Source organism: Lithobates pipiens, unplaced genomic scaffold (assembly GCF_037356315.1).
Source record: "Lithobates pipiens isolate NorthernLeopardFrog02 unplaced genomic scaffold, aLitPip1_a1.2 Scaffold_23, whole genome shotgun sequence".
Lineage (NCBI taxonomy): Eukaryota > Metazoa > Chordata > Amphibia > Anura > Ranidae > Lithobates > Lithobates pipiens.
Window position 1 is genome coordinate 325,459,916 of NW_027507785.1, and position 72,089 is coordinate 325,532,004.

The 72,089-nt window shown below is 46.0% G+C and overlaps 1 protein-coding gene across 1 annotated transcript; it reads left to right on the forward strand.

The window, feature by feature from the left end:
• Window positions 1-12,099: 12,099 nt before the first annotated feature.
• Window positions 12,100-42,851, forward strand: LOC143927150 (uncharacterized). Its single transcript, XM_077451099.1, has 5 exons — window positions 12,100-13,737; window positions 14,143-22,243; window positions 25,093-25,199; window positions 26,864-26,977; window positions 40,576-42,851. The coding sequence occupies exons 1-5, from the start codon at window positions 12,169-12,171 to the stop codon at window positions 40,600-40,602; spliced, it is 9,918 nt and encodes a 3,305-aa protein (XP_077307225.1). The 5' UTR covers window positions 12,100-12,168; the 3' UTR covers window positions 40,603-42,851.
• The last annotated feature ends 29,238 nt before the right edge of the window (window positions 42,852-72,089 follow it).

The following is a 72,089-nucleotide window of genomic DNA, read 5'->3' on the forward strand; positions in this document are numbered from 1 at the left end:
GCGCCATCTAGTGGCCGTAATGCGGTATTTTCCCTGTTCTCGCTGTTTATTTTTATTTTTTTTAATGAATAACATTTGACCTGCAGAGAATAAAGCCTGAGCACATTCAGTTTTGCCCTATTTACAAACAGACATGTCGTTTCATTGGACAAACAGCTATGCAAGATTTTCATAAATACATCTCCGATTGAACACACCCAAAAAACAACAACATCTAAAATGCTTTTGTGGTGCATCCGACAAAAGCCTTGAATGGAAATGAAATCACACGCTAGCGAACCAGTGTTTGTCCTCTCTTTTCTAATTGCACGAGTAACTTGATGAAAAGACATGCAAACGTTATGGAAAAAATACATTCATCTCCGTTTTATTTACATACTTTACTGTCTAAAAGCACAGAGGATTCCACTTTCCTCTAACCCCCAGGTGACCTAAGAAGACAAATCACTCCGTATTTTACTGAGAGAGATGTCTGTACCTTCATGTTACTGGTTTACGTGTCTACAGAGGCGGCACTTTAATAATGTGCAAAAATGTAACAAGTTTATTTATTTATTTATTTTTACATTTTTATTTAAGAAATGTGCTATGGATACAATGAGATACTGTGTTTCCCCAAAAATAAGCCCGGGTCTCATATTCATTTTGGCAACAAAAGACACAGTAGGGCTTATTTTTGGGGTAGGTCTTATCATGCAATGTGCTGTCTTCTCTCCCCCTCTCCCTCCCTGCCTGACAGGCATCCCCAGTGTGAACGGATACAAAGTAATATTCAACATTCAGTTTCTTTCATCTGCAGAACAAAGGGATGTACTTGCATTTTCTTATGAAGATAGAGAGATACAAAGTAACATTATTTATAAATATTGATCAGACAGAGGGATACAAAGCAACATTGTTTACAAACATGGATCAGACAGGAGATAGAGAGATACAAAGTAATATTCAACATTCAGTTTCTTTCATCTGCAGAGCAAAGGGATGTACTTCCATTTTCTTATGAATATATCTACATATCTATCTATATATATATATCTATCTATATATATATATATATATAGATATATAAATATATATATAGATATCTATCTATATATATATATATATATATATATATATATAGATATATATATAGATATAGATATATAGATATATAGATATATATATATATATATATATATATATATATATATATATATATATATATATATATAGATATATTCATAAGAAAATGTGTATATATATATATATATATATATATATATATATATATATATATATATATATATATATATATATAGCTATATATATATAGCTATATCTATAGATATATCTATATCTATATATATAGCTATATATATATAGCTATATCTATAGATATATCTATATCTATATATATAGCTATATATATATAGCTATATCTATAGATATATCTATATCTATAGATATGGATCTATATATATAGATAGCTATATATCTATGCCTATCTATCTATCTATATAGATCTATATATATATATATATATATATATATATATATATACCCTTACAACCAGCTTTGACCTACAGGTAAGCCTAGATTAAAGCTTACCTGTAGGTCCTAAACCTACACGGTTTAGGAGATATTTGCCGAAAGACAGGCATCGGTCAACGGCGATATGCCTTGAGTGACGTCATCGCGGCTTCGCCGAATGACAGCGGCGGAGCAGCGAGACCCACCGAGAAGATGGATACGCGGGACTACAGGGGACAAGCGGTGACTTCGCTGGCTCCTGTGTCAGGTAAGTGACACATAATGGACTACTATGCGATGCGATGCGATGCATAGTAGTCCATTATGCTTTACCTTTGCAGGGAATGAAAGAGGAAGTAAACCCATCAGGGTTTACTTCCTCTTTAATGGCCTCCCACTCTTAGTCCGTAGGGTTCAGTATTGAGTGGGCCCACCCATAAGCGTGCGCATGGGGTGTGCCGGGTGTGCCCTAATCATCCCTGTGCTCCGTCTGTGCTTTGACTGTCAGTGCCAGTGCTGACCGCTGCAACATGTGTAACTCACCACTGGGGTCGGGTCCGGGCCGGCAAAAACAGCTGTGCTGCAAGTGGGAGGTGATTGAGCAGGGACTAGGGACCACAGCCACGGAGTAATCCAGACCCATTTTCCGATGCGGCTTCTATAGTTTCGGCTGCAAGTCCCACAGGCAGAGTGATATATATCTGCATTCTGCCTGCCCCTTAGCCTCTCTCTCCCTTGGAAGAAGCAGCGGAGCCTGGATAGCGGCAGGTGGGTGGCTGCAAGATCGAGGTGAACCGTGAGCAGGGCAGGCACATGGACCAAACAAAAGGCAACAATTCAATATATATATATATATATATATATATATATATATATATATATATATATAAAAACAAGCACGCATGTTTGAACTTTGGTTTGAGGTGCACACCCTAATGCAATAGGCTGCACACACCTGCGGGCCCACCCTTTGCAGCTATAACAGCTTCAACTCTTTTGGGAAGGCTGTCTGCAAGGTTTAAGAGTGACCATCTCCTGTATAACGTCTGCAGTCTCTGACCATCTCTTGTATCATGTCTGCAGTCTCTGACCATCTCCTGTATTATCTCTGCAGTCTCTGACCATCTCTTGTATCATATCTTCAGTCTCTGACCATCTCCTGTATTATGTCTGCAGTCTCTGACCATCTCCTGTATTATGTCTGCAGTCTCTGACCATCTCCTGTATTGTGTCTGCAGACTCTGCTACCTGAGGAAGGAGTCCATGCCCTGTGAAACGCGTTGTCATAGCAACCACCAGCATCACTTTTCAGCTGTTCCAACCCGTGCATCAGGCGTCCTTGAAGTCCAGTCGAGTTCTCTCATCATCAAAGGACTTCCATTGTGAGTGGTTGGCTCACATATAGTTTGTTGGCGGCTGCACGTCCTCCCACTGGGACTTCTCACCACCACTTGGTCCAGGCCCTGCCTGGAACCCCGTGTGCCGGAGCTACATTACAGCACAACCACTAACACATTTACTCTAGGAACACAATGTAAGTGTTTAGTGTTTTCTTGTTACTTTGTATTTCCATTCATTAAACGGTATTGCAATAGAAGACGGCATGCTCTCTCTCTCTCTTTTTTTGTATCTCCTGTATCATGTCTGCAGTCTCTAACCATCTCCTGTATCATGTCTGCAGTCTCTGACCATCACTTATATCATGTCTGCAGTATCCGACCATTTCCTGTATTATGTCTGCAGTTTCTGACAATCTCTTATATTGTGTCTGCAGTCTCTGACCATCTCCTGTCATATGTCTGCAGTCTCTGACCATCTCCTGTATCATGTCTGCAGTCTCTGACTATCTCCTGTCGTATGTCTGCAGTCTCTGACTATCTCCTTCGTATGTCTGCAGTCTCTGGCCATCTCATGTATCATATCTGCAGTCTCTGACATCTCCTGTAGCATGTCTGCAGTCTCTGACCATCTCCTGTGTCATGTCTGCAGTCTCTGACCATCCCCAGTATCATGTCTGCAGTCTCTGGCCATCCCCAGTATCATGTCTGCAGTCTCTGACCATCTTCTGTATCATGTCTGCAGTCTTTGACCGTATTTTGTTGTGTATCTGCTGTCTTTGGCACATTTCTTGCATTTTTATTGGTGGCCCTTTGATGGTGTCGAGGGCCACACTTAAGACCCCCCATGCCAAGAAGGTTGACCACCGCTGCTATAGAAGGATATGTTTTGTTAGTTTTTCATTTCAGAGGTTTACAAACACTTTAGTGGAAATTTTGCACCCTGAGCTGCTCTAAGTGCTGAAGTGACCATTATGTGTTCTATTTTCTCTCTGCTTACCAACAGATACTGAGGGGGGCAAAAGGACCTCACCTGAGACTGTGATCTCAGAATGAACTGGAAGTCACTAGCCAGTCTGCTGCTTCTCCTAAAAGGTAAGTACAGAGATATTTTATAAGATTCTTTTCCTACAAATGTTCTGGTTGCTGTAATTCCACTTCACACAGCAAAATATGTAAATGAACTGTGCCCAGAGCACGCTTCCCATCTTTATCACAACTATGGCGCACCAATGAGTGGTATATCCCAACATGCCCTAAACCTAAACACTGTGTAAAGCCGCGTACACACGGGGCGGACTGTATGGCCTACTTAGTCCGTCATACAATCCGACGGACAGTCCGTCATACTTTCGAATGAACGGACTTGACCACACACGGATGCACAAACAGTCCGTCGAAAGTTTGCGTGATGACGTGTACAGCACGTACGACGGGACTAGAAATAGGAAGTCCAATACACAGCAATGCAACCTTCCGCCGTGTAAATCCTTTCTGAGCATGCGCCATACTTAGTCCGTCGAACTAGCCTACTGACGAGCGGATTGTCCGCTGAAACCAAAGTATGACGGACAGAATTTCGAAAAATCCGAAATACTTAGTACTCCGGACTGCACGCTGAAAAAGTTCGCTGAAGCCCACACACGAGCGCACTGTCCACTAAAATGTGCTTCGACGGACTAAGTAGGCCATACAGTCCGCCCGTGTGTACGCGGCATAAGTCCTTAAAAAGTCCAATATCATGTGGAAGTGGAAAACACTCGGCATGGCTGCAGCACCTCGTTGAAGTAGGAACTTGGGTAATCCCACTGGTAATATCACAAAGGAAGAAAGAGAGAAAGAGAGAGAGGGCGCCACCATCTAAGTGTAGATTTAATAAAAAAAAAGAGTTAAACACACATATGCACTCATTGTGGAAATAAATAGATCAGCTTACCAGACTGCCCAAGTCCTGGGAAGCAGTTAGGAGTAGCAGAGTGAAACCAAGAAGCGGCTGGGTCCGCTCTGAGTGATGATTAGACAGTGATGGGGGGGAAGCGACTGGCACTCTGAAGGTAATGGTGACACCACACGCGACGGGCAAAGGGGGTGTGGCGACGTGTTTTAGGGCAGTACCACCTCTTTGTCAAGCCTATTGGCATATCAAGGGAAGAGGCTATTTAACTCCAAGGGCACCCTGTGGTTAGGTATCTGTAGAACTGCATGTCCATATTGTTGTGACTTAATAGGGGAAAAATAATAAAAATAAAAACTGTTTTTTTTTTTTTGTAACATTCAGTCCTAGGTGTGGTCACAGAAGCTCAGACTGAATCTACCACTTCAGATACCTCTAATGCAACATCAACAGGTAAGTGAAAGTCCAGTAGATTATACTGAATTGGAATACTACAGGTGTGACTATAAGAGAAAGTTTGCTCTGTATAGAATGTAATAAACACACAAATGAGCAACCCAGACATTGTATTGGTATTACAGTTCTGGCGTCCAACCTTTAAACATGGTAATCATGCTAAAAAGTCTGTTAGAGTCACACAAGTCACAAATCTATGGATACCAGTAATCCCTTGACAACTTAGGAAAGTAAAGGTCCATTTCATCTATTTTCATCATTTGTCATTTAGATGGATAAAGTCAGTGTCGCTGTTCCACTGCGTCCTGGGGTGGTGTAGGTAGGGTTGGGGGGGCCCCATCAGGAAGGCTGTATGGGGCCCCATGATTTCGAACAGCTGCCCTGCCTTCTACTGACCACTAATATACAGGGGCCCTTCTTCACCACCAAAGTAAGGGGGCCCATCCCCACTCACAATTCTTGTAAGGGGGCCGTTCTACACTCATCATGAAGGTACAGGGGTACAGACCACTAATGTAAGGGGGCACTTTTTTTTTTGCATTTACCACCAATGTAAGGGAGGCTCTATTGTCTGCATTTATTTTCTGTCCATATCATTATTTGTTTACTTGCATGATTATTCCTGAAAGTCAGTTTGTCATATTGGGTATATACACTTTATGGTATCGAACATGCTAAATATGGCACATTCCTTATTCTTTGCTTTTTTTTTTTTAAATGTATCTTTTTTATCTACAACCTATTCGTTGCACTAAGGAACCATGAGCTGTAGATATATAGAGGTTTTAGCAGGGGCTCCCTGAGAACTGAAAATTAAAATTTATTTCAAGGGCTCCTTTATAAAAATAAAAAAAAGACTAATATCTCCAGTGACAATCTTGCATTTAATGCTTTGAATGTCAATTCAAGAAGTAAATTAATTTAGTTTTCACCATGATTATACAGGCAGTTAAAACAAATTGAGGCAGACGGTGTGACCTATTCAGGTATAAAGGCTTGCTGGCGTTAATTTGTTATATCCCCAAATGGGAGAGTTTCTCCTTTGAATAATTCCTGTTTCAAAGCACAAACACTGCAACAACTGCAGCATACACTAGAGGGCGCCACAGGATTATATGGGAAAAGGGACAACACATTGCTCAGATTTTTAGCTGATGAATGGGTAGGAGGTCATACAGAAAAAAAAAATATGATGGCTGGAAAAGGCATGTACAGAAGAAAATTCAAAAAAAGAAGATAATTAAGCAAAGTAATTAGTTGCTATTTTCTTTTTTTTTTTTTTCCCTATTTTTTTTTTCTCCTCTATTTTTCAATTTGTTTTTCATTTTTTTCTTTCTTTTTGGTCCCCTATTTTTTATTTTATTTTTTATTCTTTCCCCCTTTTTTTTCTTTTTTTCTATGTTTTTCATATTTTTCTTTTTTGACCTGCTTGCCTGCCCAATGTGATCGCAAGGAGGCTTGTTAGCTCCCTTGTGATAGCAATATTGTTAAATGAAAAAAAAAAGTGGAAAGAAATATTTAAATAAATAAAAAAATTATAATAATATATGTTTTTTAAAATCACCCTGCCCCCCCCACAGCCAAACATGTATAAGTGGTGATTTCACCACACATGTAAGGGTAGGAGATCATACAGAAAAAAAAAAATATGATGGCTGGAAAAGGCATGTACAGAAGAAAATTCAAAAAAGAAGAAGATAATTAAGTAAAGTAATTAGTTGCTATTTTCTTTTTTTTCTATATATCTTTTTTTTCCGCTCTTTTTCTTTTATTCCCTATTTTTTTCTCCTCTATTTTTCAATTTTTTCTTTCTTTTTTGTCACCTATTTTTTATTTTATTTTTTTATTTTTTATTCTTTTCCCCTTTTTTTTCTTTTTTTCTATGTTTTTCATATTTTTCTTTTTTGACCTGCTTGCCTGCCCAATGTGATCGCAAGGAGGCTTGTTAGCTCCCTTGTGATAGCAATATTGTTAAATGAAAAAAAAAAGTGGAAAGAAATATTTAAATAAATAAAAAAATTATAATAATATATGTTTTTTAAAATCACCCTGCCCCCCCCCCCCCACAGGCAAACATGTATAAGTGGTGATTTCACCACACATGTGAGGGTAGGAGATCATACAGAAAAAAAAAAATATGATGGCTGGAAAAGGCATGTACAGAAGAAAATTCAAAAAAGAAGAAGATAATTAAGTAAAGTAATTAGTTGCTATTTTCTTTTTTTTTTTTTTTTATATATATTTCTTTTTTCCCCTCTTTTTCTTTTATTCCCTATTTTTTTCTCCTCTATTTTTAAATTTTTTCTTTCTTTTTTGTCCCCTATTTTTTATTTTATTTTTTTTTTTTTATTCTTTTCCCCTTTTTTTTCTTTTTTTCTATGTTTTTCATATTTTTCTTTTTTACCTGCTTGCCTGCCCAATGTAATCGCAAGGAGGCTTGTTAGCTCCCTTATGATAGCAATATTGTTAAATGAAAAAAAAAAAAGTGGAAAGAAATATTTAAATAAAAAAAATATATATATATGTATTTTAAAATCACCCATGCCCCTTCCCCCCCCCCCCCCACACACAGGCAAACATGTATAAGCGGTGATTTCACCACACATGTGAGGTATCGCCACAAGCATCAGAGTGAGAGCAATAATTCTAGAGCTATAATTTTACAATTAACTCTAAAATGTAATGTAATGTAAAATGTAACAATTAACTCTCCAACTGTAAAAGCCGTCAACAATGGACAATTTTAGGTATCATATTCTGCTGCCATTTCACGGGAACGAGTAATTTTAAATCCTGACAAGTTTGGTATCAATTTACTCGACACAACATCATCTTTCCTATTTTACAAAAAAATTATGTCTTATATTGTGTTTCTGTGCACTAAAATAGATTTAAAGTTGAACTATAGGTAAAACTTTTTTTTTATTTTGGATAGAGGAAAGGAGGGTTATAACCCCTGTCAGATTTTTTTTTTCTCCACCATCCATGTCCCGTTGTGAAGATTTCCCTTCACTTCCTGTCCCATAGCCAAACAGGAAGTGAAGGGAATTCCTTGGGGACCCCCCCCAGGTCCCCAGAACTAGTGTCAGCATTGGAAGATTTCCCTTCTATTAAAGTTCTGGGGGGCAACCCAAAATGTGGGATTTTCTTTTACTTTCACTTTTATTGATAATGGTAAACAGGACAAATAGAGAGAGGCAATCTCCCTAATGGGGACGCACACAGAAACAAAAATTGACAGGGGTTCTAATCTCTCTCCACTCTATCCTAAGCTAAAAAAAAAAGTTTTGCCTTTAGTTACACAAGTATATTTTTGGACTTAATAAATGGCGCTGCAAATATTGCCCGACATAAGAAATGGCAATGGCTGCTATTTTATTCTCGGGGGCTCTGCATTAGGAAAATATATAATATTTTGGGGTTCCGAGTCATTTTCTAGCAAAAACTGATGACTTTAACATGTGTGTGAAACATAAAAAAAAAAAATTGCCCCGGTAGGCAAGGGGTTAAGGTGTATGTGTGGGCGAAATCTGAACAAAAACAGCACAATGTCCAATAAATGGACATTTCCCGGTCTCTTTAACTGCACTGTAACTACTGACAATCCCCAATGATCCTGCCAGAAATGTGGTCAGCATCTAACGTCCTGCAGTGATCTGACCACCCTGCACTGAAATGTTGTCTGCCCCACCTGAGTCCTGCCCTGTTCTGACTACAGAACTTCTCCCCAACTCCTCATCTCTATAACTTCTCCCCAACTCCTCATCTCCATAACTTCTCTCCAACTCCTCATCTCCATAACTTCTCCCCAACTCCTCAACTCCACAACTTCTCTCCAACTCCTCATCTCCACAACTTCTCCTCATCTCCATAACTTCTCCCCCAACTCCTCATCTCCATAACTTCTCCCCAACTCCTCATCTCCATAACTTCTCCACAACTCCTCATCTCCATAACTTCTCCCCAACTCCTCATCTCCACAACTTCTCCCCAACTCCTCATCTCCACAACTTCTCCCCAACTCCTCATCTCCATACCTTCTCCTCAACTCCTCATCTCCATAACTTCTCCCCAACTCCTCATCTCCACAACTTCTCCCCAACTCCTCATCTCCACAACTTCTCCCCAACTCCTCATCTCCACAACTTCTCCCCAACTCCTCATCTCCACAACTTCTCCCCAACTCCTCATCTACACAACTTCTCCCCAACTCCTCATCTCCATAACTTCTCCCCAACTCCTCATCTCCACAACTTCTCCCCAACTCCTCATCTCCACAACTTCTCCCCAACTCCTCATCTCCACAACTTCTCCCCAACTCATCATCTCCATAACTACTCCCCAACTCCTCAACTCCACAACTTCTCTCCAACTCCTCATCTCCACAACTTCTCCTCATCTCCATAACTTCTCCCCCAACTCCTCATCTCCATAACTTCTCCCCAACTCCTCATCTCCATAACTTCTCCACAACTCCTCATCTCCATAACTTCTCCCCAACTCCTCATCTCCACAACTTCTCCCCAACTCCTCATCTCCACAACTTCTCCCCAACTCCTCATCTCCATAACTTCTCCTCAACTCCTCATCTCCATAACTTCTCCCCAACTCCTCATCTCCACAACTTCTCCCCAACTCCTCATCTCCACAACTTCTCCCCAACTCCTCATCTCCACAACTTCTCCCCAACTCCTCATCTCCACAACTTCTCCCCAACTCCTCATCTACACAACTTCTCCCCAACTCCTCATCTCCATAACTTCTCCCCAACTCCTCATCTCCACAACTTCTCCCCAACTCCTCATCTCCACAACTTCTCCCCAACTCCTCATCTCCACAACTTCTCCCCAACTCATCATCTCCATAACTACTCCCCAACTCCTCATCTCCACAACTTCTCCCCAACTCCTCATCTCCACGACTTCTCCCCAACTCCTCATCTCCATAACTTCTCCCCAATCCTCATCTCCACAACTACTCCCCAACTCCTCATCTCCACGACTTCTCCCCAACTCCTCATCTCCATAACTTCTCCCCAATCCTCATCTTCACAACTTCTCCCCAACTCCTCATCTCCACAACTTCTCCCCAACTCCTCATCTCCACAACTTCTCCCCAACTCATCATCTCCATAACTACTCCCCAACTCCTCATCTCCACGACTTCTCCCCAACTCCTCATCTCCATAACTTCTCCCCAATCCTCATCTCCACAACTACTCCCCAACTCCTCATCTCCACGACTTCTCCCCAACTCCTCATCTCCACAACTTCTCCCCAACTCCTCATCTCCACAACTTCTCCCCAACTCATCATCTCCATAACTACTCCCCAACTCCTCATCTCCACAACTTCTCCCCAACTCCCCATCTCCACGACTTCTCCCCAACTCCTCATCTCCACGACTTCTCCCCAACTCCTCATCTCCACAACTTCTCCCCAACTCATCATCTCCATAACTACTCCCCAACTCCTCATCTCCACAACTTCTCCCCAACTCCTCATCTCCATAACTTCTCCCCAACTCCTCATCTCCATAACTTCTCCCCAACTCATCATCTCCATAACTACTCCCCAACTCCTCATCTCCACAACTTCTCCCCAACTCCTCATATCCACGACTTCTCCCCAACTCCTCATCTCCACGACTTCTCCCAAACTCCTCATCTCCATTACTTCTCCCCAACTTCTCATCTCCATAACTTCTCCAGGTTTACGTTCTCAGCACTCCCTTTCATTCCATACCAGTGGTATGCTGTTTCTCCCTCAGTCCTAGTATTTCTGTGCAGCATTGGAAGTGTTGTCAGGCCACTGCAGGAAGTTAGCAGCAGCCTGCATTTCTGGCAGGATCCTTGGATATATTTGTAAAGCACCATGAAGAGATAGGAAATTTCATCTAAAGGAGAGCTGTGCTCAGTATGTTTGTTTAGATAATGACTACTCAAAAACTTCAAAGAAAGTACAAAATACTATAAAAGTATCAAAATACTGCATTGTATGTGCTTCTGTGTTACACAAGCAAAACATTAAGATATGACATTAAATATGATGAATATAAAGTATAGCTCAAAACTATTTATTAACTCTTTAATTTGAAACAATAGATGTCACTGCAACAATGGAACCATCAACAGAGACGACACCAGATATGACCAACACAATGACAACTGATGAATCAACAATCAGCACTCAGGCTCCAACAACAACGGCGGGCAGCACAGAACCCCCGACCACCATGGAGAAAGCAACCAGCACTGAAACTCCAACCACCATAATAGTAACCAGTAATGAAACGCCAACAACCACCATGACAACAGTCACCACTGAGCCTCTAACCACCACGACTGAGCTTTCAACCACCGTGATATTAACCAGCACTGAAACTCAAACCAGCACCATGATCGCAACTACCACTGAGCCTCCAACCACCTCTACAGCAACCAGTAGTGACACTCCAACCACTACCATGAGAGCAACAACAGCTGCTGAGTCTACAACCAACACTATAGCAACCAGTAGTGAAACTCCAACCACTACCATGACAGCAACAACAGCTGCTGAGTCTACAACCAACACTATAGCAACCAGTAGTGACACTCCAACCACTACCATGATAGAAACAACAGCTGCTGAGTCTACAACCAACACTATAGCAACCAGTAGTGAAACTCCAACCACTACCATGACAGCAACAACAGCTGCTGAGTCTACAACCAACACTATAGCAACCAGTAGTGACACTCCAACCACTACCATGATAGAAACAACAGCTGCTGAGTCTACAACCAACACTATAGCAACCAGTAGTGACACTCCAACCACTACCATGACAGCAACAACAGCTGCTGAGTCTACATCCACCACTATAGCAACCAGTAGTGAAACTCCAACCACTACCATGACAGCAACAACAGCTGCTGAGTCTACAACCAACACTATATCAACCAGTAGTGACACTCCAACCACTACCATGACAGCAACAACTGCTGCTGAGTCTACAACCACCACTATAGCAACCAGTAGTGAAACTCCAACCACTACCATGATAGCAACAACAGCTGCTGAGTCTACAACCAACACTATAGCAACCAGTAGTGACACTCCAACCACTACCATGACAGCAACAACAGCTGCTGAGTCTACAACCAACACTATAGCAACCAGTAGTGACACTCCAACCACTACCATGATAGCAACAACAGCTGCTGAGTCTACAACCAACACTATAGCAACCAGTAGTGACACTCCAACCACTACCATGACAGCAACAACAGCTGCTGAGTCTACAACCACCACTATAGCAACCAGTAGTGAAACTCCAACCACTACCATGATAGCAACAACAGCTGCTGAGTCTACAACCAACACTATAGCAACCAGTAGTGACACTCCAACCACTACCATGACAGCAACAACAGCTGCTGAGTCTACAACCAACACTATAGCAACCAGTAGTGACACTCCAACCACTACCATGATAGCAACAACAGCTGCTGAGTCTACAACCAACACTATAGCAACCAGTAGTGACACTCCAACCACTACCATGACAGCAACAACAGCTGCTGAGTCTACAACCAACACTATAGCAACCAGTAGTGAAACTCCAACCACTACCATGACAGCAACAACAGCTGCTGAGTCTACAACCAACACTATATCAACCAGTAGTGACACTCCAACCACTACCATGACAGCAACAACAGCTGCTGAGTCTACAACCAACACTATAGCAACCAGTAGTGACACTCCAACCACTACCATGACAGCAACAACAGCTGCTGAGTCTACAACCAACACTATAGCAACCAGTAGTGAAACTCCAACCACTACCATGACAGCAACAACAGCTGCTGAGTCTACAACCAACACTATAGCAACCAGTAGTGACACTCCAACCACTACCATGACAGCAACAACAGCTGCTGAGTCTACAACCAACACTATAGCAACCAGTAGTGAAACTCCAACCACTACCATGACAGCAACAACAGCTGCTGAGTCTACAACCAACACTATAGCAACCAGTAGTGACACTCCAACCACTACCATGACAGCAACAACAGCTGCTGAGTCTACAACCACCACTATAGCAACCAGTAGTGACACTCCAACCACTACCATGACAGCAACAACAGCTGCTGAGTCTACAACCAACACTATAGCAACCAGTAGTGAAACTCCAACCACTACCATGACAGCAACAACAGCTGCTGAGTCTACAACCAACACTATATCAACCAGTAGTGACACTCCAACCACTACCATGACAGCAACAACAGCTGCTGAGTCTACATCCACCACTATAGCAACCAGTAGTGAAACTCCAACCACTACCATGATAGCAACAACAGCTGCTGAGTCTACAACCAACACTATAGCAACCAGTAGTGACACTCCAACCACTACCATGATAGCAACAACAGCTGCTGAGTCTACAACCAACACTATAGCAACCAGTAGTGAAACTCCAACCGCTACCATGATAGCAACAACAGCTGCTGAGTCTACAACCAACACTATAGCAACCAGTAGTGAAACTCCAACCACTACCATGACAACAACAACAGCTGCTGAGTCTACAACCAACACTATGGCAACCAGTAGTGACACTCCAACCACTACCATGATAGCAACAACAGCTGCTGAGTCTACAACCAACACTATAGCAAGCAGTAGTGACACTCCAACCACTACCATGACAGCAACAACAGCTGCTGAGTCTACAACCAACACTATAGCAAGCAGTAGTGACACTCCAACCACTACCATGATAGCAACAACAGCTGCTGAGTCTACAACCAACACTATAGCAACCAGTAGTGACACTCCAACCACTACCATGACAGCAACAACAGCTGCTGAGTCTACAACCAACACTATAGCAACCAGTAGTGACACTCCAACCACTACCATGACAGCAACAACAGCTGCTGAGTCTACAACCAACACTATAGCAACCAGTAGTGAAACTCCAACCACTACCATGACAGCAACAACAGCTGCTGAGTCTACAACCAACACTATAGCAACCAGTAGTGAAACTCCAACCACTACCATGACAGCAACAACAGCTGCTGAGTCTACAACCACCACTATAGCAACCAGTAGTGAAACTCCAACCACTACCATGACAGCAACAACAGCTGCTGAGTCTACAACCAACACTATAGCAACCAGTAGTGACACTCCAACCACTACCATGACAGCAACAACAGCTGCTGAGTCTACAACCACCACTATAGCAACCAGTAGTGAAACTCCAACCACTACCATGACAGCAACAACAGCTGCTGAGTCTACAACCAACACTATAGCAACCAGTAGTGAAACTCCAACCACTACCATGACAGCAACAACAGCTGCTGAGTCTACAACCAACACTATATCAACCAGTAGTGACACTCCAACCACTACCATGACAGCAACAACAGCTGCAGAGTCTACATCCACCACTATAGCAACCAGTAGTGAAACTCCAACCACTACCATGACAGCAACAACAGCTGCTGAGTCTACAACCAACACTATATCAACCAGTAGTGACACTCCAACCACTACCATGATAGCAACAACAGCTGCTGAGTCTACAACCACCACTATAGCAACCAGTAGTGAAACTCCAACCACTACCATGATAGCAACAACAGCTGCTGAGTCTACAACCAACACTATAGCAAGCAGTAGTGACACTCCAACCACTACCATGACAGCAACAACAGCTGCTGAGTCTACAACCACCACTATAGCAACCAGTAGTGAAACTCCAACCACTACCATGATAGCAACAACAGCTGCTGAGTCTACAACCAACACTATAGCAACCAGTAGTGACACTCCAACCACTACCATGACAACAACAACAGCTGCTGAGTCTACAACCACCACTATAGCAACCAGTAGTGACACTCCAACCACTACCATGACAGCAACAACAGCTGCTGAGTCTACAACCAACACTATAGCAACCAGTAGTGAAACTCCAACCACTACCATGATAGCAACAACAGCTGCTGAGTCTACAACCAACACTATTGCAACCAGTAGTGAAACTCCAACCACTACCATGATAGCAACAACAGCTGCTGAGTCTACAACCAACACTATAGCAACCAGTAGTGACACTCCAACCACTACCATGACAACAACAACAGCTGCTGAGTCTACAACCAACACTATGGCAACCAGTAGTGACACTCCAACCACTACCATGACAGCAACAACAGCTGCTGAGTCTACAACCACCACTATGGCAACCAGTAGTGACACTCCAACCACTACCATGATAGCAACAACAGCTGCTGAGTCTACAACCAACACTATAGCAAGCAGTAGTGACACTCCAACCACTACCATGACAGCAACAACAGCTGCTGAGTCTACAACCAACACTATAGCAAGCAGTAGTGACACTCCAACCACTACCATGACAGCAACAACAGCTGCTGAGTCTACAACCAACACTATAGCAACCAGTAGTGAAACTCCAACCACTACCATGACAGCAACAACAGCTGCTGAGTCTACAACCAACACTATAGCAACCAGTAGTGACACTCCAACCACTACCATGACAGCAACAACAGCTGCTGAGTCTACAACCACCACTATAGCAACCAGTAGTGACACTCCAACCACTACCATGACAGCAACAACAGCTGCTGAGTCTACATCCACCACTATAGCAACCAGTAGTGAAACTCCAACCACTACCATGACAGCAACAACAGCTGCTGAGTTTACAACCAACACTATAGCAACCAGTAGTGAAACTCCAACCACTACGATGACAGCAACAACAGCTGCTGAGTCTACAACCACCACTATAGCAACCAGTAGTGTCACTCCAACCACTACCATGACAGCAACAACAGCTGCTGAGTCTACAACCAACACTATAGCAACCAGTAGTGACACTCCAACCACTACCATGATAGCAACAACAGCTGCTGAGTCTACAACCACCACTATAGCAACCAGTAGTGTCACTCCAACCACTACCATGACAGCAACAACAGCTGCTGAGTCTACAACCAACACTATAGCAACCAGTAGTGAAACTCCAACCACTACCATGACAGCAACAACAGCTGCTGAGTCTACAACCAACACTATATCAACCAGTAGTGACACTCCAACCACTACCATGATAGCAACAACAGCTGCTGAGTCTACAACCACCACTATAGCAACCAGTAGTGAAACTCCAACCACTACCATGATAGCAACAACAGCTGCTGAGTCTACAACCAACACTATAGCAAGCAGTAGTGACACTCCAACCACTACCATGACAGCAACAACAGCTGCTGAGTCTACAACCACCACTATAGCAACCAGTAGTGACACTCCAACCACTACCATGACAACAACAACAGCTGCTGAGTCTACAACCACCACTATAGCAACCAGTAGTGACACTCCAACCACTACCATGACAGCAACAACAGCTGCTGAGTCTACAACCAACACTATAGCAACCAGTAGTGACACTCCAACCACTACCATGACAGCAACAACAGCTGCTGAGTCTACAACCAACACTATAGCAACCAGTAGTGACACTCCAACCACTACCATGACAACAACAACAGCTGCTGAGTCTACAACCACCACTATAGCAACCAGTAGTGACACTCCAACCACTACCATGACAGCAACAACAGCTGCTGAGTCTACAACCAACACTATAGCAACCAGTAGTGAAACTCCAACCACTACCATGATAGCAACAACAGCTGCTGAGTCTACAACCAACACTATAGCAACCAGTAGTGAAACTCCAACCACTACCATGATAGCAACAACAGCTGCTGAGTCTACAACCAACACTATAGCAACCAGTAGTGACACTCCAACCACTACCATGACAACAACAACAGCTGCTGAGTCTACAACCAACACTATGGCAACCAGTAGTGACACTCCAACCACTACCATGACAGCAACAACAGCTGCTGAGTCTACAACCACCACTATGGCAACCAGTAGTGACACTCCAACCACTACCATGACAGCAACAACAGCTGCTGAGTCTACAACCACTACTATGGCAACCAGTAGTGACACTCCAACCACTACCATGATAGCAACAACAGCTGCTGAGTTTACAACCAACACTATAGCAACCAGTAGTGAAACTCCAACCACTACGATGACAGCAACAACAGCTGCTGAGTCTACAACCACCACTATAGCAACCAGTAGTGTCACTCCAACCACTACCATGACAGCAACAACAGCTGCTGAGTCTACAACCAACACTATAGCAACCAGTAGTGACACTCCAACCACTGCCATGACAGCAACAACAGCTGCTGAGTCTACAACCAACACTATAGCAACCAGTAGTGAAACTCCAACCACTACCATGACAGCAACAACAGCTGCTGAGTCTACAACCAACACTATAGCAACCAGTAGTGAAACTCCAACCACTACCATGACAGCAACAACAGCTGCTGAGTCTGCAACCAACACTATATCAACCAGTAGTGACACTCCAACCACTACCATGACAGCAACAACAGCTGCTGAGTCTACAACCACCACTATAGCAACCAGTAGTGACACTCCAACCACTACCATGACAGCAACAACAGCTGCTGAGTCTGCAACCAACACTATAGCAACCAGTAGTGACACTCCAACCACTACCATGATAGCAACAACAGCTGCTGAGTCTACAACCACCACTATAGCAACCAGTAGTGAAACTCCAACCACTACCATGATAGCAACAACAGCTGCTGAGTCTACAACCAACACTATAGCAACCAGTAGTGACACTCCAACCACTACCAGGACAGCAACAACAGCTGCTGGGTCTACAACCAACACTATAGCAACCAGTAGTGACACTCCAACCACTACCATGACAGCAACAACAGCTGCTGAGTCTACAACCAACACTATAGCAACCAGTAGTGAAACTCCAACCACTACCATGACAGCAACAACAGCTGCTGAGTCTACAACCAACACTATAGCAACCAGTAGTGACACTCCAACCACTACCATGACAGCAACAACAGCTGCTGAGTCTACAACCAACACTATAGCAACCAGTAGTGAAACTCCAACCACTACCATGACAGCAACAACAGCTGCTGAGTCTGCAACCAACACTATAGCAACCAGTAGTGAAACTCCAACCACTACCATGACAGCAACAACAGCTGCTGAGTCTACAACCAACACTATAGCAACCAGTAGTGAAACTCCAACCACTACCATGATAGCAACAACAGCTGTTGACTTTACAACCAACACTATAGCAACCAGTAGTGAAACTCCAACCACTACGATGACAGCAACAACAGCTGCTGAGTCTACAACCAACACTATAGCAACCAGTACTGACACTCCAACCACTACCATGACAGCAACAACAGATGCTCAGTCTACAACCACCACTATAGCAACCAGTAGTGACACTCCAACCACTACCATGATAGAAACAACAGCTGCTGAGTCTACAACCAACACTATAGCAACCAGTAGTGACACTCCAACCACTACCATGATAGCAACAACAGCTGCTGAGTCTACAACCAACACTATAGCAACCAGTAGTGAAACTCCAACCACTACCATGATAGCAACAACAGCTGCTGAGTCTACAACCACCACTATAGCAAGCAGTAGTGAAACTCCAACCACTACCATGACAGCAACAACAGCTGCTGAGTCTACAACCAACACTATAGCAACCAGTAGTGAAACTCCAACCACTACCATGATAGCAACAACAGCTGCTGAGTCTACAACCAACACTATAGCAACCAGTAGTGACACTCCAACACCTACCATGACAGCAACAACTGCTGCTGAGTCTACAACCAACATTATAGCAACCAGTAGTGACACTCCAACCACTACCATGACAGCAACAGCAGCTGCTGAGTCTACAACCAACACTATAGCAACCAGTAGTGAAACTCCAACTACTACCATGATAGCAACAACAGCTGCTGAGTTGACAACCAACACTATAGCAACCAGTAGTGAAACTCCAACCACTACCATGACAGCAACAACAGCTGCTGAGTTGACAACCAACATTATAGCAACCAGTAGTGAAACTCCAACCACTACCATGACAGCAACAACAGCTGCTGAGTCTACAACCAACACTATAGCAACCAGTAGTGACACTCCAACACCTACCATGACAGCAACAACTGCTGCTGAGTCTACAACCAACATTATAGCAACCAGTAGTGAAACTCCAACTACTACCATGATAGCAACAACAGCTGCTGAGTTGACAACCAACACTATAGCAACCAGTAGTGAAACTCCAACCACTACCATGACAGCAACAACAGCTGCTGAGTCTACAACCAACATTATAGCAACCAGTAGTGAAACTCCAACCACTACCATGATAGCAACAACAGCTGCTGAGTCCACAACAACCACTATAGCAACCAGTAGTGAAACTCCAACTACTACCATGATAGCAACAACAGCTGCTGAGTTGACAACAACCACTATAGCAACCAGTAGTGAAACTCCAACCACTACCATGACAGCAACAACAGCTGCTGAGTCTACAACCAACACTATAGCAACCAGTAGTGACACTCCAACACCTACCATGACAGCAACAACTGCTGCTGAGTCTACAACCAACATTATAGCAACCAGTAGTGAAACTCCAACTACTACCATGATAGCAACAACAGCTGCTGAGTTGACAACCAACACTATAGCAACCAGTAGTGAAACTCCAACCACTACCATGACAGCAACAGCAGCTGCTGAGTCTACAACCAACATTATAGCAACCAGTAGTGAAACTCCAACCACTACCATGATAGCAACAACAGCTGCTGAGTCCACAACAACCACTATAGCAACCAGTAGTGAAACTCCAACCACTACCATGATAGCAACAACAGCTGCTGAGTCTACAACCACCACTATAGCAACCAGTAGTGAAACTCCAACCACTACCATGACAGCAACAACAGCTGCTGAGTCCATAACAACCACTATAGCAACCAGTAGTGAAACTCCAACCACTACCATGACAGCAACAACAGCTGCTGCGTCTACAACCACCACTATAGCAACCAGTAGTTACACTCCAACCACTACCATGACAGCAACAACAGCTGCTGAGTCTACAACCAACACTATAGCAACCAGTAGTGACACTCCAACCACTACCATGACAGCAACAACAGCTGCTGAGTCTACAACCACCACTATAGCAACCAGTAGTGACACTCCAACCACTACCATGATAGCAACAACAGCTGCTGAGTCTACAACCAACACTATAGCAACCAGTAGTGACACTCCAACCACTACCATGACAGCAACAACAGCTGCTGAGTCTACAACCACCACAATAGCAACCAGTAGTGACACTCCAACCACTACCATGACAGCAACAACAGCTGCTGAGTCTACAACCACCACTATAGCAACCAGTAGTGACACTCCAACCACTACCATGACAGCAACAACAGCTGCTGAGTCTACAACCACCACTATAGCAACCAGTAGTGACACTCCAACCACTACCATGACAGCAACAACAGCTGCTGAGTCTACAACCAACACTATAGCAACCAGTAGTGAAACTCCAACACCTACCATGACAGCAACAACAGCTGCTGAGTCTACAACCACCACTATGGCAGCCAATTCTGAAACTTCTATAACCACCATGACACCAAAAACCACTGAACCTCCAACAACCATGACAGCAACAAGCACTGAAACTACAATAACCATCATGACATCAACAACCACTGACCCTCCAAACACCTCAGCAGGAACCAGTACTGAAACTCCAACATCCACATCCCCCATTGAGCCTTTAACCATCACTTTAGCAACCAACACTGAAATTCCAACAACTACCATGTCAGCAATAACCACTGAGCCTCCAACCACCATGACAGCAAGCAACACTGAACCTCCAACAACTGGATCCAGTACAACTCCAGGAACCAGTACAACACCCAAATCCAGTACAACTCCAGGAGCCAATACAACACCTGAATCAAGTCCAACTCCAGGAGCCAATACAACACCTGGATCAAGTCCAATTCCAGAAGCCAGTACAACACCTGTATCCAGTACAACACCTGTATCCAGTACAACACCTGTATCCAGTACAACTCCAGGAACTAGTACAACACCTGGATACAGTACATCACCAGGAGCTAGTACAACAGCTGAATCCAGTACAGCCCCTGGATCCAGTTCAACTCCTGAAACCAGTACAACACCTGGATCCAGTATAACTTCAGAAGCCAGTACAGCACCTGGATCCAGTACAACTCCCAAAGCCAGTACAACCCCTGCATCCATTACAACAGCTAAATCCAGTACAGCCCCCAAATCCAGTTCAACTCCAGAAACCAGTACAACTCCAGAAGCCAGTACAACACCCGCATCCATTATAACAGCTAAATCCAGTACAGCCCCCGAATCCAGTTCAACTCCAGGAACCAGTACAACACTTGGATCTAGTATAACATCTGCATACAGTACAACTCCAGCAGCCAGTACAGCACCTGGATCCAGTACAACTCCAGAAACTAGTACAACACCTGGATTGAGTACATCTCCAGTAGCCGATACAACACTTCGATCCAGTACAACTGCAGGAACCAGTACAACTCCAGAAGTTAGTACAACATCCGGATCCAGTACAACACCTGAATCCAGTACAACTTCAGGAACCAGTACAGCATTTGGATCCAGTACAACTCCAGAAGCCAGTACAACACCTGGATCCAGTGTAACTTCAGGTACAAGTACAAAATCTGGATCCAGTACAACTCCAGAAGCCAGTACAACATCCGGATCCAGTACAACACCTGGATCCAGTGCAACTTCAGGAACAAGTACAAAACCTGGATCCAGTACAACTCCAGAAGCCAGTACAACATCTGGATCCAGCACAACTCCAGGAACCAGTACAGCACTTGGATCTAGTACAACACTTGGATTGAGTACAGCGGTATCGGGAGCAAGCACAGTTTCTGCCAGTGCAACAGCTGAAAACAGTACTACACAAGGTACGCTTTGGTTTGCCCTACACCCTCAATTAGAACATGTACTGTATGTCGATACAGTTTGTAGTAAGCAGTGTATTGTATTATGGAGTTATTATCAGCGAGTTAAACTCAAATTGGACTCAGGATTTCCTTTGCTGTTAATCCCCGCTCCTCATAGACACACCCCTGTACCTCTGAACAAAACCTCATATACAGTACAATGTCACAGGTCCTCTCCATCCTTTTCTTCCTCCAGTGGTGGACAGCTCTAAATTCTGCACAGAGCAACACCCTCTAATGAAGTGTTGCCTCTCTTTGCAGTATTCTCCAATTCTAGATCTTAACCCGATCACTAGAATCTCATATAAGGTTTAAAATTACTGTCAAGTACTTGGTAAAAGCTGAGCCGAGGAGCGGGCTTCCCTAAGGGCCGGTTCACACAGCGAGGCGCGGCGAGGCGTCTCCGACTTACCTCGCCGCGACCTGCGGGGAGCTCAGCGGCGACTTGCAGAAGACTTCTGTATAGAAGTCAATGCAAGTCGCCCCCGAAGTCGCCCCGAAGTAGTACAGGAACCTTTTTTCTGAGTCGGAGCGACTCGAGTCGCTCCTCTCAGAACGGTTCCATAGTACTGAATGGGGGCGACTTGCGGGAGCGAGGCGAGGCGAGCCGTGTCGCCTCGCCTCGCCTCGCTGTGTGAACCGGCCCTTAGGCTGTATTCACATATATGCAATGCCGAACACCATATGTGATTCGGACTCCAATTTCTATTCAAATCACATACTATTGTTTGCAGTGCGATTTGAGCCCATTCATTTTGTATGTGCTCAATTCCACACCACACCACACAAAAAAGGTGCAGGTATCTTTTATTTTTATTTTTTGCACCCGAATCGGATTGCATGGGGTGTTAACACCCATGTGATCCAATTCTTACAATTGTATTGCGCTTTGAAATCTGTTTTTAGGGTGTCATTAATTTAACATTGACACTGGTGGCAGATCGCATGAGCGTCATGCGAATTCAGTTCAGTACGGGAAACGCTCAGGATTGGCTGTGTTTCCTGCACCACATATATGTGAACCAATCCTTAAGCCCCATACACACTATCAGATTTACTGCTGATTTTTGTCTTAAAGCGGAGGTCCACCCTAAAGTGGACCTTCCGCTCATTGGAATCCTCCCCCCCTCCGGCGCCACAATTGGCACCTTTCAGGGGGGAGGGCGGTGCAGCAGGGGTGGACTGACAACTCATGGGGCCCCCGGGCATTAGGAGATTATGGGGCCCCCAGGCATTAGGAGATTATGGGGCCCCCAGGCATTAGGAGATTATGGGGCCCCCAAGAATTAGGAGATTATGGGGCCACACGGTATACACACACACAGTATACAATCACACAGTACACACAGTATACAATCACACAGTATACACAGACATGTTTCTATTGGCTGAGAAGGTACTGGAGAGGTGGGGCAGCTATAATCTCTGGATTTTTAGACCAAAAGGATGTCGGTAAGGGACATTTCAGAGACAGATGTAAAAAAAAAAACACAGATTTTTACATACTGTCCCTGGTTTTACTGAGACTAGCCACCCTGATGGGGCCCCCTAGTGGCTCGGGGCCCTCGGGCAGTGCCCGAGTGGCCCAATGGTCAGTCCGCCCCTGCGGTGCAGGTACCTGTACAGTACAGGTATCTGCACCCACTTCCGGCATAGATTCTGCAGAAGGTACACCCCTTTCCGCAGAATCTACGCCCCTTTCCGAAGGTCCCCCACTGCTTCGGGTGCCGACATCGCGGGCACGCTGGGCGGGTAAGTGTCACTATTTTAAAAGTCAGCAGCTGCAGTATTTGTAGCTGCTGGCTTTAAAAAAAAAAAAAAAAACGGCGGAACTCCTGGTGGACTCCCGCTTTAAGATTTACCAAAACCATATAATATGAGGTCAAACCTTAGAAGTTTCAATTTGTATGCAGTCAGGCAGGCCCTTGCACTACATGGTTTTGGTAAATCTGAAGACAAAAATCAGCAGAAAATCTGATAGTGTGTAAAGGGCTTTACACTTCCCGTTCAATACCCTATGGAGTCAGTGAAAGGGTGTAACCTAGTCGAAAAGTGGCTCGGTGACTGCAGTGAGTCCAGATGTAGTGGTTGATCTGATAATAGTCTGGATACTGGTGGCATGCTGTGGATTCTCATACTGGAACTTGTGCAGAATGTCGGCACATGGATTGAGCATGGGAACCCTCAACCCACACGGGCAGGAAACAAGCCAAAGGGTCAAGAGATAAGCCGTCAAGATGAGTCAGCAACAGCTGGGTAGCAAGGTTATTTTATTTGGTGTGGTTGTGCCCATAAAGTCCATGCAATGTGGTTCAAGTATTTCTCGGCTGGGTAGCAGAGGTACCAAATCAGAAGGCAGGAACAGAGTCAGAAGCCAGGCCGGGGTGGATATCAGATGGGCAGCAAAGGTACCAAATCAACAGGCAGAAGATCACAAGGTCAGGGAACAGCCAAAGTCAACAATGAGAGATTGGGATACAGCAGAATCAGGAGGAAATCTGGGTCAAACAATGAGTACCAGAATGCAGGTCAGGTCATAGGTCTCAGGAGATGATGACCACTCAGCAATTCTGTTTAGTTGTTCTGTGCTTTAAAACAAGGCTCTGAGCACCAAAAGCCAGTGCCAGATGTGTATTCTAATTCATGCACACCGAGGTACGCACAGCCCTCACTATGTATTGACTATGAGCAGCAGTATACACATCTGCAGACCTTTGGGCCATGCATAGACATGTGCAGAATGGAAAAAAAAAATGACTTTTTGTTTAAGTCTTAACACAACTTTTTTTTTCTATTTTTTTCCCATCTAGCACAAACTGTTGGAAGTGGTATATCTGGATCCATCCCTGGTTATGCTATTGCTCTCATTGCAGTGATAGCTGTTGTGATGGTTGCCATACCGATAGTGGCATATCTGGTAAGTGTCAACATTCCCGTATGGCACATTCATATTGTATGTAGTACAGTCATTAAAGTAGTGTTGCCACCAAAAAATAAAAAAATGTTTAAAATTCTTTAAAAAAAATAAAATAAAAATAATTGGAAAAAAAAATTTTTTTTACTCACCCCTAAATACCTGTTGCTAGGAGGTCCCTCGTAGTCTGCCTTCTTCCTTGCCCGGGCTGGCGACATCATTTCCCCTTGTGCCGCACAGTCGCCTGGGACCTGTCACGTGTCCCAGGTGACTGCGTGGCGTATCACGGCGCCCTGTGCTGCTCGCGCATGCGCAGTGGGTGCCCGGCTGTGAAGCCACAGCCGGGTGCCCACAGTACGAATGACGGTGCTGCGAGCGGAGCGGGGAACCGGGGGGGGGGGGGGGGGCTTTGTTCCCCTGCATCACTGGACCCTGGGACAGGTAAGTGTCCGATTATTAAGAGTTAGCAGCTGCAGTATTTGTAGCTGCTGACTTTAAATTTTTTTTTTTTTAGGGGGTACCCCACTTTAAGCCAAAATAGATTTTGCCACAATATCGCTAATTTCCCCCTTATTTCAAACTAGCCTCTTATTTCCCTATTGTCAGAAACCACGAACCAGACTGAGACAGAAGTACAGTTATATAACACTTGTTTAATAATAATAATAAAAAGGTAAACAGCGCAAACGTACGTCAACACATCGCCAGAGTTCATGAACCGGAACGGATAGTCAGACAGGCCAAAACGTCAGGGAGCCAGAGGTAAGCGTAGTAGAACAGAAAGCAGGATCTGGAGCCAGAAGGATTATCAGCCAAGCAAGTCTTCAACAGGAACACAGGAGAGCGTCTCTAGAGATGTGACCAAGGAGAAGGCAGAGATCCTCTGGGCTGGACAGCTTAAGGCCCCTTTCACACATGCGGACAGTATGTCTGTATTTCATCCACCCGTTTGCGGATGAAATACAGACATACATGCATCCCTATGGGATAGCAGGTGTCTGCGGATGAACATCCGCAGACCCCCTGAACTATAAAAAAAAAACTCCTGAGCTATTATTGGCCACAGGCATCCTGCCTGTGGCCAATTATGGCTCTCCTCACTGCCGGCACTGTGATTGGCCAAGCATGCGGGGTCACAGTGCATGCTTGGCCAATCATGAGCCAGCAATGCACTGCGAGGGCGTAGTGCATTGTGGGGCGTTCGTACCACACGAATTTGGTGCAAACGGTCCACAAAGTTCTGAATTCGCCAAACAAACGAACGGCCGATGTTCGAGTCGAACACCGAGCTCATCCCTAGTTAGGGGTATCAGAGAAAAGGGAGCTGAATACAAATACACGCCACACTTTTCACATATATATTTGTAAAAATGTTGAAAGAACTTTTATCATTTTCCTTCCACTATCACAATTATGGGCCACTTTGTGTTGGCCTATCACATAAAATCGCAATAAAATTAATTTACGTAACATGACAAAATGTTGAAAATTTAAAGGAGTATGATGACTTTTTCAAGGCACTGTATATGTGTGTGTGTGTGTATATATATATATATATATATATATATATATATATATATATATATATAATTATCCAATTTTATAAGTTGGTACAACTTTATACAATTTGTTTTGCTTGCTCACCCTCATCAATTTTTTTTCCACAGGTAGCCAAATTTGGATTTTTTGCTACCTTCGTTCCAAGAGAGATCCCATTATATAACTTCCCAGAGACTGGAATGAGGCTGCGAAATTTCGAAGTGCGAATGCCAACATCCAGGGTAACAAGACTTATTTAATCTTAAAATTTAAAATTTGTACATGCTGAGTGAGATATAAATTGACTGATCAAGGTGTATGGACTACATTTATGCCCCATACACACGGTCGGACTTTCCGACGACAAAATCCGATTGGATTTGGGCCCAAACTTGTCTAGCACACACACAGTCGCACAAAGTTCCACCGACAACATGATCCGATCACACATTTTCCGGCGGAAAATCTGACCTTGTGTATGCCCTTGTACACACGGTCGGATAATCTGTCGGATTGCGTCTTATCGGACCGTGTCGTCAGATAATCCGACTGTGTGTGGTATGCATCGGACTGATTCCGTCCGAATCGCCGTCCGACCCAATTTTCCAACATGTTGGAAATATTTCCCGACCAACTGGGCCGGACGGACCTAATCCGATCATGTGTAGAGCATTTTCATCGGACCAAGTGCCACGCATGCTCAGATCAAATTCCTACATCAAAGCTATTGGCTACTAGCCTGAATGTAGTCCCATCATAACGAAATTACGTCATCACGTTCTGAAAGATCGGATTTTTCGCCAACTTGGCCCGACCGTGTGTATGCAACAGTTTCGGACAAGATCCGACGGACAAAATCCGACAGGCAAAATCCGACGGATTTGGTTGTGGAAATCTCCGACCGTGTGTACAGGGGCTATGGGGAATTAGTCCCATATACAATAGTGGGCTGACTGGTGAGATGGGGGGGGGGGGCTATTTACTAAAACTGGAACACTCAAAATCTAGTGCAGCTGTGCATGGTAGCCAATCAACTTCTAAATTCAGCTTTAGCTTCAGTTCAATTACCATATTTTTCTCTCCATAAGACACACCTGACCATAAGACGCACCTAGGTTTTAGGTGGAAAACAATAAAAAAAAAATATATATTCTGAACCAAATGGTGTACTAAACTATTTTCCAGTGCCCTTGAAATGCAGAGTGACAATTACCATAGAAAGTATTGGCAGGGTATTGCAGAGTAATGGCAGAGTATTGGCCTGGTATTGCAGAGTATTGGCAGGGTATGGCAGAGTATTGGCAGAGTATTGGCAGGGTATGGCAGGGTATTGGCAGGGTATGGCGGGGTATTTCAGAGTATTGGCAGGGTATTGCAGAGTAATGGCAGAGTATTGGCCTGGTATTGCAGAGTATTGGCAGGGTATGGCAGAGTATTGGCAGGGTATGGCAGAGTATTGGCAGAGTATTGGCAGGGTATGGCAGGGTATTGGCAGGGTATGGCAGGGTATTTCAGAGTATTGGCAGGGTATTGCAGAGTAATGGCAGAGTATTGGCCTGGTATTGCAGAGTATTGGCAGGGTATGGCAGAGTATTGGCAGGGTATGGCAGAGTATTGGCAGGGTATGGCAGAGTATTGGCAGAGTATTGGCAGGGTATGGCAGAGTATTGGCAGAGTATTGGCAGGGTATGGCAGGGTATTGGCAGGGTATTTCAGAGTATTGGCAGGGTATTGCAGAGTATTGGCAGAGTATTGGCAGGGTATTGGCAGGGTATTGGCAGGGTATTGCAGAGTATTGGCAGAGTATTGGCAGAGTATGGCAGAGTATTGGCAGGGTATGGCAGAGTATTGGCAGGGTATGGCAGAGTATTGGCAGGGAATTGGCAGAGTATTGACAGGGTATTGCAGAGTATTGGCAGGGTATTGGCAGGGTATTGCAGAGTATTGGCAGAGTATTGGCAGGGTATGGCAGAGTATTGGCAGGGAATTGGCAGAGTATTGGCAGGGAATTGGCAGAGTATTGGCAGGGTATTGCAGAGTATTGGCAGGGTATTGGCAGGGTATTGCAGAGTATTGGCAGGGTATTGCAGAGAATTGGCAGGGTATGGCAGAGTATTGGCAAGGAATTGCAGAGTATTGTACAGGGTATGGAGGGGTGGCTGTGACTGCACTTGTCACAGAGCAGCGCTGTGGGCACTACAGATGCAGCCCACAGCGCTGCTGCCATCCGATCTCTCCACTCCACTGTACAGATCTGTACACAGAGGGGAGAGAGAAACCGGCGTCATCACAACGCCAATTTGTTTACAAGTGATAGCTCCGTCATTAGACGGAGCAATCACATTGCAAACGGCGGGTGCACCAAGATGGCCGCCGCTCCAGAGCTAGGCTGAAGCCACGGTCTTTCCTAAGGCCGAGGCCGTGGATCGCTCCAGAGCGTGATTGGGGCGGTGCCAAGCCTATATTCTCACCATAAGACACAGGCACATTTCCCCCCATATTTCTGGGGGGAAAAAGTGCGTCTTATGGTCCGAAAAATACGGTAATCTTTGACAGAATACCTGGAAGCTGATTGGTTTCTATGTAGAGCTGCACCAGATGTTGCACGGTCCATTTTTAGTAATTCCCCCCAATGGAACCAATATAAAAGCATTTGTTCATTATTTTATTTTCATTTACAACATTGGAAGGGCTGTCATTATATAAGCGGACTAATCTACTAAAAGAGACACCATTTATTTCCAGTGCTAAGCAAGATTTAAAGTGTACAGCCAAAACTTTTTTTTCTGTTTTGGAACTTCACCATCTCGATTCGTCCTGGTGATCAATCATTGGTGACCATTGTCACTGGGACATTACCTTTTAAGCTGGCTATATACTAGTAGATTTTTGAACAAACATTCGTACATTTCATGACTTTATAAATGTCATTTGAGTACTTCAAAAATGGTGGCTTTTGATTTGTTTCAAATTTATCTTTATTTTATATTATAAAACATACATTCAAAAATTTTCCATTCAGATTTCACATCATTATAAAACATTCCCCATACGCAACAAAAAACATAGCACCAAATAAAAAAAAAAAAAAAAAAAAAAGATGCCATTACTAATCCATTCAGTCCCCCACTCTTATATAAATTCCCACAGTTTTCCTGAGGTACTCAATTCCTCCCATTTCTTCCAATATTCCGACATCGGTTTTTCTACATATCCCTCTTGTCTAATCTGTTTCTCCATGAAACACACCTCGCTCATCTCATAGTTCCACTCTATTATTGTTGGGGCTACTTCCTTTTTCCATTTCTGTGCTATTACGGTTTTAGCTATTGTAGTTATTTGATAATAAAATTCCAACTCCTTTCGTTTTAATTTTTCAGGTGTATGGTAGAATAGTATTGTCTTTATATCAAGATTTATTCTTATATCTGTCAGTTCCTGATATATTTTTATTATCTTACCCCAAAATATTTTTATCTTCCAGCAACTGTACCAAATATGCTCTAGAGTACCCTTCTCCTTCTTACATCTCCAACATAATTCAGAATTCCATTTATTTATTTTATTCATAATCACTGTGCTTCTATACCATCTTAATAGAATTTTATAATTTTTTTCCTGATATTTAATAGCTAATGGTGTTTTATATATTCCTTCAAATACCTCTCCCCACTCTTTCTCTGTCAACTCCTGCCCTATTTCTTCCTCCCATTTTTTTATTCCTGCTATTTTTTTAATATCCCCACCAGGAAGTAATAAGTTATATATCTTAGCTAATTTCTTATTTGCTTTATCCTTATTTATTGCTATTTGTTCAAATATGGTTGGAGATCTATTGATCATTATCTTTATTGGGTCAATAAATGCCCTCAGCTGTAAATATTGAAACCATTTGTTTTTATACTCTTGCCCCAATTCCTCAAACGTTGGAATATTTCCATCATTTAGGATTTGTATTATCCGGTCATGTTCATCTATATTCCATTTCAAAAATGTATTATCCTTTATAGCTGGCCTAAATTCGGGATTACCAAATAAAGGGGTCATAGGGCCTATTAATGATGATAGTTGTTTTTTCTTTATCATATCATCCCATATTTTTAAAGTTGTTTTTACAAAGATAGGCATTTCCTTCCTCTCTAGTCTTGACTCAGGTTTTATCCATGGCTGGTGTTTTATTTTAGCCCCTAATATGTCTTCTTCCAATTTTATCCATTGCTTGTCTTTTTCATTATGCTGCCAATCGATTATTCTCATTAGAGAGGCAGCTTGTGAATATTTAAAAAAGTCAGGCAATGCTAATCCACCATTATTTTTCGTTCTAATTAATACCTCCCTGCCTACTCTGGGGGTCTTATGTGCCCATACAAAGCCTTCTACCATTTCTTTCAGATCTTTCATAATTTTTTTTGATGGTATAATGGGTACCGTTTGAAAGATATACAACATAATTGGCAAAATCTCCATCTTTACAATATTTACTCTCCCAAACCATGATTGGGTTATTTTATCATATTTGCCTAGAAGTTTCTTTACCTTCTGAACTGCCAAATTATAATTCATATCTTGCAAAAGTTTTAAATCTCTTGGAATATATACTCCCAGGTATTTTATCGCATCTTGCTTCCATTTAAATGGAAAATTCTTTTGTACAATAGTTTGAACTTTCTCTTCTAATGTAATATTCATTAGTTCAGATTTGTCATAATTTACTTTGAAATTACTAATTTCACCAAATCTCTCAAGTTCTTTTATTAAATTTGGTATAGTAATTATAGGGTTGGTTATATATAAAAGAAGATCATCTGCATAGGCAGCCATTTTATATTCTTTACCTTTGACCTTTATCCCCGTTATATCTTTGTTTGTTCTTATAGCCTCCATGAGATATTCCATCATCATAATATATAAAAGTGGTGATAAGGGGCACCCTTGTCGGGTTCCATTTGATATATTTATATACTTTGATAATATCCCATTTGCTCTCACTTTAGCCCTTGAGTTCTTATATAGGGCCATGATCCTTCCTAACATCTTGGGTCCCATCGCTGTTTGTTTCAATACTTCCTCTAAGAACTGCCATCCCACCCTATCAAATGCCTTTTCGGCATCTATGGCCAATAGGCAGGTAGGGATGGCAGTTCTCTGAGCGTATTCAATCAACGTGCATGTTTTAATGATATTGTCTCTTGTCTCCCTTCCTTTCAGAAACCCCGTTTGTTCCAAGCTTATATTATTTGAAACAATATCCGTTATTCTTTTGGATAATATTTTTGAGAATATTCTTATATCTAAATTGGTCAACGATATAGGTCTATAATTTTTACATAGTGATTGATCTTTTTCAGGTTTTAATATTAGTACTATATGAGCCTCTGTACCTTGTATCGCAAATGGTTGATCTGCAGATATAGAATTAAATGTTACCTTAAGTATGGGTATTATTTGTTCCTTAAATGACTTATAAAATCTAGCAGTGTATCCATCTGGCCCTGGACTTTTCCCCAGAGCAAGTTCTTCAATAGTCTGTTGAATTTCTTCTGTTGTAATTTCTTCCTCCAACCCCTCCATCTTTCCTTTTAAACAGTTGAATATAGCCATTTCCTTTACATATTTTTGTATATTCTCCCCTTTGTTTTCTCCTTCTTTGTGATCCTTACCATCCTTAATATTATATAATTTAGAATAGTATGTATGGAATGTTTCAGATATTTCCTCTGGGTCGTATGTAATTTCCCCATTTGATTTTACAATTTTCTCTATGTAACTTGGGGGTTGTTGCTTTTTTAAGGCTCTGGCTAATATTTTCCCAGGTTTATTTCCAAATTTATACCACTGCGCTCTATTCTTATCCCTCACCCGAAGGGAATCCTCATCAAGCACAGATTGTAATTCCAGTTGTTTTTCCTTTAGTCTAGCTCCATCTCCCATTTTCCTACTTACTTTATGTATTCCTTCTAGTTCTTTAATCTCATATTCCAATTGAGATATTTTTTGTGTTTTTTCTTTTTTTTTCCTTGCCCCGTGCTTGATGAATATTCCCCTCATAACACATTTCAATGTTTCCCATTGAATTGCAGGTGAGGTTTTGTCCCTTTCATGAGTTATCAAAAATTCTTCTATAACTTGTAATATTTCTGCCACACATTTACTATCTTTAATTAAATTATCATTCAATCTCCATATTCCATTCTTTTTCTTTGTTTCAATCACTGAAATTTCCACATATATTGGGGCATGGTCCGACCAGAGAAATCCCCCTATGTCTGTTACTGGTTTCATCATTAAGCCCTCTTTATTTATAAAAAAATAATCCAATCTATGATATGAATTATGTATATTTGAATAGTATGTATAGTTTTTTTCCTTTTGGTGTTGAGCCCTCCATATATCTGTTAATTGATATTTTTTTAATATGTCCTTAAATTCCTTTATTCTATTGTTATTCTTATTTTTTTTTTGTAGTTGTATATTTGTAGTATCTTTCTTTGCATCCATTAGAAAGTTTATATCACCACCCACTATTACCACTCCTTCAACCTTCTTCATTGCGTCCGCTAGGGCTTTTGTACCGCTCTCTATTTGTCCGTAATTAGGGAGATATAAATTAACTATAGTAAATTTTTTTCCATATAGCATAATCTTTATTATTAAAGATCTTCCATCTTTACCTTCATATTTTTGCAATATTTGGACCGGCAAATTCCTATGGAACGCAATTGATACCCCTTTTGATTTGGAATATGGAAAAGTATCATGTAACCATGTATTATAGTTTATATTATTAATTTTAGGTATATGATCTGAGCGAAAATGTGTCTCCTGAAATAACACGATATCTATTTTCTGCTTATGTAGGAAATTTAAAATTTGATTTCTTTTAGCGGGGGAATTAATACCTCTTACATTAAAAGAACAAAACTTCACGCTACCCATAATAAAAAAAAAAAAAAAAAAAAAAAAAAAAAAAAAAAAAAAAAATTATACAATAATCTCACTTAAAGTTATCCCACCCTCCCTATACCCACAAGCACATACACACTCAATTATCTACCCTTCTGCACCCACCCTTATGACACCTCTGTTCCCCTAAGATTTGACTATATTAGTCTAACTCACCAATGGTGAGGTCCCTATCTAGGGGGTATTTAAACTGCTGATCCTGATATACTCCCATTTGGCCTATGCAAGCTCTTCACATTCTTCTTCCCTTTTTCATGCTCTATCTCTTTGTTATCCCTCTATTCATATAATTTTTAATATGTCCCTGACTTTAATTTCTAGTCCTTTTATCATTGTTGGGAAATTATCTAAATCCATAGAGAAATAAAAACCTGGGATGGGAAGAGATAAAGAGGAGAGGAAAAAAAAAAAAAAAAAAAAAAAAAAAACCTGGGGGGGGGGGGATGTGAAGGAATTACCATCCACTATATTAGTGTTTATATTGAAATAAAATCCGAAGAAAAAAAAAAAAAAAAAAAAAAAAAAAGGGTGATATTAAATAAATTACTAGTTATTATACCTATTCCCCTATTCATTCCCTCATAATTTATTCTATTTGTTATCCTATCCCCTTATATCCTACCATTCAGTCCCCATCCCCCCCATTATGTGCAATTAAGTGCAATTAAGTGCAAATAGTGTTGTGTCGCCTATATCATTATTATTCCATGTTGTGCGTATCATTTCTATACTTTATCCTTCTTTCTATTTTGTAGTGTTGTTTAACCTATAGTTCTTTTAACACAAAAATATGTTAACACTCCCTCTCCATCACCTCCCATATCCCCCCTCCTCCATCCATCCCCCCTCCCCTCCCTCGTGCCATATCACCTATAAATTACATCACATCTTTGTTGTTCCATATTGTGCATATCATCATTATAATTTATCCACACTTCTAAATTATACTATTGTTTACCCATCCCCCCCCCTCCTCCATCCATCCCCCCCCCCTCACCCTCAGTCCGCCTATCTTCTCCTCCCAAAGTCTTTGGGCCAGTTTGGTAATGTCACTTCCGCGAGATGCAAGGTCTTCTGAAAGTCATGCAAATCATTTAGATCTCTATAAATAACAGTTTGGCCCTCATACTGGGCTTGCAGTTGAAAAGGAAATCTCCATCTATATTGCACATTCTTTTTTCTTAATTGTTCCAAAAGGGGTTTTAAAGCTCTTCTTTTATCTAACGTTAACTTGGACAGGTCCTGGAAGAAAAGCAAATTTGATCCTTCATATAATATGTGGTTGTTTTTACGCACTGCCGCCATAATTCTCTCCTTAGTTTGAATATAATGGAGTTTACAGATTACATCCCTAGGTTTATTTTCCTCCGATCCTCTTGGACCCGCAGCTCTATGTATCCTATCAATTATCATATCAGCTTTTGATAAGTCCTGTATTATATCCTTAAAGATTTTTTGAACCACTTCAGCGAGTTTTTCTAAAGGCACATTTTCTTTTAATCCTCTTATCCTTATATTACATCTTCTACTTCTATTTTCTTGTTCGTCAATAATATTTACCAATTGCTTTAACTCTATTTCCTGTTCTTGCATTCTTCTCTTTACTTGAATTAGATCTTTTTCCAAGCCTTCAGTCTTTATATTCACCTTTTCTATTTTCTCTTGCATATCTAAAGTAATTGCCTTGATCTCTTGTATTTCTGTTTTATACACATTCTCCAATCTTTGGATATAGTGATCCATATCAACCTTTGTGGGTAAAGAGGTTATATACGTTTTAATGTCCCAGCTTTCTTTCTCTTTCTCCTTTTTACCATCCACTTCTATATCCAATGTGTCTATGGGGGAGCTATTTCTAGGCTGTGTTATCATTTCTTCTCCTAATATTCCAGAAACACCTGAGATCAGTGATGATTCTACAGAATTCAATACTTCCTGGGAGATATGACGGAGCATTAGACGGAGCAATCACATTGCAAACGGCGGGTGCACCAAGATGGCCGCCGCTCCAGAGCTAGGCTGAAGCCACGGTCTTTCCTAAGGCCGAGGCCGTGGATCGCTCCAGAGCGTGATTGGGGCGGTGCCAAGCCTATATTCTCACCATAAGACACAGGCACATTTCCCCCCATATTTCTGGGGGGAAAAAGTGCGTCTTATGGTCCGAAAAATACGGTAATCTTTGACAGAATACCTGGAAGCTGATTGGTTTCTATGTAGAGCTGCACCAGATGTTGCACGGTCCATTTTTAGTAATTCCCCCCAATGGAACCAATATAAAAGCATTTGTTCATTATTTTATTTTCATTTACAACATTGGAAGGGCTGTCATTATATAAGCGGACTAATCTACTAAAAGAGACACCATTTATTTCCAGTGCTAAGCAAGATTTAAAGTGTACAGCCAAAACTTTTTTTTCTGTTTTGGAACTTCACCATCTCGATTCGTCCTGGTGATCAATCATTGGTGACCATTGTCACTGGGACATTACCTTTTAAGCTGGCTATATACTAGTAGATTTTTGAACAAACATTCGTACATTTCATGACTTTATAAATGTCATTTGAGTACTTCAAAAATGGTGGCTTTTGATTTGATTGGATAACATTTCCGAAAAAAAACTATATTGAATTTTTCATCATTGTGACCCCCATTAACCATTAGACAATCAAACAAAGGTTCTTAAAAAAAATAAAAATTCTAATTAAATGTTTCTATTGTCATGGTCAGCTTTGCCGTTCTGTCTTGGAAACAGGAGGTGACCTTGGGTGTCCGGGTATCATCATGTTTCTCTAGAAAAGAAAGACACAGGGACCATCTCCCACTCTACTAAATAAAAGTGTTTTTGTTGAGTTCTCTGTTTCTATCAAAGAAATATCTTCTGTCCTTATGATTCACAGAACAGAAAGGCAGGGGCGTAACTATAGGGAGTGCAGCAGTAGCGACCGCAACCGGGCCCTGTGATGCAGGGGGCCCATGCAGCCCCCTCTACATATGGCCGGCAGCAGCATAGGCAGCTAGGGGTACCAGTGCACCATGCACACGGGTGGGTGGAGATATGCTGATCGCCCGTCCAGCACACTGGATGGAGCCCAGGCCAACATGGATGAGTGCGTGGCCTACAGCTTGGTCATGGTCCCCCAAACACAATTACATACCCCCTCCATCTCCCCCTGGGGACAGGGACCCCTTCTCACCTGGGGGCAGTAACTTCATCTGCCCTGGAGAAAAGGACTTCATCTCTTCTGGGGACGGGGATCCCATCCTGCCTGGGGACAGTCCCCCAATGGGGCACCTAAAAATTTAAAAAATACAAAAAAAAATACTGATACGAGTGGTGGAACTACAGGGCTCACAAAGGTCATACCTGTGACCACTCCCTGGAGTTCCACCGCCGGACTCGGAGGGAAGGGCCCTGGCTGGGGTTCAGGGGGGCCCTTCATGGTTTCTTGCATCGGGGCCCTGAAGGTTCTAGTTACGCCACTGCAGAAAGGTGTTCACCTATCCAACGGGAACACAAATACCAGTAAACTTTCCAATTGTACAAAACTTAAAGAAGAGAAACTTGGCTGGAGTTGGGTTTTAGCTCTTTTAAACTTTCGATAGTCCTGCCTCCGTTAGTTGCAAGTGTGCCAGTGTACCTTGTCTACTAGTGGCCTTAATGTGACACGTACATTATATGGCCAACGGTGTCTGGACTTCCCTCCAAGTGATTGAGTTCAGGTGTTTCTAGTCAAGGTACTGGTAATGCTGGCCATACACGGTTAGAATATCGTTCGGATAAACGTCTGCTACGCTTGATCGTTCGACATTCTAAACGCTAGTACTTACATTTAGATTCTCGAAATGTAAATTGTGTACCGAAAAAAACCCCAAAATGTTGGATTTTTTTCGCAAAAACGATTTTCGAATGATTAGTAGTGTAATCGAACTAAAATAGTTCGAAAAATCGACAGCGCATGCGCGTTTCCACTGCTTAAATTATCGATTGAGGGCAATTGTACTATTGATGTTGTTATCAATTGCTAATATGTTGAATATTGGGCGGCATCTATTGATACAATATTGGTGTTCTCGCATGCACGTTCGACAAATTTTGCAATTTGGGAACGTTTTTTCCTGAACGATATTCTAACCGTGCATGGCCAGCATAATACTACATCATACAAAGACGTTGTAGACAACTATGCTCTTCCATCCCTGCTAACAGTTTGGTGAAGACCCTTTTCTGCTCAAGCATGACTGCGCCCCTTTGTACAATGCCAGCTCTATAAAGACATGGTTTGACCAGCTTGGTGTGGAGAACCTGGAGTGTCCTGCACAAAGCCCTGACCTCAACCCTACTAAACACCTTTTATATGAATTAAGATTCCAATTGCAAACCAGATTTTCTCATCCAAAATCAGTAACCCCAAGGTCCGCCATCTTTATGGTAACAGTTTGGTGAAGACCCTTTTCTGTTCCAGCATGACTGTGTCCCTGTGTACAAAGCCAGCTCCATAAAGACATGGTTTGACCAGTTTGGTGTGGCGAACCTGGAGTGTCCTGCACAAATCCCTGACCTCAACCCTACTAAATAACTTTTATATGAATTAAAATGCTTATTGCGAGCCAGATCATATCACCCAACATCAGTACCTCCAAGGTCTTCCATCTTTGTGGTAACAGTTTGGTGAAGACCCTTTTCTGTTCTAGCATGACTGAGCCCCTTTGTACAATGCCAGCTCCATAAAGGCATGGTTTGACCAGCTTGGTGTGGAGAACCTGGAGTGTCCTGAACAAAGCCCTGACCTCAACCCTACTAAACACCTTTTATATGAATTAAAATGCCAATTTCGAGCCAGATTTTCTCATCCAACATCAGTAACCCCAAGGTCCGCCATCTTTATGGTAACAGTTTGGTGAAGACCCTTTTCTGTTCCAGCATGACTGTGCCCCTGTGTACAAAGCCAGCTCCATAAAGACATGGTTTGACCAGTTTGGTGTGGAGAACCTGGAGTGTCCTGCACAAAGCCCTGACCTCAACCCTACTAAATAACTTTTATATGAATTAAAATGCTTATTGAGAGCCAGATCATATCACCCAACATCAGTACCTCCAAGGTCTTCCATCTTTGTGGTAACAGTTTGGTGAAGACCCTTTTCTGTTCCAGCATGACTGTGCCCTGTGTACAAAGCCAGCTTCATGAAGACATGGTGTGACCAGTTTGGTGTGGAGGAACTCATGCAACAACTCACTAACTTGGGCAAAAACCTTATTTGGTGGAGGAGAAATGAGGCTGTGAAACCTGTGGTGAGGCTGTGAAACCTGTGGTGAGGCTGTGAAACCTCTTTCACAGCTGGCTTTACCTTCCTGAAATAAGCTCTTTATTCCAGGAAGGTAAAGCCAGCTGTGAAAGAGGTTTCACAGCCTTCAATATCTAGGCCACCATTCACTACATATCTAGCTGGCTGGCCATACACAGGCAGATACAATCTGGAGCACTATAAGCCTCAACGTTATCACACATTTCTAGGCTCCTTCAAGCTATTCTGCGAGGTAGAATTCTTGCCTTAAGCAGGTTGGGGGGTTTTGTGACATCACTGAATGTCTTGCGTTCATTGAGAAAAATGCTCTGCGAGTAGTGCCTATGCAGAGTGAGCAAGCCCCTGTGGTTACTATGCAGCAGGGCTTAGGAACCAGAAGATAGTGGCAATTACCGTAGTAGCTGCAAAATGTTTGCTGTGTGGATACGTCAAACATTCACACGGTCAGGATGAAAATTGCCGTAATTTCTATAATATGTGCAGTTCCTTCATCAGTGCCACCTTGTGGCCGTAAAAATTTTTTTCCCAGAAATACCTCAATAAGGAAAAAAAAGACACCTAGTTCAGGGGTAGGCAACCTGGGGCTCTCCAGCTGTTGCAGAACCAGGGCTGGTGCAAAGATGTTTGACACCCTAGGCGAAACCTCATTTTGCCGCCCCCCCTGACTCCACCCCCTTTGCCCTGCCCATGTATACCCCACCTTTTTAATAAAGTGCCTATCAAATGCAGCCTTACCAGCGCCCATCAAATACAGCCTCAGCAGCACCCATCAAATGCAGCCTCACCAGCGCCCTTCAAATACAGCCTCACCAGCGCCCATCAAATGCAGCCTCACCAGCGCCCTTCAAATGCAGCCTCACCAGCGCCCATCAAATGCAGCCTCACCAGCGCCCTTTAAATGCAGCCTCACCAGCGCCCTTCAAATGCAGCCTCACCAGCACCCATCAAATTCAGCCTCACCAGCACCCATCAAATGCAGCCTCACCAGCGCCCTTCAAATACAGCCTCACCAACACCCATCAAATGCAGCCTCACCAGCGCCCTTCAAATGCAGCCTCACCAGCGCCTATCAAATGTAGCCTCATCAGCACCCATCAAATGCAGCCTCACCAGCACCCATCAATGTAGCCTACCGGTGCCCATCAATGAATGTTTGCTTGCTTCCATTCATTCGAGAGTCAGGACACAGAGACACACAGCTGCTTGGTGATGCTGAGATTTAGTTGCTTGCTGCAGAAAGAAAAGAGTAGGAACACCAGTGACCGGGCACCCTAGGCAGCAGTGCGCCCTAGGTGGCTGCCTAGTGGTAGCACTGGCCCAGTGCAGAAGTCCCATCATGCCTCTGAGAGTAATTGTAACTGCCAGCCTTGCAATGCCTCATGGGAAATGTAGTTCCACAACAGCTGCAGTTCCCCCAGGTTGCACTAGATGGTGCTGATGATATAAGAACCTCACATAACAGGAGAAAGTATCACAATTTGCGTCCTAATTGTTTGAACGTTTTGTACCTAGACCCCTAAAACTTACCGTATTTTTTATGGGTCACCTATTAATAATTTCCTCTTTTCACAGACTGGAAGGTTTAATCTGCCAAGATAGACTAAACCACTGGCTCAAGACCACCGGCCACATCGGACTACTCCGGGAAAAATCGGAATGTTTGAACTTTATCCAGGGACACGTGCAATAAGAAACGGTTATACTGTCACGCCTCGGCTCTGCGGGGATCACCGATCAGGAAGCCATGTGGTGGAACTGTTTACAATACCTCTATCCCTGCTGGGATTCCGGCACGCCGGACATATTTATTAAGAATGGAATCGCACTGAACTTTACCTCTCAGGCCACTCTTTGCAGTGGAAATAGACTTGTGTATATTAGAACAGACGGAATCTGTCTATGGACTCGTTCTGATTGAGATCCAGAGCATCACCACTGACAGCTTGACCTGGTTCTCCAGCCAAAAAAAAAAAATGATAAGCTATCCTTGGCAAACTTTGATGTACACCGGCAGTATGCTCATTGTTGAAAGCCTTGTTTTGTGTACCTGGTGATCCTGTCTTTGCTCCCCAATCTGAATTAATATCCTGTCCTGGTCTAACAACACTTTTTAGCTGCTTTGCAAAGGGATGACCCCCCCCCCCCCCCCAGCGTTGTCGGAACTCAGACGCAGCGCTGCCGTATACATAAAAGCACGGGGAAGTCTCCAGACTTCTTTTTTTTTTTATAATTCTTTACAATATATATTTTTTTTATCTGAGAGGTTGGCAAGGAAGATTCTACCCATCACCTGACCTGTAATTGATGGGTTTATTGAGCCCCAGATTAGGGTGTGCCAAGGCACCTCCGGCACACCCTGTGCACACGCCTATGGAGTGACCAAGCTGTGAAAGACAATTAAGAGCAGTGATTTTCTTTTTTTAAATGCTTAAAGCGGATCTTTAGTCATTTTTTAAAAGTTTCTTTGGTATCAATTCTCTGCCCCTCCTTTACTGTCTTATTTGTATAAAGAAAATTACAATTTGGTGCCAGTAAATGCCTTATTCATGCACTTTCTCTTTCCATACGCCTAGGGGAATGACGTAGGCAGATGCAGTCCCGATGACTCTTGGGATACGGTGGTCAGTAATCCCAGGAGTGATCGGGGTTTTCTTTCTTGAATTTTTTTTTTCCACTGTCCTCACCGTGCACGCGCATAGCCCGCAATGCTCATTCACGGGTACACTCCCATGCCGATCACCCGCTTATCCACCCTCTATTGCAATTTTCAAGGTTCGGGCATTACAGCCGCTGGCACTGTGCGTGCGCAGTACGACTGCCGAGGTGCACGGATGCGCACTATGACTGCTGAGCCACACGCACGGGCAGTGCGAAAGCGGCCGCACTGCACGTGCATGACACTTGCAATTAGAGAGGCCAGAGATTCAGCTGAATGACTAGGAAATCAAAGCGCGCTGGCTTCAGCTGCCCACACTTAAAATGGCCACTGCGGTACAACAAGGAGAATGCCCTTCCAGCCTACTTTTTGAAGATGAAAGAGGCAGATTTCGCTGCGGTAAAATGATAAATACCATAATGCCCCATACACACGGTCGGAAATTCCGATGGAAAAAGTCAGATCGGATTATGTTGTCGTTAAATCCGATCGCGTGTGGGCTCTATCGGACTTTTTCCGTCGGAAATTTCCGACGGAAAAAGTTTGAGAACAGGATCTAAAATTTTCCGACAACAAGATCCGATCGGACTTTTTCCGATCGTGTGTAGAGAATTTCCGATGGTACAAAGCGCCAAGCATGCTCAGAATAAATTACGAGTCGAAAGCTATTGGCTACTGGCCCCTTTATAGTCCCGTCGTACGTGATTTGCATCACCTCATTCCGAACGATCGGGTTTTCAGACAACTTTGTCCGACCGTGTGTATGCAACACAAGTTTCGGCCAAAATCCGTTGGCAAAAAATCAGACGGATTTTGTGGTTGTAATGTCCGACCGTGTGTACAAGGGCATAACTCACCAGGTGAAAACAGAGGGGGGAAAAAGCAAAAAAAAAAAAAAAAAAAACTAATGCAGCCACCACAGCTAATGATTGGTAAGTTGATGTGTATATTACCTTTTTAATGTAACGCAATGCTGCCTAACTATAATACTCCTTTACTGAATGTGTTTACTTAGCAAACGTATTTTAATTTATTTATTTTAAACTTGATTTTATTTTTATATATTTTATATATTTTATACATTGTATCTTTGTGAAATTGTGGGAACATGTCAGGACATGGCATCCAATATTTATGATGATTAATTTTATTTATAACAAATTCTATTCCTAATAAAGTAAAATAATATGAATCCAGTGTATGGCTCCTAATTAAAAAACATACAATAGTTACATAGTTACATAGTACGTGAGGTCAAAAAAAGACACAAGTCCATCAAGTCCAACCTATGTGCGTGATTATATGTCAGTATTAGATTGTATATCCCTGTATGTTGTGGTCGTTCGGGTCCTTATCTAATAGTTTTTTGAAACTATCGATGCCCCCCCGCTGAGACCACCACCTGTGGAAGGGAATTCCACATCCTGGCTGCTCTTACAGTAAAGAACCCTCTACATATTTTAAGGTTAAACCTCTTTTCTTCTAATTTTAATGATTGGCAACGTGACTTGTTAACGCCCTGCCGCTGAAAAGTTTTATCCCTATTATAGCATAAATCTGAAAATATACAAAAAGTTAGCTGCCCCTTTGGATGGAATGAATCCACGCATAACGTAAACATAACAAAGGGATGGCGTTTAAATACAATATGATACCACAAGGTGGGAAGTGAAATTGAAATTTGTATTATAGTCCAATGGGCCAAAAAGGCCAAAAAGATCTTCCAACGCAATTTTCCGAATTCCTAAACCGCTTGTGCGCAGAATATGGATGCGCTCTTTTTTACAGGCAGGACAAAAAGCGTTTTTTTTGCTCTCGGAGGTTAGGTTTCCCCCCTGGGATAGGCTCCAATAATTCCTCCAATTTTGGTGTCACTCATGCATAAGATGACTGAACTGGAATCAGATGTAAAGTATCACAGTGAAGTATTTTTATTAAAATACGTTGGCAGTATAAAAATAATTCATTTACACTAACATGCAGGGCCGCTGATAAGGCAGTACAGCCGGCCCTCCTGTAGTGGGCCCGGGCTCCATCACTTCAAAAGAGGGGCCCGGGCACCTGCTGAGCAGGAGTGATGGCTGTACGGCCTGATTGCCAACTCTTGTGGCTCCCACTGCAGCTCGTCCTATTTCTTCCTCTGCCTACGCTACACTCCTCTGCTGTCCAGGCCTCCCTGTGTGCCCCCCCCTCCCTTGCAGCCTTGCCAGCTTCCCTCCTCTCCTCTCCACCAGCAGCTGCTGAGGGCACACAGGGTGATGTTTCAGGATGGAGAGCGGGTATTGTGTGGTAAATATGTCCAATTTGCCAGCCCCTTCCTTTCCTGAATGAACACAGGGAGTGTTTGGCACTGTGTCCATTCATCACTGAAGCATAGTAAACTGTGTTTACTATGTTTCGGTTTGAGAATGAACTGGATGCCTCAGAGCACTTCCCATTCATTCACTGTCCAGTGACTGGTTGTTGTTAAAAAAAAAAGAAGAAAAAAAAAAGGAGGGTGGGGCCCTATCAGGTAGGCTGTACGGGGCCCCCGTGATTTCAGAAGCCCTGCTAACATGTATTGGTGCCTAGAAACTGGCACCAGCGTATACAGATTGTATGGGATAGGATATCACCGCCCGGTGGCGGCCCGTCCATTGGGGGAACAGGGGCCGCCCCCCCAATCCACATGCAAGACGCTGGACGAATGGATTCCAACAGGGCTTTTTTTTTAAGCACATGATGAGAGCCTGAGGGTCTAATTGGCTTCCAAAATGGGTCGGCTCGGAAATGCATGGAAACCATGGTGGACCTCAAACATATGTGCCAACGTGAGTAGGTTTTGGGTAGAGGTTACTGATTTGATCTCTTCCCTAACTACTATCCACATCCTCCTTGTCAATAGAAATATGCTTGCTCCGTCTAGTGAGATCCCTGGCTTTTCTCCGAGCAACCAAGACACTCATTGGCTTACTCCTGAAATGGAAGCTGAGTGAGGCACCATCTCTAAATTTCTGGAAATCCCTGACAAATAATGGCTTCCCAGTATATAAAGCCACCTACTCCTCATGAGGCTGCCCAGCCAAGTTCAGTAAAGTGAGGAACATCCCGGCGGAATACCTTTCTGCTAAAGAAACCTAGGAAGTGTTCCTAATGAGTAGCACCCCATACTTGCATCTTCATCTTAAGCCCCAAGTTCTCTTTAATGGTACCCTCCTTTATGTACTTTTACTGAGTCAGAGGTTGTATTAAGATCATATCCAGGTAATACTTTTATTTAATAAAAAGGTGGTTAAAGCGGTAGTAAACCCGCTCCTTTTTTTTTAAAAACTAAAAAACCTGCAAGGCAAAGGCATAAGGAGCTAGTATGCAGTGCATACTAGCTCGTTTTGAAATACTCACCGTAGAACGAGGCGCCGGTATCTCGCCAGATCCACTCCGAGGGAGCTGACATGTTGCCTCGGTGTGTCTTCCGGGTATGGCGGATCCGGGGCTGAGAGTGGCCGAAAGCCGCGTTACGTCACTCTCTCGCCGCACGCGCGGGAGTCTTTTTCCCAGAAAGGTCTGGCAGTTCTGCCGGACCTTTAGCCGGGTCTTAAACGCGCATGCGCAGAATGACGTCAGCGGCTGGATTAAATGTAAATATCTCCTAAACCGTTAAAGTGGTTGTAAACCCTTACAAACCACTTTGACCTACAGGTAAGCCTAGATTAAGGCTTACCTGTAGGTCCAAGAAATATCTCCTAAACCTACACGGTTTAGGAGATATTTGCCGAAAGACAGGCACCGCTGTCTACGGCGCACTGAGCGCGCCGCTGTCAACGGCGATATGCCGCGAGTGGCGGCTCCAGTGCGCATGCGCGGGAGTGACATCATCGCTGCTTCGTCGAATGACAGCGGCGGAGCAACGAGACCCACCGAGAAGATGGATGCGGCGGACTACAGGGGACAGCGGTGACTTCGCTGGCTCCTGTGTCAGGTAAGTGACACATAATGGGCTACTATGCAATGCATAGTAGCCCATTATGCTTTACCTTTGCAGGGAATCAAAGAGGAAGTAAACTCATCAGGGTTTACTTCCTCTTTAAGGTTTAGGAGATATTAATATTACCTACAGGTAATGCCGCGTACACACGACCGGACTTTTCGATGGACTAGGTCCAACGATCTTCCCGAGGGACTTTCGGTGGAGGTCCGACTGACTTTCCGAGCGAACGGACTTGCCCACACACGAACGGACTAAGTCCGTTCAAAAATCCGTTAGTTTCGAACGTGATGACGTAAGACGGGACTAAACAAGGAAGTTCAATAGCCAGTAGCCAATAGCTGCCCTTGCGTCGTATTTGGTCCGCCAGACCAGCACACAGACGAACGGTTTTCCTGATTTTTGTCTGTCAGAATTGAGTCCATCGCATAGATTTGAAACTTGTTCTGTGGTGTTAAACTTTAAACTCTTGAAAAAGAATAACAAAAAAAAAAAGGGTTAGCTCAGGGCACAGAGCACTGCGCCCCGAGTCCACCCTGTTGTGTGACAATAGTGAATTAATATTCGCTATTGTCTTCCTGATTCTCCCCCCAGCTAATTTGAAACGGGGCATGAGACGCTTCAAAAGGAGAAGCAATCTTATTGGCCGTCAAGGAGGAGTTGTCAGGGCTGGGCTCAGCCCTTCCTTCTCAGGGCTGGCCGCTCAGCTGTCGCCTAATTGCCAGCTCCCATATCTCTCCACAGTTACTCAGCTGTTGATGATATCCTGCTCGTCAGTCCTGCCTACTTAAGCCATCCAGTCAAGAGAATCTCTGCCTTCGCCTTGGTCAACATCACAGAAACTATCTCCTGCGATCCTGTTCAACACTTGCTTTGCTGACCTTCTGGCTCCAGATCCTGCTTGCTGTTCCTCTACATTCATCCCTGACTTCTGGCTTGGTTGACTTTCCTTTCCGGTTACTGAACTCTGGCTATGTTTTGACTACATTTGTTCTTTTTACTTTTATTATTAAACAAGGGTGATTTACCTGCACTTCTGTCTCAGCCTGATTTCATGGTTTCTGAAAAGAGGGAGGACATTCGAGGGGAGAAACAGGGTGAAACCACCACCTGGAGGAAGAGCTGCCCATTACCTAGATGGGGTAAGTGCGTGGCTGGTAGACGGCTGATCAGGGGTGCGGTAGTGAGTGGATTGTTTGATGCGGCCCCCCCCCCCCCCCCACTGTCACCACCATGATGAAGCCGCTGCTCTCGATTCTCAGCCCTCGATTCTTATCATATTGTATTTAAGTGCCATACCTTTATTATGTTTATGCTTTCCTTAATGAAGTATCATGGCAGCTCTGCTGTTGTCATTATGAAGAGGGGGATTCCAGCCCTACTGTTGGAAACAACGTAACTAAACCGGATTTGATTCATCATTTTGTTATTACAGGCTGGAGCAAAAGATACAAAAGGGAATATATTTATCAGAAACACGCTTGTCTGCAGCATGTGTTTTTTTTTGCATGAGCATATACTATTATTATTATTATTCACGATTTATATAGCGCCAACAGTTTACGCAGTGCTTTACAATGTATAGGGGGGACAACACAATTACAGTACAATACAAAAGGTACAGGAGATCCCTGCTATACAACCCAACAAGGATTTCTGGAGACTTTTCATGTGCTACAATAACAAGCCATACATATACACAGCATTTCATTAAGAAAATACATTTATTTTTGCACTTAAAATCACCAAGTTCATAAAAATGCCTCTTCAAAACTCAGGGCAGAAACCGTGCAAGCGCGTTTATTTATTTTTAATTTTTTTTGTTGTGTGCATAAGTAGGGGTACTATGTTCAATCTACAAAGGAAAAAATATAAAAGGTAACAAAATACAGCCACTGAACACCATAGAGAGATGAGGAAGGTCAATGCATTTTGCGGCACAGCACACCCCCCTTCCAAAAAATAAATAAAAATAAATCTTTGCACACTGCCCCCATTTCTGAACATAATTCCCCACCCTTTAACCCTACACCCCCTTCCTGTAAACACTTCCCCCCATTTCCTCTGCACATACTGCCCCCTTTAACTCTACACTTCTTTCTGCACACACTGGCCCCCTTCCTTCACACACTGCCCCCATTCCTTCACACACTGGCCCCTTCCTTCACACACTGGCCCCTTCCTTCACACACTGGCCCCTTCCTTCACACACTGGCCCCCTCCTTCTCATACTGCCCCCTTCCTTCACGCACTGCCCCCTTCCTTCACACACTGCCCCCTTCCTTCACACACTGCCCCCTTCCTTCACGCACTGCCCCCTTCCTTCACGCACTGCCCCCTTCCTTCACGCACTTCCCCCTTCCTTCACACACTGGCCCCTTCCTTCACGCACTGCCCCCTTCCTTCACGCACTGCCCCCTTCCTTCACGCATTGCCCCCTTCCTTCATGCACTGGCCCCTTCCTTCACGCACTGCCCCCTTCCTTCACGCACTGGCCCCTTCCTTCTCATACTGCCCCCTTCCTTCACACACTGGCCCCTTCCTTCACACACTGGCCCCTTCCTTCACACACTGGCCCCTTCCTTCACGCACTGCCCCCTTCCTTCACGCACTGCCCCCTTCCTTCACGCACTGGCCCCTTCCTTCACGGCACTGGCCCCTTCCTTCACGCACTGCCCCCTTCCTTCACGCACTGGCCCCTTCCTTCACACACTGGCCCCCTCCTTCTCATACTGCCCCCTTCCTTCACACACTGGCCCCCTCCTTCTCATACTGCCCCCTTCCTTCACACACTGCCCCCTTCCTTCACACACTGGCCCCTTTCTTCACACACTGGCCCCTTCCTTCACACACTGGCCCCCTCCTTCTCATACTGCCCCCTTCCTTCACGCACTGCCCCCTTCCTTCACACACTGCCCCCTTCCTTCACGCACTGCCCCCTTCCTTCATGCACTGCCCCCTTCCTTCACACACTGGCCCCTTCCTTCACGCACTGCCCTCTTCCTTCACACACTGGCCCCTTCCTTCACGCACTGCCCCCTTCCTTCACACACTGGCCCCTTCCTTCACGCACTGCCCCCTTCCTTCACGCACTGGCCCCTTCCTTCACGCACTGGCCCCTTCCTTCACGCACTGCCCCCTTCCTTCACGCACTGGCCCCTTCCTTCACACACTGGCCCCTTCCTTCACACACTGGCCCCTTCCTTCACACACTGGCCCCCTCCTTCTCATACTGCCCCCTTCCTTCACACACTGGCCCCTTCCTTCACACACTGGCCCCTTCCTTCACACACTGGCCCCCTCCTTCTCATACTGCCCCCTTCCTTCACACACTGCCCCCTTCCTTCACACACTGGCCCCTTTCTTCACACACTGGCCCCTTCCTTCACACACTGGCCCCCTCCTTCTCATACTGCCCCCTTCCTTCACGCACTGCCCCCTTCCTTCACACACTGCCCCCTTCCTTCACGCACTGCCCCCTTCCTTCACACACTGCCCCCTTCCTTCACGCACTGCCCCCTTCCTTCACACACTGGCCCCTTCCTTCACGCACTGCCCCCTTCCTTCACGCACTGCCCCCTTCCTTCACGCACTGGCCCCTTCCTTCACGCACTGCCCCCTTCCTTCACACACTGGCCCCTTCTTTCACACACTGGCCCCTTCCTTCACACACTGGCCCCTTCCTTCACACACTGGCCCCCTCCTTCTCATACTGCCCCCTTCCTTCACACACTGGCCCCTTCCTTCACATACTGGCCCCTTCCTTCACACACTGGCCCCTTCCTTCACACACTGGCCCCCTCCTTCTCATACTGCCCCCTTCCTTCACACACTGCCCCCTTCCTTCACACACTGGCCCCTTTCTTCACACACTGGCCCCTTCCTTCACACACTGGCCCCCTCCTTCTCATACTGCCCCCTTCCTTCACGCACTGCCCCCTTCCTTCACACACTGCCCCCTTCCTTCACACACTGCCCCCTTCCTTCACACACTGCCCCCTTCCTTCACGCACTGCCCCCTTCCTTCACACACTGGCCCCTTCCTTCACACACTGCCCCTTCCACTGACCCCTTCTTTCACGCACTGGCCCCCTCCTTCTCATACTGCCCCCTTCCTTCACACACTGCCCCCTTCCTTCACACACTGGCCCCCCTCCTTCACACACTGGCCCCCTCCTTCTCATACTAACCCCTTCCTTCATGCACTGACTCCTTCCTTCACACACTGACTCCTTCCTTCACACACTGGCCCCTTCCTTCACACACTGGCCCCCTCCTTCTCATACTGCCCCTTTCCTTCAGGCACTGCCCCCTTCCTTCACGCACTGCCCCCTTCCTTCAAGCACTGCCCCCTTCCTTCACACACTGCCCCCTTCCTTCACACACTGCCCCCTTCCTTCACGCACTGCCCCCTTCCTTCACGCACTGCCCCCTTCCTTCACGCACTGCCCCCTTCCTTCACACACTGGCCCCCTCCTTCTCATACTGCCCCCTTCCTTCACGCACTGCCCCCTTCCTTCACACACTGCCCCCTTCCTTCACACACTGCCCCCTTCCTTCACGCACTGCCCCCTTCCTTCACGCACTGCCCCCTTCCTTCACACACTGGCCCCTTCCTTCACACACTGGCCCCCCTCCTTCTCATACTGCCCCCTTCCTTCACACACTGGCCCCTTCCTTCACACACTGGCCCCTTCCTTCACACACTGGCCCCTTCCTTCACACACTGGCCCCCTCCTTCTCATACTGCCCCCTTCCTTCACACACTGCCCCCTTCCTTAACACACTGCCCCCTTCCTTCATGCACTGCCCCCTTCCTTCACACACTGGCCCCTTCCTTCACACACTGCCCCTTCCACTGACCCCTTTTTTCACGCACTGGCCCCCTCCTTCTCATACTGCCCCCTTCCTTCACACACTGCCCCCTTCCTTCACACACTGGCCCCCTCCTTCACACACTGGCCCTCTTCAAAACTCAGGGCAGAAACCGTGCAAGCGCGTTTATTTCTTTTTAATTTTTTTTGTTGTGTGCATAAGTAGGGGTACTATGTTCAATCTACAAAGGAAAAAATATAAAAGGTAACAAAATACAGCCACTGAACACCATAGAGAGATGAGGAAGGTCAATGCATTTTGCGGCACAGCACACCCCCCTTCCAAAAAATAAATAAAAATAAAACTTTGCACACTGCCCCCATTTCTGAACATAATTCCCCTCCCTTTAACCCTACACCCCCTTCCTGTAAACACTTCCCCCCATTTCCTCTGCACATACTGCCCCCTTTAACTCTACACTTCTTTCTGCACACACTGGCCCCCTTCCTTCACACACTGCCCCCTTCCTTCATGCACTGCCCCCTTCCTTCACACACTGCCCCTTCCACTGCCCCCTTCCTTCACGCACTGACTCCTTCCTTCACACACTGCCCCCTTCCTTCACACACTGGCCCCCTCCTTCACACACTGCCCCCTTCCTTCACACACTGCCCCCTTCCTTCACACACTGCCCCCTTCCTTCACACACTGGCCCCTTCCTTCACACACTGGCCCCCTCCTTCTCATACTGCCCCCTTCCTTCACGCACTGCCCCCTTCCTTCACACACTGCCCCCTTCCTTCACACACTGCCCCCTTCCTTCACGCACTGCCCCCTTCCTTCACGCACTGCCCCCTTCCTTCACGCACTGCCCCCTTCCTTCACACACTGGCCCCCTCCTTCTCATACTGCCCCCTTCCTTCACGCACTGCCCCCTTCCTTCACACACTGCCCCCTTCCTTCACACACTGCCCCCTTCCTTCACGCACTGCCCCCTTCCTTCACGCACTGCCCCCTTCCTTCACACACTGGCCCCTTCCTTCACACACTGGCCCCCCTCCTTCTCATACTGCCCCCTTCCTTCACACACTGGCCCCTTCCTTCACACACTGGCCCCTTCCTTCACACACTGGCCCCTTCCTTCACACACTGGCCCCCTCCTTCTCATACTGCCCCCTTCCTTCACACACTGCCCCCTTCCTTAACACACTGCCCCCTTCCTTCATGCACTGCCCCCTTCCTTCACGCACTGCCCCCTTCCTTCACACACTGGCCCCTTCCTTCACACACTGCCCCTTCCACTGACCCCTTTTTTCACGCACTGGCCCCCTCCTTCTCATACTGCCCCCTTCCTTCACACACTGCCCCCTTCCTTCACACACTGGCCCCCTCCTTCACACACTGGCCCCCTCCTTCTCATACTGCCCCCTTCCTTCACGCACTGACTCCTTCCGTCACACACTGGCCCCTTCCTTCACACACTGGCCCCCTCCTTCTCATACTGCCCCCTTCCTTCACGCACTGCCCCCTTCCTTCACACACTGCCCCCTTCTTTCACACACTGCCCCCTTCTTTCACGCACTGCCCCCTTCCTTCACGCACTGCCCCCTTCCTTCAAGCACTGGCCCCTTCCTTCACGCACTGGCCCCTTCCTTCACGCACTTTCCCCTTCCTTCACGCACTGCCCCTTCCTTCACGCACTGGCCCCCTCCTTCTCATGCTGGCCCCCTTCTTTCACGTACTGCCCCCTTCCTTCATGCACTGACCCCTTCCTTCACACACTGCCCCCTTCCTTCACGCAATGACCCCTTCTTTCACGCACTGCCCCCTTCCTTCACGCACTGCCCCCTTCCTTCACGCAATGACCCCTTCTTTCACGCACTGCCCCCTTCCTTCACGCACTGCCCCCTTCCTTCACGCAATGACCCCTTCTTTCACATACTGCCCCCTTCCTTCATGCACTAACCCCTTCCTTCACACACTGCCCCCTTCCTTCACGCAATGACCCCTTCTTTCACGCACTGCCCCCTTCCTTCACGCACTGCCCCCTTCCTTCACACAATGACCCCTTCTTTCACGCACTGCCCCCTTCCTTCACGCACTGCCCCCTTCCTTCACGCACTGCCCCCTTCCTTCACACACTGACCCCTTCCTTCACACACTGCCCCCTTCCTTCACGCAATGACCCCTTCTTTAACGCACTGCCCCCTTCCTTCACGCACTGCCCCCTTCCTTCACACATTTCCCCCCCCCCTTTAAACCTACACCTCCTTCCTTCACACACTGCCCCCCTTCCTTCACACACTTCCCCCCTTTAAACCAAAACCCTCCTTCCTGTAAATACTGCCCCCTTCTTGCACACACTGCCCCCTTTAACGGTGACAGGAGAGGAATATGGCACTGGTCATGGCTGTGCCCTTAGACATCTCCCTAGTTTGCCTCATAGTAGCGCCGGCCCTGATCTCAAGCACCCTTTCACTGTCACATCCATCTCTCTCCGTGTACATTCAACATACAGACATACTGTAGATCAGATATATGGGCAAGTGTTACAATATTCTGGCAAGGAATAGGTATTCATTATAATACACCACCTGTAACAAATGGGAGTTTATGTACAGTAAATATGCAGGTAACAAACAGCCAATCATGATAATATGTGAGCACTGGGCAGCATGTAAGCAATCATTACTATATGCTGGCAACACAAGGGCAATGATTCCAATACATGGGCAACAAATGGGCAATCATTAAAAAGCATAGAAAACAAATGGAAAATCGTTACAAAATTGTTACAATCTATGGACAATAGACAGGCAATCGCTTTACAATGTATAGGGGGGACAACACAATTACAGTACAATACAAAAGGTACAGGAGATCCCTGCTATACAACCCAACAAGGATTTCTGGGGACTTTTCATGTGCTACAATAACAAGCCATACATATACACAGCATTTCATTAAGAAAATACATTTATTTTTGCACTTAAAATCACCAAGTTCATAAAAATGCCTCTTCAAAACTCAGGGCAGAAACCGTGCAAGCGCGTTTATTTCTTTTTAATTTTTTTTGTTGTGTGCATAAGTAGGGGTACTATGTTCAATCTACAAAGGAAAAAATATAAAAGGTAACAAAATACAGCCACTGAACACCATAGAGAGATGAGGAAGGTCAATGCATTTTGCGGCACAGCACACCCCCCTTCCAAAAAATAAATAAAAATAAAACTTTGCACACTGCCCCCATTTCTGAAAATAATTCCCCTCCCTTTAACCCTACACCCCCTTCCTGTAAACACTTCCCCCCATTTCCTCTGCACATACTGCCCCCTTTAACTCTACACTTCTTTCTGCACACACTGGCCCCCTTCCTTCACACACTGCCCCCATTCCTTCACACACTGCCCCTTCCACTGCCCCCTTCCTATACGCACTGCCCCCTTCCTTCACACACTGCCCCCTTCCTTCACACACTGCCCCCTTCCTTCATGCACTGCCCCCTTCCTTCACACACTGCCCCCATTCCTTCACACACTGCCCCCTTCCTTCATGCACTGCCCCCTTCCTTCACACACTGCCCCCATTCCTTCACACACTGCCCCCTTCCTTCATGCACTGCCCCCTTCCTTCACACACTGCCCCTTCCACTGCCCCCTTCCTATACGCACTGACTCCTTCCTTCACACACTGCCCCCTTCCTTCACACACTGGCCCCTTCCTTCACACACTGGCCCCTTCCTTCACACACTGGCCCCCTCCTTCTCATACTGCCCCCTTCCTTCACGCACTGCCCCCTTCCTTCACACACTGCCCCCTTCCTTCACACACTGCCCCCTTCCTTCACACACTGCCCCCTTCCTTCACACACTGCCCCCTTCCTTCACGCACTGCCCCCTTCCTTCACGCACTGCCCCCTCCCTTCACACACTGGCCCCTTCCTTCACACACTGGCCCCTTCCTTCACACACTGCCCCCTCCTTCTCATACTGCCCCCTTCCTTCACACACTGGCCCCTTCCTTCACACACTGGCCCCTTCCTTCACACACTGGCCCCCTCCTTCTCATACTGCCCCCTTCCTTCACACACTGGCCCCTTCCTTCACACACTGGCCCCTTCCTTCACACACTGGCCCCCTCCTTCTCATACTGCCCCCTTCCTTCAAGCACTGCCCCCTTCCTTCACACACTGCCCCCTTCCTTCACACACTGCCCCCTTCTTTCACACACTGCCCCCTTCCTTCACGCACTGGCCCCCTCCTTCTCATACTGCCCCCTTCCTTCACACACTGCCCCCTTCCTTCACACACTGGCCCCCTCCTTCACACACTGGCCCCCTCCTTCTCATACTGCCCCCTTCCTTCACGCACTGACTCCTTCCTTCACACACTGACTCCTTCCTTCACACACCGGCCCCTTCCTTCACACACTGGCCCCTTCCTTCACACACTGGCCCCCTCCTTCTCATACTGCCCCCTTCCTTCACACACTGGCCCCTTCCTTCACACACTGGCCCCTTCCTTCACACACTGGCCCCCTCCTTCTCATACTGCCCCCTTCCTTCAAGCACTGCCCCCTTCCTTCACACTCTGCCCCCTTCCTTCACACACTGCCCCCTTCCTTCACTCACTGCCCCCTTCCTTCACACACTGGCCCCTTCCTTCACACACTGCCCCTTCCACTGACCCCTTCTTTCACGCACTGGCCCCCTCCTTCTCATACTGCCCCCTTCCTTCACACACTGCCCCCTTCCTTCACTCACTGCCCCCTTCCTTCACACACTGGCCCCTTCCTTCACACACTGCCCCTTCCACTGACCCCTTCTTTCACGCACTGGCCCCCTCCTTCTCATACTGCCCCCTTCCTTCACACACTGCCCCCTTCCTTCACACACTGGCCCCCTCCTTCACACACTGGCCCCCTCCTTCTCATACTGCCCCCTTCCTTCACGCATTGACTCCTTCCTTCACACACTGACTCCTTCCTTCACACACCGGCCCCTTCCTTCACACAACTGCCCCCTCCTTCTCATACTGCCCCCTTCCTTCACGCACTGGCCCCTTCCTTCACGAACTGGCCCCTTCCTTCACGCACTGACCCCTTCCTTCACGCACTGCCCCCTTCCTTCACGCACTGGCCCCCTCCTTCTCATACTGGCCCCCTCCTTTCACGCACTGCCCCCTTCCTTCACGCAATGACCCCTTCTTTCACGTACTGCCCCCTTCCTTCATGCACTGACCCCTTCCTTCACACACTGCCCCCTTCCTTCACGCAATGACCCCTTCTTTCACGCACTGCCCCCTTCCTTCACGCACTGCCCCCTTCCTTCACGCACTGCCCCCTTCCTTCACACACTGACCCCTTCCTTCACACACTGCCCCCTTCCTTCACGCAATGACCCCTTCTTTAACGCACTGCCCCCTTCCTTCACGCACTGCCCCCTTCCTTCACACATTTCCCCCCCCCCTTTAAACCTACACCTCCTTCCTTCACACACTGCCCCCCTTCCTTCACACACTTCCCCCCTTTAAACCAAAACCCTCCTTCCTGTAAATACTGCCCCCTTCTTGCACACACTGCCCCCTTTAACGGTGACAGGAGAGGAATATGGCACTGGTCATGGCTGTGCCCTTAGACATCTCCCTAGTTTGCCTCATAGTAGCGCCGGCCCTGATCTCAAGCACCCTTTCACTGTCACATCCATCTCTCTCCGTGTACATTCAACATACAGACATACTGTAGATCAGATATATGGGCAAGTGTTACAATATTCTGGCAAGGAATAGGTATTCATTATAATACACCACCTGTAACAAATGGGAGTTTATGTACAGTAAATATGCAGGTAACAAACAGCCAATCATGATAATATGTGAGCACTGGGCAGCATGTAAGCAATCATTACTATATGCTGGCAACACAAGGGCAATGATTCCAATACATGGGCAACAAATGGGCAATCATTAAAAAGCATAGAAAACAAATGGAAAATCGTTACAAAATTGTTACAATCTATGGACAATAGACAGGCAATCGCTTTACAATGTATAGGGGGGACAACACAATTACAGTACAATACAAAAGGTACAGGAGATCCCTGCTATACAACCCAACAAGGATTTCTGGGGACTTTTCATGTGCTACAATAACAAGCCATACATATACACAGCATTTCATTAAGAAAATACATTTATTTTTGCACTTAAAATCACCAAGTTCATAAAAATGCCTCTTCAAAACTCAGGGCAGAAACCGTGCAAGCGCGTTTATTTCTTTTTAATTTTTTTTGTTGTGTGCATAAGTAGGGGTACTATGTTCAATCTACAAAGGAAAAAATATAAAAGGTAACAAAATACAGCCACTGAACACCATAGAGAGATGAGGAAGGTCAATGCATTTTGCGGCACAGCACACCCCCCTTCCAAAAAATAAATAAAAATAAAACTTTGCACACTGCCCCCATTTCTGAAAATAATTCCCCTCCCTTTAACCCTACACCCCCTTCCTGTAAACACTTCCCCCCATTTCCTCTGCACATACTGCCCCCTTTAACTCTACACTTCTTTCTGCACACACTGGCCCCCTTCCTTCACACACTGCCCCCATTCCTTCACACACTGCCCCTTCCACTGCCCCCTTCCTATACGCACTGCCCCCTTCCTTCACACACTGCCCCCTTCCTTCACACACTGCCCCCTTCCTTCATGCACTGCCCCCTTCCTTCACACACTGCCCCCATTCCTTCACACACTGCCCCCTTCCTTCATGCACTGCCCCCTTCCTTCACACACTGCCCCCATTCCTTCACACACTGCCCCCTTCCTTCATGCACTGCCCCCTTCCTTCACACACTGCCCCTTCCACTGCCCCCTTCCTATACGCACTGACTCCTTCCTTCACGCACTGGCCCCTTCCTTCACGAACTGGCCCCTTCCTTCACGCACTGACCCCTTCCTTCACGCACTGCCCCCTTCCTTCACGCACTGGCCCCCTCCTTCTCATACTGGCCCCCTCCTTTCACGCACTGCCCCCTTCCTTCACGCAATGACCCCTTCTTTCACGTACTGCCCCCTTCCTTCATGCACTGACCCCTTCCTTCACACACTGCCCCCTTCCTTCACGCAATGACCCCTTCTTTCACGCACTGCCCCCTTCCTTCACGCACTGCCCCCTTCCTTCACGCACTGCCCCCTTCCTTCACACACTGACCCCTTCCTTCACACACTGCCCCCTTCCTTCACGCAATGACCCCTTCTTTAACGCACTGCCCCCTTCCTTCACGCACTGCCCCCTTCCTTCACACATTTCCCCCCCCCCTTTAAACCTACACCTCCTTCCTTCACACACTGCCCCCCTTCCTTCACACACTTCCCCCCTTTAAACCAAAACCCTCCTTCCTGTAAATACTGCCCCCTTCTTGCACACACTGCCCCCTTTAACGGTGACAGGAGAGGAATATGGCACTGGTCATGGCTGTGCCCTTAGACATCTCCCTAGTTTGCCTCATAGTAGCGCCGGCCCTGATCTCAAGCACCCTTTCACTGTCACATCCATCTCTCTCCGTGTACATTCAACATACAGACATACTGTAGATCAGATATATGGGCAAGTGTTACAATATTCTGGCAAGGAATAGGTATTCATTATAATACACCACCTGTAACAAATGGGAGTTTATGTACAGTAAATATGCAGGTAACAAACAGCCAATCATGATAATATGTGAGCACTGGGCAGCATGTAAGCAATCATTACTATATGCTGGCAACACAAGGGCAATGATTCCAATACATGGGCAACAAATGGGCAATCATTAAAAAGCATAGAAAACAAATGGAAAATCGTTACAAAATTGTTACAATCTATGGACAATAGACAGGCAATCGCTTTACAATGTATAGGGGGGACAACACAATTACAGTACAATACAAAAGGTACAGGAGATCCCTGCTATACAACCCAACAAGGATTTCTGGGGACTTTTCATGTGCTACAATAACAAGCCATACATATACACAGCATTTCATTAAGAAAATACATTTATTTTTGCACTTAAAATCACCAAGTTCATAAAAATGCCTCTTCAAAACTCAGGGCAGAAACCGTGCAAGCGCGTTTATTTCTTTTTAATTTTTTTTGTTGTGTGCATAAGTAGGGGTACTATGTTCAATCTACAAAGGAAAAAATATAAAAGGTAACAAAATACAGCCACTGAACACCATAGAGAGATGAGGAAGGTCAATGCATTTTGCGGCACAGCACACCCCCCTTCCAAAAAATAAATAAAAATAAAACTTTGCACACTGCCCCCATTTCTGAAAATAATTCCCCTCCCTTTAACCCTACACCCCCTTCCTGTAAACACTTCCCCCCATTTCCTCTGCACATACTGCCCCCTTTAACTCTACACTTCTTTCTGCACACACTGGCCCCCTTCCTTCACACACTGCCCCCATTCCTTCACACACTGCCCCTTCCACTGCCCCCTTCCTATACGCACTGCCCCCTTCCTTCACACACTGCCCCCTTCCTTCACACACTGCCCCCTTCCTTCATGCACTGCCCCCTTCCTTCACACACTGCCCCCATTCCTTCACACACTGCCCCCTTCCTTCATGCACTGCCCCCTTCCTTCACACACTGCCCCCATTCCTTCACACACTGCCCCCTTCCTTCATGCACTGCCCCCTTCCTTCACACACTGCCCCTTCCACTGCCCCCTTCCTATACGCACTGACTCCTTCCTTCACACACTGCCCCCTTCCTTCACACACTGGCCCCTTCCTTCACACACTGGCCCCTTCCTTCACACACTGGCCCCCTCCTTCTCATACTGCCCCCTTCCTTCACGCACTGCCCCCTTCCTTCACACACTGCCCCCTTCCTTCACACACTGCCCCCTTCCTTCACACACTGCCCCCTTCCTTCACACACTGCCCCCTTCCTTCACGCACTGCCCCCTTCCTTCACGCACTGCCCCCTCCCTTCACACACTGGCCCCTTCCTTCACACACTGGCCCCTTCCTTCACACACTGCCCCCTCCTTCTCATACTGCCCCCTTCCTTCACACACTGGCCCCTTCCTTCACACACTGGCCCCTTCCTTCACACACTGGCCCCCTCCTTCTCATACTGCCCCCTTCCTTCACACACTGGCCCCTTCCTTCACACACTGGCCCCTTCCTTCACACACTGGCCCCCTCCTTCTCATACTGCCCCCTTCCTTCAAGCACTGCCCCCTTCCTTCACACACTGCCCCCTTCCTTCACACACTGCCCCCTTCTTTCACACACTGCCCCCTTCCTTCACGCACTGGCCCCCTCCTTCTCATACTGCCCCCTTCCTTCACACACTGCCCCCTTCCTTCACACACTGGCCCCCTCCTTCACACACTGGCCCCCTCCTTCTCATACTGCCCCCTTCCTTCACGCACTGACTCCTTCCTTCACACACTGACTCCTTCCTTCACACACCGGCCCCTTCCTTCACACACTGGCCCCTTCCTTCACACACTGGCCCCCTCCTTCTCATACTGCCCCCTTCCTTCACACACTGGCCCCTTCCTTCACACACTGGCCCCTTCCTTCACACACTGGCCCCCTCCTTCTCATACTGCCCCCTTCCTTCAAGCACTGCCCCCTTCCTTCACACTCTGCCCCCTTCCTTCACACACTGCCCCCTTCCTTCACTCACTGCCCCCTTCCTTCACACACTGGCCCCTTCCTTCACACACTGCCCCTTCCACTGACCCCTTCTTTCACGCACTGGCCCCCTCCTTCTCATACTGCCCCCTTCCTTCACACACTGCCCCCTTCCTTCACTCACTGCCCCCTTCCTTCACACACTGGCCCCTTCCTTCACACACTGCCCCTTCCACTGACCCCTTCTTTCACGCACTGGCCCCCTCCTTCTCATACTGCCCCCTTCCTTCACACACTGCCCCCTTCCTTCACACACTGGCCCCCTCCTTCACACACTGGCCCCCTCCTTCTCATACTGCCCCCTTCCTTCACGCATTGACTCCTTCCTTCACACACTGACTCCTTCCTTCACACACCGGCCCCTTCCTTCACACAACTGCCCCCTCCTTCTCATACTGCCCCCTTCCTTCACGCACTGGCCCCTTCCTTCACGAACTGGCCCCTTCCTTCACGCACTGACCCCTTCCTTCACGCACTGCCCCCTTCCTTCACGCACTGGCCCCCTCCTTCTCATACTGGCCCCCTCCTTTCACGCACTGCCCCCTTCCTTCACGCAATGACCCCTTCTTTCACGTACTGCCCCCTTCCTTCATGCACTGACCCCTTCCTTCACACACTGCCCCCTTCCTTCACGCAATGACCCCTTCTTTCACGCACTGCCCCCTTCCTTCACGCACTGCCCCCTTCCTTCACGCACTGCCCCCTTCCTTCACACACTGACCCCTTCCTTCACACACTGCCCCCTTCCTTCACGCAATGACCCCTTCTTTAACGCACTGCCCCCTTCCTTCACGCACTGCCCCCTTCCTTCACACATTTCCCCCCCCCCTTTAAACCTACACCTCCTTCCTTCACACACTGCCCCCCTTCCTTCACACACTTCCCCCCTTTAAACCAAAACCCTCCTTCCTGTAAATACTGCCCCCTTCTTGCACACACTGCCCCCTTTAACGGTGACAGGAGAGGAATATGGCACTGGTCATGGCTGTGCCCTTAGACATCTCCCTAGTTTGCCTCATAGTAGCGCCGGCCCTGATCTCAAGCACCCTTTCACTGTCACATCCATCTCTCTCCGTGTACATTCAACATACAGACATACTGTAGATCAGATATATGGGCAAGTGTTACAATATTCTGGCAAGGAATAGGTATTCATTATAATACACCACCTGTAACAAATGGGAGTTTATGTACAGTAAATATGCAGGTAACAAACAGCCAATCATGATAATATGTGAGCACTGGGCAGCATGTAAGCAATCATTACTATATGCTGGCAACACAAGGGCAATGATTCCAATACATGGGCAACAAATGGGCAATCATTAAAAAGCATAGAAAACAAATGGAAAATCGTTACAAAATTGTTACAATCTATGGACAATAGACAGGCAATCGCTTTACAATGTATAGGGGGGACAACACAATTACAGTACAATACAAAAGGTACAGGAGATCCCTGCTATACAACCCAACAAGGATTTCTGGGGACTTTTCATGTGCTACAATAACAAGCCATACATATACACAGCATTTCATTAAGAAAATACATTTATTTTTGCACTTAAAATCACCAAGTTCATAAAAATGCCTCTTCAAAACTCAGGGCAGAAACCGTGCAAGCGCGTTTATTTCTTTTTAATTTTTTTTGTTGTGTGCATAAGTAGGGGTACTATGTTCAATCTACAAAGGAAAAAATATAAAAGGTAACAAAATACAGCCACTGAACACCATAGAGAGATGAGGAAGGTCAATGCATTTTGCGGCACAGCACACCCCCCTTCCAAAAAATAAATAAAAATAAAACTTTGCACACTGCCCCCATTTCTGAAAATAATTCCCCTCCCTTTAACCCTACACCCCCTTCCTGTAAACACTTCCCCCCATTTCCTCTGCACATACTGCCCCCTTTAACTCTACACTTCTTTCTGCACACACTGGCCCCCTTCCTTCACACACTGCCCCCATTCCTTCACACACTGCCCCTTCCACTGCCCCCTTCCTATACGCACTGCCCCCTTCCTTCACACACTGCCCCCTTCCTTCACACACTGCCCCCTTCCTTCATGCACTGCCCCCTTCCTTCACACACTGCCCCCATTCCTTCACACACTGCCCCCTTCCTTCATGCACTGCCCCCTTCCTTCACACACTGCCCCCATTCCTTCACACACTGCCCCCTTCCTTCATGCACTGCCCCCTTCCTTCACACACTGCCCCTTCCACTGCCCCCTTCCTATACGCACTGACTCCTTCCTTCACGCACTGGCCCCTTCCTTCACGAACTGGCCCCTTCCTTCACGCACTGACCCCTTCCTTCACGCACTGCCCCCTTCCTTCACGCACTGGCCCCCTCCTTCTCATACTGGCCCCCTCCTTTCACGCACTGCCCCCTTCCTTCACGCAATGACCCCTTCTTTCACGTACTGCCCCCTTCCTTCATGCACTGACCCCTTCCTTCACACACTGCCCCCTTCCTTCACGCAATGACCCCTTCTTTCACGCACTGCCCCCTTCCTTCACGCACTGCCCCCTTCCTTCACGCACTGCCCCCTTCCTTCACACACTGACCCCTTCCTTCACACACTGCCCCCTTCCTTCACGCAATGACCCCTTCTTTAACGCACTGCCCCCTTCCTTCACGCACTGCCCCCTTCCTTCACACATTTCCCCCCCCCCTTTAAACCTACACCTCCTTCCTTCACACACTGCCCCCCTTCCTTCACACACTTCCCCCCTTTAAACCAAAACCCTCCTTCCTGTAAATACTGCCCCCTTCTTGCACACACTGCCCCCTTTAACGGTGACAGGAGAGGAATATGGCACTGGTCATGGCTGTGCCCTTAGACATCTCCCTAGTTTGCCTCATAGTAGCGCCGGCCCTGATCTCAAGCACCCTTTCACTGTCACATCCATCTCTCTCCGTGTACATTCAACATACAGACATACTGTAGATCAGATATATGGGCAAGTGTTACAATATTCTGGCAAGGAATAGGTATTCATTATAATACACCACCTGTAACAAATGGGAGTTTATGTACAGTAAATATGCAGGTAACAAACAGCCAATCATGATAATATGTGAGCACTGGGCAGCATGTAAGCAATCATTACTATATGCTGGCAACACAAGGGCAATGATTCCAATACATGGGCAACAAATGGGCAATCATTAAAAAGCATAGAAAACAAATGGAAAATCGTTACAAAATTGTTACAATCTATGGACAATAGACAGGCAATCGCTTTACAATGTATAGGGGGGACAACACAATTACAGTACAATACAAAAGGTACAGGAGATCCCTGCTATACAACCCAACAAGGATTTCTGGGGACTTTTCATGTGCTACAATAACAAGCCATACATATACACAGCATTTCATTAAGAAAATACATTTATTTTTGCACTTAAAATCACCAAGTTCATAAAAATGCCTCTTCAAAACTCAGGGCAGAAACCGTGCAAGCGCGTTTATTTCTTTTTAATTTTTTTTGTTGTGTGCATAAGTAGGGGTACTATGTTCAATCTACAAAGGAAAAAATATAAAAGGTAACAAAATACAGCCACTGAACACCATAGAGAGATGAGGAAGGTCAATGCATTTTGCGGCACAGCACACCCCCCTTCCAAAAAATAAATAAAAATAAAACTTTGCACACTGCCCCCATTTCTGAAAATAATTCCCCTCCCTTTAACCCTACACCCCCTTCCTGTAAACACTTCCCCCCATTTCCTCTGCACATACTGCCCCCTTTAACTCTACACTTCTTTCTGCACACACTGGCCCCCTTCCTTCACACACTGCCCCCATTCCTTCACACACTGCCCCTTCCACTGCCCCCTTCCTATACGCACTGCCCCCTTCCTTCACACACTGCCCCCTTCCTTCACACACTGCCCCCTTCCTTCATGCACTGCCCCCTTCCTTCACACACTGCCCCCATTCCTTCACACACTGCCCCCTTCCTTCATGCACTGCCCCCTTCCTTCACACACTGCCCCCATTCCTTCACACACTGCCCCCTTCCTTCATGCACTGCCCCCTTCCTTCACACACTGCCCCTTCCACTGCCCCCTTCCTATACGCACTGACTCCTTCCTTCACACACTGCCCCCTTCCTTCACACACTGGCCCCTTCCTTCACACACTGGCCCCTTCCTTCACACACTGGCCCCCTCCTTCTCATACTGCCCCCTTCCTTCACGCACTGCCCCCTTCCTTCACACACTGCCCCCTTCCTTCACACACTGCCCCCTTCCTTCACACACTGCCCCCTTCCTTCACACACTGCCCCCTTCCTTCACGCACTGCCCCCTTCCTTCATTCACTGCCCCCTCCCTTCACACACTGGCCCCTTCCTTCACACACTGGCCCCTTCCTTCACACACTGCCCCCTCCTTCTCATACTGCCCCCTTCCTTCACACACTGGCCCCTTCCTTCACACACTGGCCCCTTCCTTCACACACTGGCCCCCTCCTTCTCATACTGCCCCCTTCCTTCACACACTGGCCCCTTCCTTCACACACTGGCCCCTTCCTTCACACACTGGCCCCCTCCTTCTCATACTGCCCCCTTCCTTCAAGCACTGCCCCCTTCCTTCACACACTGCCCCCTTCCTTCACACACTGCCCCCTTCTTTCACACACTGCCCCCTTCCTTCACGCACTGGCCCCCTCCTTCTCATACTGCCCCCTTCCTTCACACACTGCCCCCTTCCTTCACACACTGGCCCCCTCCTTCACACACTGGCCCCCTCCTTCTCATACTGCCCCCTTCCTTCACGCACTGACTCCTTCCTTCACACACTGACTCCTTCCTTCACACACCGGCCCCTTCCTTCACACACTGGCCCCTTCCTTCACACACTGGCCCCCTCCTTCTCATACTGCCCCCTTCCTTCACACACTGGCCCCTTCCTTCACACACTGGCCCCTTCCTTCACACACTGGCCCCCTCCTTCTCATACTGCCCCCTTCCTTCAAGCACTGCCCCCTTCCTTCACACTCTGCCCCCTTCCTTCACACACTGCCCCCTTCCTTCACTCACTGCCCCCTTCCTTCACACACTGGCCCCTTCCTTCACACACTGCCCCTTCCACTGACCCCTTCTTTCACGCACTGGCCCCCTCCTTCTCATACTGCCCCCTTCCTTCACACACTGCCCCCTTCCTTCACTCACTGCCCCCTTCCTTCACACACTGGCCCCTTCCTTCACACACTGCCCCTTCCACTGACCCCTTCTTTCACGCACTGGCCCCCTCCTTCTCATACTGCCCCCTTCCTTCACACACTGCCCCCTTCCTTCACACACTGGCCCCCTCCTTCACACACTGGCCCCCTCCTTCTCATACTGCCCCCTTCCTTCACGCACTGACTCCTTCCTTCACACACTGACTCCTTCCTTCACACACCGGCCCCTTCCTTCACACAACTGCCCCCTCCTTCTCATACTGCCCCCTTCCTTCACGCACTGGCCCCTTCCTTCACGAACTGGCCCCTTCCTTCACGCACTGACCCCTTCCTTCACGCACTGCCCCCTTCCTTCACGCACTGGCCCCCTCCTTCTCATACTGGCCCCCTCCTTTCACGCACTGCCCCCTTCCTTCACGCAATGACCCCTTCTTTCACGTACTGCCCCCTTCCTTCATGCACTGACCCCTTCCTTCACACACTGCCCCCTTCCTTCACGCAATGACCCCTTCTTTCACGCACTGCCCCCTTCCTTCACGCACTGCCCCCTTCCTTCACGCAATGACCCCTTCTTTCACGCACTGCCCCCTTCCTTCACGCACTGCCCCCTTCCTTCACGCAATGACCCCTTCTTTCACGCACTGCCCCCTTCCTTCACGCACTGCCCCCTTCCTTCACGCACTGCCCCCTTCCTTCACACACTGACCCCTTCCTTCACACACTGCCCCCTTCCTTCACGCAATGACCCCTTCTTTCACGCACTGCCCCCTTCCTTCACGCACTGCCCCCTTCCTTCACACACTGCCCCCTTCCTTCACACATTTCCCCCCCCCTTTAACCCTACACCTCCTTCCTTCACACACTGCCCCCCTTCCTTCACACACTTCCCCCCTTTAAACCAAAACCCTCCTTCCTGTAAATACTGCCCCCTTCTTGCACACACTGCCCCCTTTAACGGTGACAGGAGAGGAATATGGCACTGGTCATGGCTGTGCCCTTAGACATCTCCCTAGTTTGCCTCATAGTAGCGCCGGCCCTGATCTCAAGCACCCTTTCACTGTCACATCTATCTCTCTCCGTGTACATTCAACATACAGACATACTGTAGATCAGATATATGGGCAAGTGTTACAATAGGCTGGCAAGGAATAGGTATTCATTATATTACACCACCTGTAACAAATGGGAGTTTATGTACAGTATATATGCAGGTAACAAACAGCCAATCATGATAATATGTGAGCACTGGGCAGCATGTAAGCAATCATTACTATATGCTGGCAACACAAGGGCAATGATTCCAATACATGGGCAATAAATGGGCAATCATTAAAAAGCATAGAAAACAAATGGAAAATCGTTACAAAATTGTTACAATCTATGGACAATAGACAGGCAATTATTACAATACTCTGGCAACAAATGGGCAATAGTTACGTTTGGTGGGTAACAAATGGACAATCGCTAAACTACGTGGGCAACATAAATATCATTTATAATATTCACAGACTGCAAACGGGTATTTATGACAATGTGTGGGCAAGAAGCAGTTGTTACAATTTTAAGAAAATGAATGGGCATTTTTTTGGCAATATGGGAGAAACAAATAGGCAATTGTTCAAATGAGTGGCAAACAACAGCAGCTGCTACAAAACATTACAAACCAATAAAATATAGTGACATACAGAAACCCGGTCATTTTATTGAATTCAGAGCTGGAAATATCAGTAAAGCATTGCTTTTGTTAATGCACAAAATAATTTCATATCATTGACCTACATAAAAAAAGCATGCCATCTGATCAAACTGCATTCCTCTGATATCTTTGTGTATCTCCGATGATAATTGCCCATGGCTCACAGCAGTCAGAGAATGTAGCAAAAAATGAAACAGGTCACATGATCTCAAGGCATCTACACTACAGTGCCATCCTTAACCACTTCAATACCGGGCACTTAGACACCTTCCTGCCCAGGCCAATTTTCAGCTTTCAGCACTGTAGCAATTTGAATGACAATTGCGCGGTCATGCTACACTGTACCCAAACAAATTGTTTATCATTTTGTTCCAACAAATAGAGCTTTCTTTTGGTGGTATTTGATCACCACAAATAAAAAAAGACCAAAAATTTTGAAAAAAAACTTGTTTTTCTTTGTTTCTGTTAACATCTTTTGTAAATAAGTACGTTTTCTTCTTTAACCACTTGCCGCCCATCAAAGGCAAAGTGGTTTCAAAATCCTGACCGGACGTCATAGACCGTCCTCAGGATTTTGAGCCGCGATCGTTGTTGCGGGGTGTCAGTCTGACACCCGGCAACTACGATCTTAATAAAGAGTCTCCGACGGAGACTCTTTACCACGTGATCAGCCGTGTCCAATTATGGCTGATCACAGTGTAAATAGGAAGAGCCGGTGATTGGCTTTTCCTCACTCGTGTCTGTCAGACACAAGTAGAGGAGAGACGATCGGCTGCTCCTCTGACGGGGGGGGGGTCTGTGCTGAACGATTATCAGCACAGCCCCCCCGAGGATGCCGACACTGGACCACTAGGGATGCCAGTCAGTGCCCACAATGGGCATCACTGATTGGCATGCATTATTGTTTGGCACTGATTGGCATCCAACAATACAATACCATGTCGCCTATCAGTGCCCATCCGTGCCACCTATCAGTGCCCATCCATGCCAACTATCAGTGCCGCCTATCCATGCCCATCTGTGTCGCCTATCCATGCCCATCTGTGCCACCTATCCATGCCCATCTGTGCTGCCTATCCATGCCCATCTGTGCTCCCTATCCATGCCCATCTGTGCCCCCTATCCATGCCCATCTGTGCCGCTTATCCATGCCCATTCATGCTGCCTATCCATGCCAATCCGTGTCGCCTATCAGTGTCCATCCGTGTCGCCCATCAGTGCCACCTATCAGTGCCCATCAGTGCCACTTTATTGGTGCCACCTCATCAGTGCCCATCAATGCGCCTTATCAGTGCCCGTCAGTGCAGCCCCATCAGTGCCCATCAGTGAAGGAGAAAACGTACTTATTTACAAAGTTTTGAAACTCAAAGAAAAAAAACATATCTTTTTTCAAGATTTTCGGTATTTTTTTATTTGTTTAGCAAAAAATAAAAACCGTAGAGGTGATCAAATACCACCAAAAGAAAGCTCTATTTGTGGAAAAAAATGATAAAAATTTCATTTGGGTACAGTGTAGCATGACCGCGCAATTGTCATTCAAAGTGCGACAGCGCTGAAAGCTCAAAATTGGTCTAGGCAGGAAGGTGTTTAAGTGCCTGGTATTGAGGTGGTTAATGACTGGCACTGATATGGCTGCAGTGACATGCACTGATAAGGCGGCACTGATGGGCTCCAATGAGGTGGCACCGATGAGGTGGCACTGATGATGGGTACTGATAGGTGGCACTGATAGGCACTGATAGGTGGCACTGGTATGCGGCACTGATGGGCACTCATAGGTGGCACTGACTCTATTAACCACCTCCTTTATATATGACAAAACATTGTATACCCAGTGAGCAAAGGATTGGAGTTTTAAGGTGCAAAAAAATCAAAATCAAATTTACAAAAAAATATATAGACATTTTTATTACATAGATAATATAAAACAATTTGTAAAATTCAGGCCACATCAACCCAATGGTCAAGGTACAAAAGTGTGATTGCCTCCACATGTTTCACCACAAACGTGGCTTCTTCTGGAGCTTTTGTAGGACCTTGTTATTTAATATTTTCCACTAAAACAGAAAAAATAAAATCAGTTTGGCATTTTTAATAAGCAACAATACATCCATATAGGGACCTGGTAGGGCACCTATTAGTACATTTACGGTACATAATAAGCATTACATCTAGATTATCTGATGGATACAATTCTCACCCTTTCAAAGTGATCTTTTCTCCAATTGATCCCCTAGACCAGTGGTGGCGAACCTTGGCACCCCAGATGTTTTGGAACGACATTTCCCATGATGCTCAGCTACACTGCAGAGTGCATGAGCATCATGGGAAATGTAGTTCTAAAACATCTAGGGTGCCAAGGTTCGCCATCACTGCCCTAGACCCATCAAGAGGTTTAATGAGGAACGCCTGTGCTAAAAAAAGAGAGGAGAGGGCAATATGCCCTATAGTAGCACCAGAAAAATTACACATATTGATTGATCAATTTATCGATATCACCTAAATCAATTGGGATCCTATCTGAGTTAATTTGTGCCTAACCTATTGTTTTAAAAAGCTTGGCAAATCAATCGATCAATATTTAAATCCTTTTCCAAATGCACACTCCTTCTGGTGGCAGCAAATTTACGGGGTAATTATGCCATCTACAATATAATTAATTAAACGTAAGGCTTTTACTAATTAACCAAAAAAAAAAGTCTTGCCAGTGGTGCCCCACATATTAAGGCTCTCTCCTGCCACCCCCTCTATCACCAATAAATAGATTCATGCATTGCATGAATCTATCTATGGCTACCGCTACCAGCCCCTACTCAGACGTCCGGCCCCTTTTTGGGCATAGGGTGCCCGAACTACAGTGGCGGGGGGGGGGGGGGGGGGGGGTTGAAGCACCTGATTAGAATCATAGGCTCTAATAGGTGTCAGGTCACTCAGCTGTGTTAGAAAAGCGAATGAATATTCACTTTCCTAACACTAAAGCGCCTCTCCGCCGGTCAGGTGCTCGGGTTTGTTACCTGATTGGCTGAAAGGACAGGCGCCTCTAATGGATGCCTATCAGGAGGAGAGGATGGGAGATGAGGATGGCAGGAGATGCACACGGGCAGGGGTCACACTAGGGGCATTCAAGTGCATGCTGGCAGCATTTAATGGCACAGTGACAGAGTTTAATGAGCACAGTGGCAGGGTTTAATGGGCATAGTGGCTGAAATTGATGGCACGGTGGCAGCGTTTGGTGGCACAGTGGCAGCGTTTGAGGGCACAGTGGCAGCTTTTGATGGTACAGTGACAGAGTTTGATGGCACTGTGGCAGCATTTGAGGGCACAGTGGCAGTGTTTAATGGGCACAGTGGCAGGGTTTAATGGGCATAGTAGCTGAAATTGATGGCACAGTGGCAGCGTTTGAGGGCACAGTGGCAGCATTTGAAGGCACAGTGGCAGCGTTTGAAGGCACAGTGGCAGTGTTTGAAGGGCACAGTGGCAGCATTTGAGGGCACAGTGGCAGCGTTTGAAGGGCACAGTGGCAGCGTTTGAAGGGCACAGTGGCAGCGTTTGAGAGCACAGTGGGAGCATTTTAGGGCACAGTGGCAGCATTTGAGGGCACAGTGGCAGCATTTGATGGCACAGTGGCAGCATTTGAGGGCACAGTGGGAGCATTTTAGGGCACAGTGGCAGCATTGGAGGGCACAGTGGCAGCATTTGATGGCACAGTGGCTACAATTGATGATTTCTTTTCAAAAAATATTTGCGCCCCCCCCCCAAAGGACTTCATTGCTGGAGTAGGAAAGAGAAACCACTTACTTTTAGACAGGTTAGGCGCTTCACTGGTGACAGGGGTAAATGGCCACAGCAATGAAATCCATTGAGAGTGCTCTTATATACTCTCCTATAGCCAGCAACGTCTGATGTCATTCCTGGGTTGGAGCAATCTGGAGTTAGTTTGAGGCTGGTGTGTTCAGGCCATTTGTGACGCCCTATCACGCTGAACCGGCCATCTTGGAAAATCCTTTTGCCCATACTCGGCGGGTAAGGGGAATTGCAGACTATAAGGTGACCACAATGGACACAGAAATGTATACCCTCTGTCCCAACAGTGATCACCATTAGCTAGATACTCAAAACACATAGCGCATTGCGCGAACCCGCCTCGGCCATCTTAGGGAGTCCATCTGCCCTTACTTGGCAGCTACAAATTTAAATAGGAACCGCAATGCATAGTGGGCACCAAAAATAGGTTTTCACAGTCCCCACAAGTGAACGCTGCCAGCAACAAAACACAATCATATAGGTTAAGGCTAACAAATTTAAAATGAACACACCACACCGCATCGCACCTGCATGATGACAAGGTCATCAATCACACAGTGCGGTTGTTCTAAGAATCCAACAAGGCAAACTGCTTAATATAATTGAGTAGGGAATCGATTTAATTGAAGTATTTTTTGCATATTTGAAAAGAACATAGCACCATTTATGTGTAAAGAGCACATTTCTATTCTAGTTCATTTATTGACATGACCGTCCCTAGTAATTAAGGAGGACTATCAATCTTTCGAGCCGAAACAGACTCGGGAAAAGGGAAATAGAAATCAGATCATGTCAAGGGCTGGACTGTTGTCTCATCAGATAAACTTTACATAAAATCAGAGAAAAAGAAAATAAGAAAATAAAAAACAAGAAATTTTTGTGCATTAGAAACCTATGACAACCCTTACATCTTCAATCAACCCCCCTGAATATAGAAAACGAAAGGGAAAAGCAAGCAACAGAGAAGAGCACAGAAAGAACACGTCTCTCTCAAAGGGACAAGATCTAACCTAAAGGAATGGTTTAAAGCTCAATGCATTATTAAGTCCTGGATAATTTGTGGTAGGCAAATCAAAGATCTATTTGGTTTCTCTCTGCAGTAACAACCTGTTCACATCACCTCCCCTCTCGTTCAGGGGGGATATACTGCAGAGCAAAAAAAACTCATCTTGGTGCCATCAAATGGTGATCTAGTCTCATGTGGCAGCTAATTGGGCTCTCAAATTTCTTGGCATTACCCATTTCAACATGG

Bases quoted from the DNA above. Each gene is read 5' to 3' on its own strand.
- LOC143927150 (XM_077451099.1), top strand. From the start codon at position 12,169: ATGACAGCAACAACTGCTGCTGAGTCTACAACCACCACTATAGCAACC. The intron at 13,738-14,142 runs ACTCCAACCACT...GCTGAGTCTACA, and splicing joins CTATAGCAACCAGTAGTGAA to ACCAACACTATAGCAACCAG. The intron at 25,200-26,863 runs GTAAGTGTCAAC...TTTTTTCCACAG, and splicing joins TACCGATAGTGGCATATCTG to GTAGCCAAATTTGGATTTTT.